This window comes from Rutilus rutilus (genome assembly GCF_951802725.1).
Source record: "Rutilus rutilus genome assembly, chromosome: 21".
NCBI classification, from domain to species: Eukaryota; Metazoa; Chordata; class Actinopteri; order Cypriniformes; family Leuciscidae; genus Rutilus; species Rutilus rutilus.
The window spans coordinates 33988996-34061084 of NC_140226.1; the positions used below are offsets into that span (position 1 = coordinate 33988996).

Genomic DNA, 72089 nt, shown 5'->3' on the forward strand with positions numbered 1-72089 from the left:
GCATAATTATGTCAAAATATCCCCGTAAACAGTCGGTTTTGTCTTAAACTGTTAAGAAAGAAAAACAGTATGCCTATTGAAACCATACATTGACAGCCAATACTCGCTGCCACCATACATGTTGATCAAAGAACAAAAGAAAAAGAAAATCACTCACTGAACTTTTGTAACTTTAATTAGCCTAATTGTATTTGCCTGTTCGGTGCTGACTGCTCTAACGGCAACATGTCTGTGCACGGGCGTAATTTCCTATGGGGACAGGGGGGACATGTCCCCCCCACTTTTCAAAATCGCGTTTGTGTCCCCCCCACTTTCCAAATCGTTATGATGATTTTTTTTTTTTTTTTCGCACACCGTCATCGCCACGGAGGAGCAGGACAAAGAAAGCCTGTGCCGATGCGAGCTGCCGCGTCCAGGAACGTCGCGTCCACACTCTAAAAATAGCTCAATGAAAGTTCTAATGAGCAGGGAGCGCTCCTGACACACGCACACGACGCACAGACAGCGCGCCAGAATCGAATTACTGCATAAGGTGCATCTACGCGGGTTCACGCAGGGGCGTAATTCGTGAAATGCACTCCCGCTGGTTGAGCGCGGTAAAGTTCGTTTTGGGTTCGATATTAGCAGGACATTTGTTCTACAGGGTCGGTAGTCTAACAAAGATATCAATAGCAAGATTAGTTTTAACATTATGTGACCATTGTATATCGACATGATGAAAATATTCATTCAAAATCATTCGTGCATTAATGCTGCATAATTGATAATGCTTTGACGCGTTTCCACAGCACACAATGCTTAAGGGAATGTCTGCCAATTCCACCAACTGCGTTAAACGTAGCCTATAATTTCTATTATTTAAAATTACTTTTAACATTTAAAAACAGATGTTTTCAAATTCCAAAGCTTGCAGAAGGTTCCTAATGGCAATACTGACTTAGGCTACAGGTAGCCTTGAGTAAATTAACTTGTCTAAGAAAATGATTCATAAAACGTATAAATATCAGTTGAGCCTATGTTTACTTTCGTCACTGACACAGACGGAAATGAAAAGACTATCAGTCTAAGTTCAGCTTTAGGAGGGGAAGAAATAGGCCAGGATAAGAATACTGAGAGAATAAGAAATATGAAGATGAGGAGAGAGCAGGTATTGACAAATAATCTAATGACAAGGTTTTAAATAGCCTATTTCTTATAATTTTTTGGCCTTCAAAAGTCCTAAATTACACATATGTAGGTCAAAGAAATCCAAATTTTCTCGGGGGAGCATGCCCCCGAACCCCCCTAACTATGGGGGCCTTGAGTCTTGATGCCCAGCAGGGCACAGGAAAATGTTAATCCGGCCCTGGGTAAATATGACATTTATTATGGGTTTAAGTGAGGATTGTTTAAAGTTCACTTAAATTAAGTTGTTATATTTTTGAAGCCTAATAAATATTTAAAATTTGGGGGAAAAAATAATTTTCATCGAGACATCGGTAGCTATATTAATATCAGTGATACAGGCCTTCATTCATAAAAATATGCTATTAAACAATTATTTAAAATATACTGTCTTTATGTTGTTTCTACATTACAGTGGAAATTGAGTCTCACTTTATTTCAATTTTATTTACACACAAAACATTAATAGTGAACATTTTTGACTTTATAAAATGATTCTCTCACGTCTTGGCAATCGGCCCCTATTGAACAATAAAAAAGTAAGACATCTTTTTGTTATACATAGTTTAGTAGCCTACTATTCTTTTTGGCAGAATTTATCATTTTAATCAACTTAATTATTTTCAAAATTATTATTATTAATTATTTTGTATCACCATAGTCCCTAAATGTATGTAAATGCAGGAAATGGGATTCAAATAGAAAAAATGTTCCCCCGTTTTGTGTCCCCCCCACTTCTCAAACCAAAGTTACACCCTTGTGTCTGTGTATGCGATTTTGAGATGCGTTACCTGTCAAACATCATTCATCCTTGCTTTCGTAATTTTGTTAAATATTTTTATATACAAATCTTTATATGATGGTTTTTTTATTCCTAAGTTGCTATTCATTTTTATGCAATTTATTTTGTTCTGTAGATGAAAAAATGTAACTGTATCCTATTAATTTGGAATAGCAGAGATATCTCCCATAAAAAAAAAAAAAAGTATCAAATAGACCCATTTTATTTTGGTCTGCAGTTTAATAAAAGTTCATTAGAAAAAAAATGGTATTAACAGATTTTAAAAACAGCGTTACACATGATTAGGAAATTAAACTTATCATTAAATCAGGCGGTTACGGCAAAAAGAAAGGGAAACATCGGACCTTATGAAAAAAAAAGTCATCAACATTTAGCATTCTTGCAATCACCAAAGTGGGTTCTGTTCCGTTCAATTGTATTCAACAGTTCTCCTCGTGAAACGAAATTCTTGATAAGAACAGTGTGGAAATTATTTGCAACACTAACAAAACAGCAAAGCAAATGTTTTGAACATTAGAAAAGAACATTAGTAAAGCTCAAACTAACCAAACTAAAACCTTGAATCCCTGAATCGCAGGCTATCATTTAATAAAGTGCAGCCAAACTCAGCATGATTTGTTTACAGTGTATGTCGGCAGTGTTGTCTCCGGCGGGGCGTGTTGGGGGCGGGGCTTGGGTAGATGATATTATCGGATATCACAATATTTTTAAGCCGATTTATCAATCAAATATTTTTTACATATCGCTCAGCCCTACGATAAACATAAACATAAAATGTAAAAACAGATGTAACAGTTCAAAATGTGTTTACATTTTGAGAAGAAGGCTATGTAAACAGTAGTTTTGCATAATTTGAATCTGCTACGGCAGCAGGGAAGATGTGCGGGCATTAATTTGCTTTGTTTTAATTTTATGTTTGGTTTTGACCTAAAACCTTCCCCGTTCAGATGGTAATACACAAATATGGACATGTTCACATTCAAGCATTTCATACAGTTTGTCCTTTTACACCAGATTTAGTTAACATTCACAACTGACAGTCGTGACCTAACTATGATTATCATTCACCGCCCATTTCGAGTCAGTCTAGTGAATTCAGTGAATCGATAACTTGAGCTTTACTCTGACCGGATAATTTGAATAAGTGAGTTGTTGACTTCGAGAACAGATGCAATCAGATGAGCTTGTGACAACTTTTTCAGTTCAAAATAACGAGGAACAACATGTTTTTATGAGATGTAATAAAAATGTACGATTTAATGCTTTGGAATGCAGTGAAGTAAACGTTTTTCCAAAATAAAAATACTCTTAAAATATACTTAAGTGCAGTAATAAAGTAAAAAATACTTTGTTAGTGTCCACCACTGAGAGCAACATACTTATCTGGCGTGAAGCACAACAGACGATCATCAGCCACAGCAAATTTTGCTTTTGTCGAGACATAATTCCCCCAAAACAGCCTGAGAGAGACACAAGAGTTGAGTTTTCTTTTCTACAGATATTGGTAGTAAATCTTAAAGAATTTTCTTAATTCATTCTTGAGATGAAACATCCACAGTCCAAGAGGAGAGAGAGTTTCATCCGTTCACATATGAAGCCGTATGATTATGATCTGCAGCTCAGAGCCGCTGTAACAATGGCATACAGTTACTTTGCAGACATGCAAATCATGTTTTTGTGGCTTTAACTGTGAATTTCAGTATTCATTTACTTTCAGGTCCAGTTTATCAAGTCACATTTGTTCACAATGTATACAATTATATTTAATAATAGTAGAAACAAGATGCCAATGAAAGCATAACCTTTATTATTAGACAATATTTATATTTCTTAGACAATATTTAGATTATTTTGCTATAGTTAGATTCAGACTCCTATACAGAAAATGTTGTTTTAACAGAAAAATAATAATTTCATGTGTTGTTTATAAAGTTTGTGACTTTCTTTCCTTTCAGTAAATGGCACTTGCTGTGATATTTTGTCACCTAATGAATGATATTCACATATTTACACGTTTGACTAATTTGAATAAATGTTTTTGGAGCCACTGAAAGTCCATCATGATGACGAAATTGTACTATCTTCATTACAATCACATGAGAGGCTCTCAGAGATATATAACGCATTAAAACCACATTAAATAATGCAGAAGTCATTAGCTGATTGTCAGTGTTTGCGTGGCAACATATTCAATAACCAAATATGTTCCACATCTGAGTGTGTGAACAAGGAAATATCTGAATCCTTAGGCGTGTGACTTTAGTTTCATCCTGAAGATGTAAATTTGTTTTCTCTCAACCTCTTTTAGTAGTTTGTGTCTCTCTGACACGCATGTGCTCAAACAAACAGGACAGCAGGATGATTATAACATTGATAAATCTAATATCGCTGATATTCAGCACAATTCAATCCTCCCACAATAACAGACGGTTTCAGTAATGATCATCACAGATATTTGACCCCGTGATTTCAATACTTTAAACTAAAGCTTCAACGCGTGCACACAAAAATGACAAAATGCTTTCTTGGAGAGTATTCACTAGGGCTGCACGATTTGGGGATTTAAAAAAAATAATAATTAAACAAATGAAATAAATATATGTACAAATGTTGTGCTTGTTTGTTTGTAGGGCTGCACAATTTTGCCCAACATTTTGTTTTTATATATTAATGTCTAATAATAATAATAATTATTATTACTATTATTATTATTATTATTATTATTATTGCTAAATGAAAATATTAAACAAAAAAATAAATATTGATATTGTTATAACACTTTCATTATCTAAAATAAAAAAAATATTTAAAAATAAATCTAACATAATAAAAAAATAATAATATTTTTATTTTACAGAGAACTTATTTTATGAAAAACTGCAGGGTTACCTGCAGGCAGCCTTTGAGTATAAATCATTAGAAAAGTCTAAGGATTTATTATAAAATATTATATTATTATGATAAAAATCTGTGACAATATTTATTTTCTTTTTTTTTGTCAGGAGGTATGCAAAATCAAAAACAGTCCATGTCTTAATATGAAATATGATTTGGATGAATTGGGTAGGTCTAACATAAAGAAATCAAATGTAAAATATAGCCTAACTGGATAGTCAAGTCCAGTCACCTTTATTTATATAGCGCTTTTTACAATACAGATTGTATCAAAGCAGCTTCACAGTGATAACATAAAAATAATACAACAAAGTTTGTTTCTAGAAGAAAATTGCGTCATCGTCCACCTTAAGGTATTGAAGACTTTTTATGATCTTACATTTTAAGTGATCCGCAGGGATTTTTTCATCGCACACGTGCTCCAAACTACATTTTACAGTTCGCACACATCTATTTTTAGTCGCAAATGCAAGTGAAATGGTCGCACTGTCGAGCCCTGTATGGTGCGATGATGTATAATAAATATGCAAATGTATTTGGCCGTGTGACACCACTGATCCTGTAATATCAATGTGGCAATCAAAAAGAACCGTTTGTTGATTAAATAAATGCTTTGTTTATAATGAGGAGGACGTTTTAAGCTCTGATGTTTTAATGGTACAAATTCCTCTTATATATCATGAGCTTGGCAAATTTGATTTGTCATGTCATGACCCATTTAAAATAGCTGTTTTCTATATGAATGTATTGTAAAATGTACAAGTGTTTGAAGTGTTCAAAGCTGAATTTCCAGCATCACTTCAGTCTCACATGATCCTTCAGAAATCATTCTAATATGCTGATTTTCTGCTCAAGAAACATTTATGATTATTGTCAATGTTGAAAACAGTTTCCTTTTTTTCAGGAGTCTTTGATGAATAGAGTTTAAAAGAATATGATTTATTAGTAGCGTGAGTTTGCCTGGAAGTGTCATTTAAAAACGTGTCATCAACAGGTGAAATTCTCAACTCATTCAACTGGATAGAAGTTTATTAGTCAATGTGAATCACAAGTATTGAGTCAATAGCTGGTTGTAATTGCAACTACATGTCACACTGAGCCGAATATAGATGATCTCATTCACATCTTCAACTCCAACTTCAGAAACTGTTACACTGCAATTTCACAGCGCCCTCTAGTGTTACACAAGCCTATATCACTATCATAAATGCATATCAAATACATAACTACTGCAAACAAACTTAAGAAAGTTTAAAATTAGAAACATTTAGAAGCCTACCATTGATATATTTTTGTAGAAAGACTAAATCAAATATTGAATATAATGCACACATTCATGCCATTATGGAGGCAATAGTACAAATATCACAATGCAGTTTAAAAGAAACAATATTATTTTTGTTTAGCCGTCATTTAAAGCCTTAAAGTCTAGATGAAAATGGCATTATAATTATTTGAAACAAAACCCTTTTTACTTTACATTTTTACAACTAGTAGCCTACATCAAGAATTAATGTTCATTGCACAATTTAGACATTCAAAAGTCACACAATATATATTTCATAACTAGGGTTACAGTTACCCTGAACTTACAAAACGAGAAAAAATAGCTACTTGTGAAGTAGCTTCCAGTGATGGATCAAGTAGGCCTACATGTTAAATTAACTTTGGTTTAAAATGTCTTAAAAGCTAGTGATCCCACTTATGATCCCATTATGAGTTATTATACAACACCGTACAACATCTTAGACAGAGATTATTATTAAACATGACTAGTATTCTGACATTCTTCTGTTGACTTATCAGCTGTCTAAGAGAAAACATGGGTTTCTGTCTTAATTAGACTCATCATAAACATTTTCCACAGTATTAATTCTGGATTGAACGATGGTTGTGGTGGAGCCGGACCTTTCTGGATCATCAGAGAAATGACCTTCTATGTCCTTGTGAATGCGGTAGTAATACAGGAAGAGGAAAAACCCTGAAAAAAACCCAAAATTATTTCTACAAATTCTGCCGCCTTAAATACATTTCACAGATTTAAAGTTGTTTGCTTGATTTTAAAACTGTAATCAAAATCTCATTATAAACCCTTATAATTAATTATATATTTTATTTATTTATTTATTTATTTTTACAATAAAAAAATTGTTAATGAATGAATTCAAATAATTTGCTGAAATCTGTTAGAAAAATAGGAGCATTCTATTAAACCAGATGTAATGATGCATGTGATTGTTTCTCACCCTGAAACGAGTTCAACGCAGTGAAGATGTAAAATGAGGGAATGAGCATCTCTCCATAACTGAAGAACGCCACAGCCCACGTCAGGCCGAAGAGCAGGAACAAACTCAACACCATCATGAGCTGCTTTCTGAATGTGCTTCTCTTGCCGGCAGGCGCTCTTATGCGTCGGGATTGGACAACCCTAGTTAAGATGGTGATGAAGATTCCAGTCGTGAAGATGAAAACTAAGATGTAGTAGCCAATGTTCACTATGTAGTGAATGAAAGGATCTGTAATCCAGCACCTATAATTAGAAGGGAGTGAAGTATAATTAAGGCGAGACACTACAGGTGAATAGGGTAACATTTTTAAATAGATATCACCATGAAACTTCCTCAGTTGATTACTTACACAAGTATATAAAAAAAAGTAGGGATGCACCGATCCACATTTTTTCACTTCCGATCCGATCCCGATACCTGAATTTGGATATTGGCCGATACCGATACTATTCCGATACCAGAGCTGTGTTTGCTTTAATATTATTATTATCATTTTTGTATATTATATATGATGCTGAAATAAACTTCTCTCAACAGGCAAGTAATAATATGTTATGTATGCATGTATGTCCCAAAAGGCAACTTGAGGTAAGTAAGTTATAAGGTCAGAAAAGGAAGTCAGAAAAACAGGAAATCCTGTTAACAGGAAAAATCCCATTCTGAAAACAAATATGCAACTGGGGTTTCAAATTGATTGTCATGTCAATATTTATTACATTCCCAAAATGTCAAATACTTGCGTCTTGAAATATAAGAAAAGTGCAAGTGTAAACATCTTACACACACACTATTCTGAAGGGTGATCCTCGCTCGCTCCGATGCGGTATGCTCGATCAACATCAGCATCGTGCAAACAAACAAGCGGATTTTGCCTCAGACGCGCGTCGATTTCGCTTAAAACTTTTGCTTTTTACGCACGTCAGTTTTTCTCTGGATGCGCAAATGGATTCAAAATATTCAAGCGTCCAACTAGACGCGAATTTGGCGCGCTATATTCGCGTTTGGTGTGAACGCACAGTAACGTGGTGCTTTTTAAAATGTTTGATTGCGTTCGTTGTGTTGTACGACGCGAGGGAGCTTCAAAGGACTCATTGCATCATTGCAAACATTGCATTTTGCTGTCTTGCTCTGCGGTGTTTCCAGTGTGAAGTATATCCACACAGCGGACGTTGTTGGCTAGCCGCAAACTGCGGAATGGATTTCCTGAGCGGGGAGCGTGTCTCATAACTCTGTGTCTCATTGAGCCGCGCCTCCATTCAAGAAATCCATTCCGCAGTTTGCAGACAGCTAACAGACTAGCCGGCGGGAATCACTTTTGGAGTCATTTCAGCAGACGTTAAAGCGAGCAGACATGACTCATGGATATCGGATATCTCCGCAGGTTGGATCGGGAAAATCCGATACGTGAATTACGCTGGTATCTTGTCCGATACCGATACTGGATCGGATCGGCCCCATCCCTAAAAAAAAGTATTACAAGGTTTAGAAATTTGTATGTTTAATTATGCAAATTAGGCATTATCTCATTAAATATGCACGATTTTGCATATATTTTCGGTAGATAGATCTGAACATATGATAAAGCCAGGTGTAAAATTCTTTTTTCATTTTGTTTACACACAAGATGAAAATAAAAACTCAGAGGGATTTCAGGATATATGCTTTCATTACCTAGGAAATCAAAATATACTGTCCATAGCCATAAAAAATTTATTTTTCGCCATATTTTTGTTGATTACAATGTCACATAAATCAGGCCAGGAATGATTTATTAAAAAATCCCTCTGAAAATATCTTCAGAATACTGCTAAGTGTATAACTGGAAAGTTTGGTGTACACAGGTGCTACATAGGCTGAGAAGTATGTACTGGAGAATGACCAAAAAAAGCAAAAAAATCATTTTGAGAAAACGGCAGTTAAAGAGTTAAACAGCTCTAAATGAGAAATTGTCCTTAACTTTAAATCCCCCTTTGGACATTCACGATTGGTTACTGATAGAAAGGAAATGCCCATATTTGGGTTACATAGCGTTGTGCAGGAGACTTTACAATGATCCCGGTCATGACAGACTTAAGTAAACAGACGGAGCTCGGCGTGTCGCGTTTGAATGCTAACTTCCTGGTAAATTCGGGAGAAACTTACTGCCGCAAGTAAACAAAATGTAATAAAATAAACATCTTAATGTATATTTTCAACGTTTTCTTTATAGCAGCTTGAAAGAACACATACTGAAGGAGTAAACTAGCCCAAAATCTCCAAACTGACCACTGCATAAAAAATCGATATTTTTGCCTGCCGTGTCTCGCCTTAAGACAATTAAAAGACACTTAAAGCATGCCCCTGTTATGCTTTTTCAGATATTTCCGTTCATGTAGTGTGTGTAACGTAGCTGACATGGAGCAGACGAAGACGATGGGAAAGAGAACCCAAGTGCAGTTTATTTACAATAGTGAAGATCCAAAACCGTAAAACAAAACCATTAACCCTAACTTAATCTTGACATAAAACTAAACAAACTATGAACTTAAATATAAACAATGGCCTGGCACATGGACCTCCAGAAGCATGGAAACAACATAATAGTAGTGGCTGAGGCCATGAGACGTGGAGCAGGGGCTGAGACCGTGAGATGTGGAGCAGGGACTGAGACCATGAGAAGTGGAGCAGTGGCTGAGACCGTGAGACGTGGAGCAGTGGCTGAGACTGTGAGACGTGGAGCAGGTGAGACGTGGAGCAGTGGCTGAGACCGTGAGACGTGGAGCAGTGGCTGAGACCGTGAGACGCGGAGCAGTGGCTGAGACCATGAGACGCGGAGCAGTGGCTGAGACCGTGAGACGCGGAGCAGGGGCTGGAGCAGTGGCTGAGACTGTGAGTAGCGAAGCAGTGGCTGGGACCATGAGTTGTGGAGCAGTTGCTGAGACAGTGAGACGTGGAGCAGTGGCTGAGACCGTGAGACGTGGAGCAGTGGCTGAGACCGTGAGTTGTGGAGCAGTTGCTGAGACCGTGAGTTGTGGAGCAGTGGCTGAGACAGTGAGACGTGGAGCAGTGGCTGAGACCGTGAGACGTGGAGCAGTGGCTGAGACCGTGAGACGTGGAGCAGTGGCTGAGACCGTGAGACGCGGAGCAGTGGCTGGGACCGTGAGTTGCGGAGCAGTGGCTGAGACTGTGAGTTGTGGAGCAGTGGCTGGGACCTTGAGACGTGGAGTAGTGGCTGGAACCATGAGACGTGGAGCAGTGGCTGACCATGAGACGTGGAGCAGTGGCTGATACCGTGAGTTGTGGAGCAGTGGCTGATACCGTGAGTTGTGGAGCAGTGGCTGAGACCTGAAGATGTAGAGCAGTGGCGGGCCTGGATCATAGGGTGAAGGACCACACTGTGTTGGGGCCAGTCGAGATGGAAACCACCAAGGTGGCGCTGGTAGAACTGGAGACCACCATGGCAGATTATACAGAACTAAATACAAATGCCTCTTTTGGGGGAAGTGTATGCAGCTCACACACACCAGATTGGGAACTCAAGTCTTTGAGTATGATGCTACAAGCTTGGTACACCCATTTTTGGGCAGTTTCTCCCATTCTTCCATGCAGAACCTCTCAGGTTGGATGGTAAGCGTTTGTGCACAGCCATTTTCAGATCTCTCCAGAAATGTTCAATCGGGTTCAAGTCTGGGCTCTGACTAGACCACTTAAGGACATTCACAGAGTTGTCCCTTAGTCACTCCTTTGTTTTCTTGGCTGTGTGCTTAGGGTTGTTGTTCTGTTGGAAGATGAACCGTCGCCCCAATCTGAGGTCCAGAGCACTCTGGAGCAGGTTTTCATCAAGGATATCTCTATACATTGCTCCATTCATCTTTCCCTCGATCCCGACTAGTCTCCCAGTTTATTCCGCTGAAAAAAATCCCCACAGCATGATGCTGCCACCACCATGCTTCACTGTAGGGATGGTATTGGCCAGATGATGAGCGGTGCCTGGTTTTCTCCAGACATGATGCTTGCCATTAACCCTCTGGGGTCGACAAACGCGCCTGCGCGTTTTGCTGGATTTTCTTCACATTGTAGCACAATAAACTTAAATTACTCCGTCATTTATGGTCATACAGAAAAAAGAAATATGAAAAAAGAATCTGTGCTATTTCTACTCTTGTATGTGTCCACTTACAATCAAATCAAAACATTGTGCTTTTGTAAAATAAAGAAAATAAACAGGGTGTGCGTTCTGCCTCTCCGCCTCCCTGAACTTTTTTTTCTTGAGCACGTCTATAAACTGAAACAAAACTCAGCGAATACTATTCACACATTTGAGCCATATATCTTTATAATCATTTAAGTGTGTACTTTTAAATGATCGGATTCAAACTGAAAACAAATATTCTCTGCTTAAGTCATTTGTATAAAACCAACAAGATGTCCAGCTTCTCAAACGCTTGCTCATTATTTTTAATTTGACCACGCCCACACGCGCAAAAGAGATTGACATGCAAATCGTCCTCGCCTCACACGAACGCGCTCGTTACCTCAAAAACAAAGCACCAAACTTCACCAAAGTCTCTGCTTTTCGTCGAGTTCGGAAGACACGCCGTGAGCTTACATTGGATTTACCTCAGAAGAAGAACGCGATTTGAAGACAAGAAAGATGTAAGGTAAGAAATTCTTAATTATTAGTTTGTTATTGTTGCATAAACTTCACATTGCAGTTGAACCGTTACTGTGTTTGTGGATATCTGCTCAAACGTAGATATGTATAATATGGTAACCATAATGTATCATATTTTGGAGCGAGCTCTGCTTTTGAATGTATCATATTTTGGAGCGCGGTCTGCGTTTGAATGTTTCATATTTTGGAGCGCGCCATGCGTTTGAAAAGCAAAACGCACCAAACAATAGGCTTCATGTTTTTATATTGTAATCAATATATTTTTCTCTAGCGTAGTTGTTACTGAAATCTTTTGGAAGACTTAATTTATTCTTATTATTATTTTATGCAGCACTGCACGTAGCCTATGCCTACAAGGCACAACAAACCTGGTGTTCATTATTGTTGGAAACATTTGTGTGTGTGTGTGTGTGTGTGTGTGTGTGTGTGTATTCTGTGAATTTTAAAAATTTTAACCAGAAAAATCTAAAATCGATTCCCAATATCGTGCAGCTATAGTTTCTCTTGATATCAGTATGTTCAGTTTTTATTTTTATTTTTTTTTTATTTTTTTTATACAGGGCCCAGATGCCACTGAGTCCTGCTGACTTCAACATTCACATGAGTCTCTGTACATGAACATGGTAAAGTGAAAATCAAACACCTTGGAAATTAAAGGTATGTACAATGTTTTTAGGAATGGCACAAAGGTCTCTGTCTTTGGATCATTGTTTTCAATAGTGTGCTTTTTGTCATTTGTTGTGTATCTTTGGATTATGTTGTAAATAAATCCAAACAATCAAAAAGCCATTCTTTTTTTAATTTCCTCATTCTTTGTGCAAGGTTGCTCAGAATGACAGGGCCTGATAGCTCCTAATAGGGCCATTAGGGGAGTGTCTTTGTCTTTCTCAGGTGTGAAAGCCATGCATATTAATGACGTGATCACGCCTCCCGCATAAAGCTTTCTTACACAAAACACGTCTTAGAGTTTTTAAATAAATATATTGTCTTATCTGAATGAGCAGTCAGGGTGATTTTCACATAGTTTTGGAGAAAATATTCTAGGCTACGTGATACAAATTTCAAAAGTCTTGTGAAGAAATAATCAGTATGGATTTCATGAGCTTATTTCAGTGACAATTATTTTTTGTATTTTCACAAACTACGCATAAACGTCATTATCTCATAACTACAAACTTTTACACACATGCTGCTGATATATTATTGTAGCAGAGTTTGTGCTAAATACAGTGTAATCAGACTTTAGCCATGAAAATGTCACAAGTAACAGAAATAAGCACAAATGTCAGAGCATGTCAGAACACCTCCAGGCCCAGAAAACACCTCAGACCCCAGAGGGTTAAGGCCAAAGAGTTCAATCTTTGTTTCATCAGATCAGTGAATTATCTTTCTCATGGTCTGAGAGTCCTTCAGGTGCCTTTTGGCAAACTCCAGGCAGGCTGTCATATGCCTTTTACTGAGGAGTGGCTTCCATCTGGCCACTCTACCATACATGCCTGATTGGTGGAGTGCTGCAGAGATGGTTGTTCTTCTGGAGAAGAAACGCTGGAGCTCTGTCAGAGTGACCATCGAGTTCTTGGTCACCTCCCTGACAAAGGCCCTTCTCCCCCGATCGCTCAGTTTGGCCGGGCGGCCAGCTCTAGGAAGAGTCATGGTGGTTCCAAACTCCAAATATATAGATGGAGGCCACTGTGCTCATTGGGAACTTCAATGCTGCAGATATTTTTTCTGTACCCTTCCCCAGATCTGTGCCTTGATAAAATCCTGTCTCGGAGGTCTACAGACAATTCTTTGGACTTCATGGCTTGGTTTGTGCTCTGACATACACCTTCTTCTTCTTCTTCTTCTTCTTCTTCTTCTTCTTCTTCTCTTATTTAATGGCGGACTGCAAACAACGTTTGCAAGTCTTTAAAAAATTTAAATAGTGCCTTCCTGGTAATCATTATTCCTTCTCCCTCTCCTTCTGATCCCAATATCCCTACCAAATTCCACTCCCGCCCTGCCTCCTGAACCTTATCTTTAAGCACCCGTCTTTCCACCTCATTCAATGTACAGTACAATATTACATGTTCAACATTTTCTTTAACCCCACAGTTTTCACAGTTCTCACTATTCCTTTTCCCCATTAAAAATAATGTGCCATTCAGTCCTGTATGATCCACTCTCAATCTTGTCATTACAATTTCCTCTCATCTGGTCTTTTCCATGTAATTCTTTATACTGACAATTTTTTGTATTTTATAATATCTCCTACCTTTCCTGTCTTCCTCCCACCATTTCTGCCATATTTCAAGTCCTTTCTTCTTAACCACTGCTTTACCTTTGCCTTTTCCTAGTGGAATTGCAATTATTATTATTACCTTTAGTAGTGCCTCTTTAGCCAGTTTGTCTGCTATCTCGTTCCCTTTAACCCCCTCATGTGCTGGCACCCAACAAAACTACATCTGTGCCACCCCGATGTAATCTAAATAAACTGTGAAAAAGTTCTATTAGTAGATCTTCTCTTACTGATGTCATTGACTGAATACTTTTTATGACTGCTAACGAGTCTGTGCATAGTACCACCCTATCAGGTCTGACCTCTTCAACCCACTGTAGTGCAATAATGGCTGCCACTATTTCTGCTGTATACAGATAACCAATCAGATAGTCTTTTGGAGAGATTTATTTTAAATTCTGGGATATATATTCCAACTTCCGCACATTCCTGTTTGTTCTTGGATCAGTCTGTGTAAATCTTTAAATAATTATAATAACTGTTTCTTATGTACATGCTTGTTTTAACTCCCACTTCTCCACTCTCTTTTCTTTTCCAAGATATTAATATCAACCGTTACTTCTGGAAAAAGCCATAGTGGAATACTACTAACTGGTTTGGCTGTGGTGAAATCTAAGGCTTCCATTTCATATTCCCTCACTCTCATTTCCCTTGTCCATCCAAACCCAAGCCCCTGAAACTTGGAATACTCCCAGCATTCCTGTATTGTTTCTTTTGCTAGGTTTTCTTTCCCACTTCCTTTTAATCTGATCCAATATGCCATTGCCAGTTTCTGTCTTCTTAACTCCAGTGGTATCTCTCCTGCTTCTATGAGTATAGCATTAATGGGGGTTGTCTTAACTGCTCCGATACATACACGTAATGCTCTATATTGTAATCTATACATTTTTCCCAATATTGTTTTTGCCGCTGCAATTAACGACTGCCTTGCAGCACCCCAGTCACATCCAGCCACAGCTCTCAGAAGGTTTATAACTTTTTTGCATTTAGTGTCCAAGTGCTTTATATGTGTTTTCCATGTACACCTACTATCAAACCATAGTCCCAAGTACTTAAATTCATTTACCTCTGACATACACTGTTAACTGTGGGACCTTATATAGTCAGGTGTGTGCCTTTCCAAATCATGCCCAATCAACTGAATTTACCAATCAAGTTGTAGAAACATCTCAAGGATGATCATTGGAAACAGGATGCACCTGAGCTCAATTTTGAGTGTCATGGCAAAGGCTGTGAATACTTATGTACATGTGATTTTTTTTTTTTTCGTTTTTTATTGTTAATACATTTCCAAAGATTTCAAACACACGTTGTCATTATGGGGTATTGTTTTTTTCTGGAAAATTTTTTTTTAATCCTTTTTTGAAGGCTCTAACATAACAAAATGTGGGAAAAGTGAAGTGCTGTGAATACTTTCCTGATGCACTGTATGTGACAGTGTGTATTAGAGCTGTTTGTGAATGTAAAAGGTTTGCAAAGTTTCAAAGATCAAACTGCAGTTAAACGGAGTAATTGTCTCCCAAAAGAAAGAATCGATTTTGAACCGCCTGCAATGAGTCATCAATAATTCCAATCTCACTTCCTGCTCAAACCTACGTAGGTTTAACTAATTTGCATAATGCCAGCCTACGGTCTTCATTGGCTGCCAGCAAACAGCGTCTGTTTTGCCCCACCCTCAAACACTGTAGTTGTATTTGAGATTGGAAGAGTTTGAGTTTTCTGCTGCCAAAGCAAATCCACTTTGATGAGATTGATACAGTAAAACTGGCGCCATTGTTACTGTTCGTATTGCTCTTGTTTCAAGTGCTGAGGAAGAGCTGTAATTCAGATATGCTAATTAAATTTTGGCTTCCAACCAATCAAACCAGACTGGGCCTTGTGACCAATCAGAGCAGAGCAGGCTCTCAGAAAGGTGGAGTTTAGAGAGACTAAATCCTTGATCAAACAGTTTCAGACACTGTTAGAAAAGAGCTGATGCTATAATGGATATTATGAGAAAATTAGTATTTTTTTACCTTGGATACATGTAAACCTGTTTTAGGAGACTCCATAACAAATTTAGGAACCTTTAACGTTTCATAATAGGGGCACTTCGCAAGCTTCATTAATATATTTGCAACAACAGAAAAACGTACATTCTTGATGTTTTTCCAGACGTTGTGTTTATAATCAGTGCTTTATATCCTCCTATTGAAACAACAGCTACGACCATCGGAGCCGGAAATGCTAAAAACACACAGAGATCAGGATTATTATAAAAACCAAAACCATAAAAAACATTTCCATTACTTGACATAAAATAAACTTTAAATTAAAATAAAATGTATATAAAAAAACATTATTTCAGCTAGTTGCCAAGGGAACATTTCTCTTAATGTAATTTAACTTAATGTACTAAATTACTAAAATTCATATTAAAATAGCCTACCAAGTAATGAAGACAAGCTGCTCAAGTAAAGGTCAAAAACAAAGTATCATGACAGGAGTTCATAAGACTTGTGTGCAATATATTTTCTTTTTCGGGTGAACTTGAGTTTACAGTCTGACTTGCTGGTTTTTGTTTTAAAAGGTTTTATTTCTTAAGGCAAAAGTATAACAGGAGTTTTGTTCATATAACTCACTCCAGCCGAACACGGTGATCTTCCTCATGTAGTTTGTGATGGTGACGTTCTGTCTGATGAGCCATAAGTACATATGAAGAGCTTGAATGAAGAACCAGGTGAATGTAGTCAGCATGGAGTAATGCATGAGCAGCGCTATGAAGACACATGCAGCCTTGTCTCCTGTGTTGGCGACGCTCTCATTTGACAAAAAGGATAAATTCAGGAGAAACAAAGCCACAAACATGTTCATCAAGATCTTCGTGGCCTGATTTGATTTGGCTTTCCTGTTCAAATATAAAAACAACCTCTATTTGTAACATTCATTTGCATTTATCCAAAAGAGGAACAAAAGCAGCTGGTCAGAAACTTAAAGTAACTGTATGTTTATATTTTAATATACTTTACCGTAACAGGAAATGCATGAACAGAGCGACGGATAGAAAAAACATGGAGATGCCGCAGCCGATAGAAGAGATGAAGCTCAATGAATCCACATACGGCGCTGTGATGTTTGGATTTACATTTGGAGGAGACTGAGCAGAGAAAACAATGGAAACAACCTTTTTAAAACCCTGTTAGCAAGAATCAGATCTAGAGCTGTCGCTAACAATTATTTTGGTAATCGAGTAATCATTCGTTTATTTTTTGACAATTAATTGAGTAATAGGATATTTTTTGTGGTAATAAAAAGAGACCTAAGCAAATACCTAAGCCTTTAAAATGACTTTAATAATAAAGAGGCAGTAATATTTGGTTCAAATAAAGTATCAAAAGCAAGTAATCTCATGGTTTTATAGAACAACACTGTTAAAATAATATAAACAGTTATCGTATGTACACTACGTATTATAACATATGCCTACAGAAGGGCGCCAACGGCCTGGTGTAGTTACACTTTACAGCTGATCATATCCTTGTGCAATATTAGTCAAATGTTTATTTAAATTTCAATATTTGGCCACTTCTTTGCGATAGAAATGCTACAACCACTGTAATTTCTTAAACATGAATATGTGGATATCAAAACATGCAAACTCCGAGCGAGGGATTAAACTAGGGCTGTAACGATTCCTCGATTAAAGTCGAGTACTCGATTAAAAAAAAAAAAAATCCTCGATTGCAATTTACCCGTGTCAAGTAACCAGCAAAATACCGGAAGTGGCGCATTCCACAGACGAGAATCCATGAACCGCATTATTCATTATTCCATCTCTGCGTGCTGTGAGTTTGTGTGGCTTATATCGTTCATCTGCACGCAGTGTGCGCCATTTCACAAGATTCGTAACGCAACTAATTTGTAAATCTACGCCAAAACAGGATATATAACAGCAGTACTTAAATATCTTTCTGAAATATGCAAATTGTTGTTCATCAATTTCAAAATAAAAGTTTAACCCTTGCACTAAGTCTGGATGTTTTGATGTGCACATGTTCTTGTTCAAGAAACAGCAACTGTTGCGTTTCTATCGTACAGAAGTGACCAAATATTAAAGATTAAGTTGACATTTGAATTAAATTTTGTTTGGCCAATATTAAACAAGGCTTTGATCATGCCTTAGTGTAACCAGGCCGTTGAAGCTCTCTGTGGACATTTGTTTTAGAACGTAATGTACATAAGTTATGTTTATATTAGTTTATATCATATATTTTACATGGTGTAGGCCTATTTTAACAGCGTTGTTCAATAAAACCCATATGATTACTTAACAATAAAGTTCATTTGTTAGCATTAGTTAATGTATTAACCAACATGAACTAACAATGAACAATACATTTGTAACTGTATTTATTAATCTTTGTTAATGTTAGTTTCATGTTTTGTTCATTGTTAGTTCACAGTACATTAATGTTAACATACAAACTTTGATTTTAATAATGTATTAGTAAATGTTGAAATTAATGTTAACTAAGAATAATAAATTAAGTATTGTTCATTCTTAGTATGTTAACTAAGGTAGTTAACTGTTAACTTATGAACCATATTGTAAAGTGTTACCTATTTGTACTTTAAGTAATTTTATAGGCTGTTGTTCACTTGGATCTATTTTTATTACCACAATTTATCCGATTACTCGATTAATCGATGGAATAATCAGTAGAATACTCGATTACTAAAATAGCCGATGGCTACAGCCCTAGTTTAAACTTTTATTTTGAAATCGCAATGAACAGTTTGCGTATTTAGAAACATATTGAGATATTCTCCTGTGTTGGTGGCATAGGTTTATTAATGATTTACCTTACAAATCTGATAAAATGGCGCACATTGCATTCTAGGCTTGCTGTGATAGTCGGTGTTACCAGTTCACTATCCCCTCCCCCCCACTGTCATTTAGATTTTTTTTAGTAACAATTTTTTTTAGTTCAGTTAAAGAACCGACACTTCAATTAAAAACTGAACATGTCTGCTCAATTCAGCGTGAGCCGAATGAGAGTCGCAACACAGATCAGCAGCAGGAGTCAGATTTAATTGATCTCAAGAGTGAGGAGCTGACTGACAAGACGATGGCAGAAGATTTTGTTTCATTGCGAAATGTAAATGATAACAGTTCATGTGGAGCCATGCTGAGGTGCATGTAAATAACGCATTTATCTATTAAACGCATGGCACATATTTATTTAATTGAATTGAAGCCTTTGTGAATTCAAAATAGCGCTATGCCATAGTATGGTTTTTAAGTAAGGGATAATGTAAATCCAGATGGTTGTTCTCTCAAAATAACCCCCGACAGGGTGATGAGGACCCAGACGCGAACTTAAATACCGTATTTAAGTGATATGGTATACAGTCATACCTAATTTTGGATATATTGATTTCCGATTAAACTGTTTTAAAGTCATACCTGTTCGTATCTTATAATCCAACAGTGTGCAAAACAATAGTCACAAAATGGCAGCAGCAGCGTTTGTATGAAACAAGAGAGAGCGAGTCCACGATACTGGATGGCATAATTAAATAACTGTACAAAAAATATTGATTCGACTGAGTTTTTAATAATTTATTAGCTCACCAAATGCAAAACTTCCAGGAAGAAAAAACGTTACTAGCAATATATAGCGCTGCTGACTTCAGTGACCCGGATGAGCCTGTGTTTCTGTTTTCAGAGGTTGTTATTTGTAGTGGAGCGGCTAAGTGCTTATGTTTGGCAGAATTGTTCATTTTATGATACAAGCGTGAAAATTGGCATGAGCAGTAGGGATGCACCGAAATGAAAATTCTTGGCCGAAACCGAAAACCGAAAAAGAGGAAACCAAGGCCGAAAACCGAAAACCGAAACACCGAAAGAAATTATGCCAATTATTGTTAGTACCATTGCATTTATGGCTATGACTGTGTACTAAGTTTACTAAAATCAAGGCATTGCAATTGCATAAATTAATATTAAAGTTTCAAAGAATAAATCCAGTAAAATTTTATGCAAATATTTATTTAGCATTTGCAAAGTATAAAATTAAATGTTTAACTTGACCCCACTCATGTGTACATTAAATAATAATGTAAAAGCCTACTGGCCTGGAGAAAGGTTTAAAAATGAAATGTTCTCTCATAAAAACAAAGTGCATTTAGGTCAATACTGCCATAGCCCAAAATAATATCTGCAGTTATATGCTCATGGACGTGAGTTGCAAAAACCATAAACAGCTCAGGTAAACCTCTGAGAAATGACGGCTGCTCTGCACACACACGCAAAGGTCTCTCGCTCCCTCTCTCTGCCGCGCGCGCTACGTATGCACGCTCATGCTCGCTCGCGATTCCGGGAGATTTAAACTAATTTGCGGGCATTAGGGAGCCGGTATCAATACGCGGGAGACTCCCGGAACTTCCGGAAGACTTGGGATGTCTGTGTTTTGAAAATCGCTGTCCGTGGGTCACTCTTAGATATATTTAAATACGTCCACACCGCAGATATGTAATGTTGCTTCAGACAAGCACGTGCAGGTCGCGGTGTCTGCTGTTTGCGTCATCACAACATTTCGGCCGTATTGTTTCGGTGATAAAAGTCTTTCGGCCGAAAACCGAAAATGCACTTTTGGGCCATTTTCGGCCGAAAATTTTCGGTGGCCGAATATTCGGTGCATCCCTAATGAGCAGTCTCCATGGGTCACTTGACAAGAAAATTGTCCGAGCCACTTGAAATTTCAAGATGGCGGCCATTTTTCAAGATGGCCGACACCTTAGTGGAGCAGTTAAGTGATATAGTGGTTTATTTGGTGATACAAGCATGAAAATTGGCATGAGCAGTCTCTGTGGGTCACTTGTTACCTTGTCGTGGTAAGGGAGCTTGTGTACCTCAATGAACCCTGAGAGCTATGCTGGTGGGAGGCAACTCCTGACAGGCTTTACCAAACTGGACAGGTCATGGGTGAGGAGTCAGACAAAACACAGTCAAACTACCTTTCTTGACAGAGTCTTTTGAGGAACCCAATACATTTCTATGAGAAAATGTATCATTTAAAGATCCACATGGCGGGTGGCAGTAATCCTGAAAAATTGCCGCCATCTTGAAATTTTATGTTGCTGTGGGTGGTTTCTTGTCAAATGACCCTTTGAGACAGCTCATGGCAATTTTCATGCTTGTATCACCAAGTAAATGATTTCTTAAGCCTAATTGCTCCACTGGTGGTGGCCATCTTGAAAAATGGCCGCCATCTTGAAATTTCAAGTAGCTGTGGGTGGCTTATTGTCTAGTGACCATCAGAGACTGCTCATGCCAATTTTCATGCTTGTATCACCAAATAAACCACTATATCACTTAGGGCTGGGCGATATGGCCAAAATTTCATATCCCGATATAGCTCATTTGATATCCCGATAACGATATACATAACGATATAGCAATTTTTCTGTTAATTCAGTTCATGAATAGTCTACCGTAAATCCTCTAATATTGGCCTGTATGCCATTACCGGCCGGGTCTCTAACATTGGCCGGTCTCGCTGTTGGCGGAGGTAAATAATTAATAGAACCAACGTTTTTCTGGGCAGGCCACAACATTATGCTTGTGATAGTAATATGCAAATACCACAGGGGGGCAATGTTTGCTAACGAATCCAAGCCACTACGGTAGCCTGGTCATGTCAATCACTTCGCTCTTGACTCGCACGTGACGTGAGACTTCAGTCACCGGTAGGCTAACGTTGTTTACCATGGCAGCCGCGGAGCCATAGAGGATTTTTCCAAATTTTCCAAAATTTCCAAAATCTATTTTTTAAACCCCTGGGTTCGACAATCGCGCCGGCGCGATAGGTTTTTTTTTTCTTATAAGTGCAAAAGAGATTAAAAATATTCTGTTGACTTTGATCTTACGGAGAGCGCGCGCTATTCAAACGGAAATAATCTGAGGCGATCCACGCAAACCTGTGAACAGAACACCCACAATCAGTTGGATATGTTCACTTTCAGGTTCACCTCGTTTTCATTTCGAGGAGCAACGGATCCGGTTGAGGAATAGGTCCTATATTTGCTTTGTTCTAATCGCAATAGTGTCTGTACACGCAAAAAGACTGTTTAAATATGAATCGCGTTTCTCTGTGTGTGTGTGTGTGTGTGTGTGTGTGTGTGTGTGTGTGTGTGTGTGTGAATGAATGCACAGATGCGCGCTGTTGTGGAGCTACTAACGGGTTGGGTTGGCTGGTCATCTAGTTGAGAATTAATTTACCCTGGTCTGAACCGCGTCTCCTACCGTCTTCCTCCATGTTTGTTTATGTATTGCAGCGTGCATGGGCATGCCGTGAGGTTAATTCCTTATCGTGGCGTAAACGATAGAGCCTTATATAAAACGATAGACATTTTCTATCGTCCAGACGATATATTTCGTCATATCGCCCAGCCCTAATATCACTTAACTGCTCCACTAAGGTGTCGGCCATTGGCCATCTTGAAAAATCTTGAAATTTCAAGTGGCTCGGACAATTTTCTTGTCAAGTGACCCCTGGAGACTGCTCATGCCAATTTTCACGCTTGTATCATAAACTGAACGATTATATCACTTAGCTGCTCCACTATTGGGAATAATATACCACTGGATGGCGCGATTTAGTGCTGGGCGGTGTACTGGTTCATACCGAATACCGGTGTTTATTTTTGTTTTGATATGAATTTTTTAAATACCGCAGTACCGGTGTACGCCGCTTTAATAACGATCGGAACGCGGCGCGGTGCGGTGCGGTGCGACACTGTTTGAGAGGGTCCTTTTTCACTGTGGTGATGCACGTGTTACTAAGCGTGACTTTGAAGGTGGATAGGTTAAACTATAATTGATAGCTGTCAAATTATATTACAGTGTTTCCCATACATTGGTTCACAATATCAACACAGCCTTTCGGAAAATCTATTTGTGGTTGGCATTGACATCGTTGAATAAACATGAGCACTGCACGTTTCAAAATCAAAACACGGCGTGGGTGTTTTTATATGAATGTATCTGAAGTGAACTGACGGTCTTTAGAAAAGTTTCTTTGTTATTACGATTGAATCTTTCATTATCTTTCCTGATAAAGCAGCGTTTATGAGCGTTGCTGCTTTGTGTACAGCCGTTACCGGGGAAACCGCTATTTCTGCCGCTCCTATAGCGCCTCCTGCTGGCACCTCTTTATAAACAGCCTTGCAAACCTGTAATACTAGTATGGATTTTTTTTCTACAATATTTACTCATGACAGTAAAATAGGGCATTCTAAGTCAATCTACTGCAGTATTTCCTCTCTCACTCAGTGAAAAATGTGTTTTACACCCAGTCATGCTTGGAAAAAAACCCGTCATATACCGTGAAACCAGTGTAATTTAGAAAAATACCGTGATGTGGATTTTTGGTCATACCGCCCAGCACTAGCGCGATTGACCAATCAGAATCAAGTATTCCACAGAGCCGTGTAATAAATGGTTTTAATACATTGTGCAGCCTTTGAAAACAGTAATAATACGGTTCATGAATTCTCATCTGTGGCATGCGCCACTTCCGGTATTTTGCCGGTTACTCAACACGGGTAAATTGCAAACGAGGATTTTTTTAAATCAAGTACTCTAATTTAATCGAGGAATCGTGACTGCCCTTATCAGATCTTTACATTTTAAATGCATATATCTGTTAAGTTTTCTTGGTCATCTTTTACAAGTTCAGCAGCTTATAGACTCTGATATTGATTTCATGGGGTCTTTAAATTAAACTCTGAGAAGCTTCTCACCATCAGCACTGCAAAGAACGTCAGATGTGAACACGAGCACATTATGGTGGTGTTGTCGATTTTTTCTGTCTCACAGCCGGACGTTGTCCATGTAAGATTTCCTTTGAAGAAAAGAGAGGCATTTTAAATATATACAATAAATTGGGTTTGTTTATGGGTAGGGTTGGGAATCATAAGAAGTTTTCCAGTTCGATTCTGCCTAATGATTGCAGAATGAATGAATTTTTCCTTAAAAATTTCCTTATTTTTTCCTTAAAAAAAATCACTTCTAATCAATGACTTAACCACAAACAACCTGGACTTTGTTTCTAAATGAAACCTGGCTAGAAGACAGCTGCAGTGCAACAGTCCTCAATGAAACGGCCCCTCCTAACTTTACTTTTATGAGTGTCTACAGAGCTGTTAAGAGAGGTGAGGGTCTAGCTGCTCTTTTTAAAGATATCTATCAATGTAAGCAAATATCATTTGGGAATTAGACTACCCGTCTTTTGAATATCTGGGTACTATGTTAAAAGGTGCTCCACGCATTTTACTTATTATTTACAGGCCTCCAAAATACTCTCCAGCCTTTGCTGAGGACTTTACAGAACTGTTATCAACAATTACCTCAGAGTTTGACTGTTTTGCCATTGCTGGAGATTTTAACATTCACATAGATAGTGCAGAAAACAACATGGCAAAATAAATCAAAACTGTTTTAAAAACTTTTGATCTGACTCAGCATGTAGGCTACATGGACCCACACACAATCATGGACACACTCTAGATTTACTTATCAGTAAGGGTCTAAACATTTCATCGAATGTTATTAAGGATGTAGCACTGTCTGATCATTTCTGTATTTTCTTTGATATATTGATCTCTCCTGCCACTGAAGCTAGATCTGTGTCTGTCAAGAAGAGATGCTTAAATGAGAACACTAGTGTACTATTTATGAAGGCTATATCCTTAACACCAAGCATTTTCTCCTTGATTCTTTTAACTCAAAAGTTAAAAGTGTGATTGATGATATTGCTCCTGTTAAAGTCAGGAAAAAGAGTGGCAGACAAAAAGCACCTTGGAGAAACTCAACAGCAGTGCAAATTATGAAAAGACAATGCAGAAAAGCAGAGTGCATGTGGCGGAAGACAAAACTTGTAGTCCATTTATAACATCTACAAAGACAGCCTGCATGCTTTCAATATGGAGCTAGGCAAAGCTAGACAGACTTTCTTCTCAAATATTATAAACAGTCATTTAAACAACACACACACTCTTTTTGCTACAGTAGAGAGACTGACAAACCCCCCAAGCCAGATTCCCAGTGAGTTTGCTTCTTTCTTCTCTGAGAAAATCCGTAATATCAGAAAGGTGATCAGCACATCCTTGAGTTGCTCTGGGGTCAGACCGATCAGACCACCTGAGAAAGTAGTTACTATGTCTGATTTCAAAGAAATAGATGGCAAAATTTTGGAAGAAATCGTACAGCACCTTAAAACATCAACATGCGCCCTTGACACACTTCCCACATCTTTTTTCAAAAGTGTGCTTTTTTAAACAGTTTAGAAGCAGATCTTCTAGAAGTGGTAAATGCCTCACTTTGTGGTGTTGTTGCTATGGTGTTCTAGGTTGGCGCAATGTGGATGATGTCACGAGAGTGGCGACGAGGAAGCGCCAGTGAGTTATGTATGTTTCATGTTGCCTAAAGAAAGTAAACATGTTCATACAGTTCGAATCCAGAGTCATTATTTAAAAGACATGACATGGTGTCAGAAGTGCTGTAGTTTGACGTGTTACCTGATTTAGTTTTGCTCGCGAAGCCTGGATACGTGGGAAGAACGTTCGAGCTGAAATGGATGGCGGAGATAATGCGGTCGCTGCACCGAGAGCAGCGGGACAGAGCGCTACATTCAGCATACGGCCGCCTGAGCCGTTCGACTTTTCTAAACCACAAGAATGGGCAAAATGGATCTGGAGGTTTGGAACGGTTCTGATGGGCGAGCAATTTGCAAGAAAACTCAGATGAAAATCAGGAAAATACTTTCATTTACTGCATGGGAGATGAGGCGGATGATATTCTCCGTGGGTTACCACTGGCAGACGCTGACAAAACAAAGTATGACGCAGTAAAAGCAGGTTTTGAGGCACATTTCGTTGGGAGAAGAAATGTCATTTACGAACGGGCACGTTTCAATATGCGTAAACAGGAAGAAAATGAGACTGTTGATTCATTTGTGACAGCTTTGTATGCTCTGGCTGAACATTGTAATTATTTAGCATTACATGACGAGCTAATTCGGGACCGGCTCGTTGTGGGGTTGGCGGACAAACGGCTTTCTGAGCGTATGCAGCTGGATCATGAGCTGACCTTGGAAAAAGCAATCGCAATGGCGCGGCAAAGTGAGGAGGTGAAACGACAGCAAGCTGCGCTGAGAAGTGTGACAGACACTGTGGCTGCAGATGCGGGCTCTGTCGACAGAGTGTACAAAGGAAAGTATAACGTGGGGAGACCCCAAAAAGGAAATGGTCCTAAACAAAAATCACATATAGCACACTCCAGTAAGATGAATAGCAACCAGTGCCATAAGTGTGGTAGCTCCCCAGCACACGCAAAGCGTGACTGTCCAGCAAATGACGTAAAATGTCATTCCTGTGGGAAAAAAGGCCACTACAAGCGGGTGTGCAGTCTGTGCACATCATCAAAAACTGTGCGTGAAGTGTGCGAGGGGGACCCTATATTTCTTTGCAGCATCACAGGTACTGGCGAACCATGGATGGTGGACTTAGACATTAGACACAAACGTGTGCCGTTTAAGATTGATACCGGCGCGGATGTCACTAGGGCTGTAAACTTTAGTCGTTTAGTCGACTAATAGGTCGATGCCGTCTTGGTCGACTGACATTCTCATTGGTCGACCAGTCGCATAATTTTTTTTTTTTTTTTTTTTTTACCAATAAAGAAAATTTCATTGATTTACTCCTTGATATTTATTCCTTTATAAGCAGTTATATATTAGCCTACTGTATTCTAAATATAATTAGCTTATGTTTTATCCCCAACTTTAAATGCTTTAATTTAGGCTATTTTGTAACAGCGCCACAGTTTAGCGCACCACGCAGAACACTCGGGAACCGCACCTGTGGCTGGCTGCACTGCTGCTTCGCGCTCAGTAAGGAATATAGGTAGTAATCTCTATGTGTCTGTCTGTCCGTTTGCATTTTGATTATTTCGAGAACCGTTCATCCAATCGACTTCACAAGGGAGTGCAGTGTCGCATTTGGTGCAATATGGATAGACACGTGAGACGCGACACGTTCAGAATTAATAGTAAACTACAGAACAGCGCGAGCGGGAAGCGGCGCACCTCACGCGAGCAGGCTATATTCTCCGACACTGCACTAGTGATATAAAATGCACACAGTCTGTTAACTTAAGCAATACTTTTACTCTCACACCAGCAGCCAGTGTGTCGCCGGCCTTATTCAAGCGCGAATGAGAACTGTTTCGCGGGGGATCCCAGGTGTCAAAATGTTTTATTTTTTTTTCATTGTTGTTTTATAAATGCTCTATGACAATTGTTTAATAAATGTTCAATCAAAATGCAAAACATCGCGTCTTTTTTTTTTTTTTTTTTTTTTTGACTAATCGTTGTGCAGGACAGGACTTTGGTCGACTAAGCATTTCTTTGGTTGACTACAGCTATAGATGTCACTGTCTTTCCAGTAGAGGTGTTTGAGGAGATTTTTAATAAAGACCTATCTACCCTCAAGGATGCAGCAAGGCCATTGCTTGGTCCAGGGCAAGTTCCCTTAGATGTTGTTGGAGTTACTAGTCTGCTGTTGAAGAGAGGTGAAAAACAGTCTGAGGAAGATGTGTACATAATCAGAAATCTGCACACTGCACTTCTGGGCAGACCGTCTAGTGCAAAGCTCGAGCTTGTTGCACGATTAGATAACATTGATATGGAAATATTAAAGTCAAGTTATCCAAAATTGTGCAGCGGTCTGGGAGAAGTACGACAGCCATATGTTATCAGGCTCAAACTGGGGGCTTCTCCATTCTCTCTTAAAACTCCAAGACCCCGTTACCTTTAATGAATAAAGTTAAAGAAGAGCTGGGCCGTATGGAGACATTGTGGGTAATCAGCAGGGTGGAGGAACCAACAGACTGGTGTGCTGGCATGGTGGTGGTCCCAAAGAAGTCAGGTGCTGTTCGGATATGTGTAGACCTCTCCAAGTTAAATGAGTCAGTTCGTCGGGAAAAATACATCCTGCCATCAGTTGAACAGACGTTAGGAATGCTTGTTCGAGCGCAGATCTTCAGTAAGTTAGATGCCAATATGGGATTCTGGCAGATACCATTGTCAGAGGATTCTGCGCGCTACACAACGTTCATAACCCCATTTGGCCGTTACTTCTTCAAACGGCTTCCTTTCGGAATATCATCTGCACCTGAACACTTCCAGAATAGAATGGCTACAGAGGTCACTGAAGGACTGGAAGGCACGGTGTGTCATATTGATGATGTTCTGGTGTGGGGGAGAATAAGGGAGGAACATGACACCCGTCTGCATGCAGTACTGAGTGTGAGAAGTGTGAGTTGTCAAAGCGGACAGTACACTTTTTAGGGCACATTATTTCTGCTGATGGCATTAGCCCCGACACAATGAAAACAGCAGCCATCGAATGGACATGACGGAGCCCTCAAATGTGAGTGAATTGCGGAGCTTCCTGGGGATGGTAAATCAGCTTGGGAAGTTTATTCCCCAACTGGCGGATAAAGACAAAGCTCTCCGTGACCTGCTGTCGAAAAAGAACTGTTGGATTTGGGGCATTGAACAAGCCAATGCGTTCCAGGCTCTGAAAGACGTACTGTCGTCCCCCCTGTTCTTGCCATCTATGACGCGAATAGAGACTGTAAAGTGTCAGCGGATGCTTCGTCCTATGGACTGGGAGCCGTCCTACTGCAGAGGTGGCCAGAAGGTTGGAAGCCAATAGCTTATGCGTCAAGATCTCTTACTCAGACCGAGCAGAGATATGCGCAAGTGGAGAAAGAAGCCTTTGGGCTCACATGGGCATGCGAAAAATTCAAGGACTTTCTCATTGGAAACTGACCACAAGCCATTACTGAGTCTCTTAGGATCACAAATTCTGGATGCTCTCCCTCCTCGTATCCAGAGGTTCAAAATGCGACTGATGCGTTACTCCTACTCCATTGTTCACGTGCCAGGAAAGGATTTGTGGGTAGCTGACACTCTGTCACGTGCTCCGGTAAAGCAGTGTGAGCTTCATGAAGAGAGAGAGTTTTGGGACGACACTAACATTTATGTTGACTCTATCATGGGGAATTTGCCAGCAAGCACAACCTACCTGGGACAGCTGAGAGAAGACTTAAAGAATGACAATGTATGTTCCAGTGTGATGAAACTGTGTGTTGAAAGGTGGACAGAGCACAGCCGGAGAGATCCAATACTGAAGCGTTACTGGGCAGAACGGGCTCTCTTAACTGTGCAGGACGACCTGTTGCTGAGAGGCACGAGGCTGGTCATTCCACTCAGTTTCCAGACAGACCCTGGCAAGGGTTAGGGGCTGATTTATTCATCCTGGGAACTAAAACGTACCTGCTTGTGGTGGATTACTATTCCAGGTATGTGGAGATTGCTCCGTTATCACCCAGTAGGTCTACTGACGTCATTGTCCACATGAAGTCCATATTCGCACGGCATGGAGTTCCAGAGACGCTAATTAAAGACAACGGGCCACAATTCTCTGGGCACTCATTTGCATCCTTTGCTGCTTCGTATGGATTTGTCCACGTTACTAGCAGCCCAAAGTTTCCCCAGAGCAATGGAGAGGCTGAACGTGCGGTCAAGACAATAAAAGCTCTTTTCAAGAAAGCTAATGACCCTTACCTTGCTCTCCTAGCATATCGTGCTACTCCCTTGCAGAATGGGTACAGCCCAGCTCAGCTTCTTATGGGAAGAAGGCTGCGAACAACTGTGCCAACACTCTTATCATTGCTAGATCCAGCACTCCCTGATACTGATGCAATTTTCAGAAAAGAGAAGGGAAGAAAGAGTGCAGATGCAGAGCGCTTCAATAAACATCACAGAGCTAGAAAACTCAGCACACTACAGCCAGGAGAAGAAGTCTGGGTGTCTGATGCTAAAGAATCAGGAACGATTGTTGCCAGTCACTTTGCTCCACGGTCTTACCTTGTGAATACACAGCATGGGACTGTGAGACGTAATCGCCACCATCTGGTATCTGTGCAAGCGTCAGCTAAGGATGATAAATGTGATACACAAGATCAGTCCTCGGATACATTCACTGAGTCGCACCCTGTCACTCAGGAATCAGAGGAGCAGGACATTCCTGATTTGGTGTCTACACCTAGAACTAGGTGTGGGAGACGGGTCGTGAAACCTGCAAGGTTGAACCTGTAAACAAGTGTGTGGTTTACTATTGCATTATAGTTACAAATGCATTGCCACTTAATGTACATACTGGAAAAAAAGATTGTTCGAAATATGAAGACAAATGTTATAATTACATGGTTTAAGAATTAGGTAGGAGCAGACCTTCCAGCAAAAGAGGCAGAAGAAGTTTTCATACTTCTTGCCAGGCTGGAAAACTGGGTGGGGCTTTCTGGGATAGTCCTAAAATGGTTCAGGTCATACTTAGATGGGAGAGGTTATTATGTGAGTGTAGGAGACCATAAGAGTGAGTGGACATCCATGACATGCGGAGTCCCTCAAGGCTCAATTCTTGCGCCACTCCTGTTCAACCTGTATATGCTCCCAATGAGCCAAATAAAGAGAAAGAACCAGAACTCTTACCACAGCTATGCAGACGACACACAGATCTACTTAGCCCTTTCGCCTAACGATTACAGCCCCATTGACTCCCTGTGCCAATGCATTGACAAAGTCAACAGTTGGATGTGTCAAAACTTTCTTCAATTAAACAGACAAAACTGAAGTCATTGCGTTTGGAAACAAAGATGAAGTTTCCAAGGTGAACGCACACCTCCACTCTAGGGGTCAAACAACTAAAAATCAAGTCAGGAATCTTGGTGTGACACTTGGTGTGAGTCAGACCTTAGTTTCAGTAGTCATGTCAAAACAATAACTAAATCAGCATACTATCATCTGAAAAATATTGCAAGAATTATATGCTTTGTTTCCAGACAAGACTTAGAGAAACTTGTTCATGCTTTCATCACCAGCAGGGTGGATTATTGTAATGGACTTCTCACTGGCATTCCCAAAAAGACCATAAGACAGTTGCAGCTCATACAGAATGCTGCCGCCAGTATTCTGAGCAGAACCAGAAAATATGAACATATCACACCAGTCCTCAGGTCTTTACACTGGCTCCCAGTTAGATTTAGGATTGATTTGAACCCTCTGGGGTCTGAGGGGTTTTCTGGCCCTGGAGGTGTTCTGACATGCTCTGACATTTGTGCTTATTTCTGTTACTTGTGACATTGTCAAGGCTAAAGTCTTATTACACTGTATTCAGCACAAACTCTGCTACAATAATATATCAGCAGCATGTGTGTAAAAGTTTGTAGTTTTGAGATAATGACATTCATGCGTGGTTTGTGAAAATACCAAAAAAAAATTGTCACTGAAATAAGGCCATGAAACCCATACTGATTATTTCTTCACAAGACTTTTGAAAATTGTATCACGTAGCCTAGAATATTTGCTCCTAAACTATGTGAAAATCACCCTGACTGCTCATTCAGATAAGACAATATATTGATTTAAAATTTGTACGACGTGTTTTGTGTGAGAAAGCTTTATGCGGGAGGTGTGATCACGTCATTACTATGTATTGTTTTCACACCTGAGAAAGACAAAGACCCTCCCCTAACGGCCCTATTAGGAGCTATCAGGCCCTGTCATTCTGAGCAACCTTGCACAAAGAATGAGGAGATTTAAAAAATAATGGCTGTTTGATTGTTTGGATTTATTTACAAAACAACATAATCCAAAGATCCACAACAAATGACAAAAGAGCACATTGAAAACAATGATCCAAAGACAGAGACCTTTGTGCCATTCCTAAAAACATTGTACATAGCTTTCGTTTCAAAGGTGTTTGATTTTCACTTTACCATGTTCATATACAGAGACTCATGTGAATGTTGAAGTCAGCAGGACTCAGTTGCATCTGGTCCCTGAAAAAAAAAAAAGAAAAAAAAGTGAACATACTGATATCAAGAGAAACTATGGGCCACGATTTTGGGAATACATTTTAGATTTTTCTGGTTAAAATTGCTTTTTAAAATTCACAGAATACACACACACACACACACACACACACACACACACACAAATGTTTCCAACAATATATAATATAATGAACACCAGGTTTGTTGTGCCTTGTAGGCATAGGCTATGCTCAGTGCTGCATAAAATAATAACAATAACCTATAGCAGCCTATAAATCTTCCAACAGATTTCAGTAACAACTACGCTAGAGAAAAATATATTGATTATCATATGTTACTTCAAATGTTTCCATTCGTTATGATGATATGAAATGAGATAATAGTAAAAACATAAAGCCTAATGTTTGGTGCGTTTTGCCTTTCAAACGCGATCGCGGTCCAAAATATGATACATTCAAACGCACAGCATGCTCCAAAATATGAAACATTATGGTTACCATATTATACATATGTACGTTTGAGCAGATATCCACAAACACAGTATTTAACAGTAAACACGGGTCTAAATATTATAATATTCACCATATATCTAGCAACAGTTCAACTGCAATGTGAAGTTTATGCAACAATAACAAACTAATAAGTAAGAATTCCTTACCTTACATCTTTCTTGTCTTCAAATCGCGTTCTTCTTCTTCTGAGGTAAATCCAATGTAAGCTCACGGCGCGTCTTTCCAACTCGACGAAAAGCAGAGACTTGTGAAGTGTTTTGGTGCTTTGTTTTTGAGGTAATGAGCGCGTTCGCGTTCCATGTGGAAATTTGCATGTGAATCTCTTTTGCGCGTGTGGGCGTGGTCAAATAAAAAAAGAATGAGCAAGCGTTTGAGATACTGGACATCTTGTTGGTTTTATACAAATTACTTAAACAGAGAATATTTGTTTTCAGTTTAAATCTGATCATTTAAAAGTACACACTTAAATGTTTATAAAGGTATATGGCTCATAAATGTGTGACAAGTATTCGCTGAGTTTTGTTTCAGTTTATAGACGTGCTCAAGAAAAAAAAGTTCACAGCGACGGAGAGGCAGAACGCACACCAGGGTTTCCCATACATTCATTAATTTGTGGCGCCCCGCCACAATATCAACACTGACCGCCACGGATTGATTCAGATTTTTTAACTATTTAATATGGGTAAAATTGTATTTTATTGTAGAGCTGCGCGCAGCTTGCTCCCTCCCTCTGACAACGGAGGCGCGAATAGCCCCTCCTCTTCGAGCACTATCTGAATCAAAACATGAGCATGCATTAATTAGAGGACGGATTGTTGCCGGTGCTTAATGCTTATTCCCCCAGCGAAGATTCCAGAATCAATCCGGAGTTGAATGGTTAGTATAATGAACACTGTTGCACAACATAACTCTGAGAAGTTAGTCTATGTTAAACGCTGTCGCGTTTCCATTACAGATTCGCGCAAAACTTTTGCTATTATTATTATTATTATTATTTTATTTTTTTTAAATATCGATAAAAAAAACTATTGCAAAATGACGGTCTTTCCATTAAACGATGTTATGCGACTAAAACGTCATTTTTTCCTCTCGCAATCAGTCATTCCAAAAATCATGGCAACGGACGTTGGTAGGTTTATATATATCACAGCCACGTACCGCACTGGACGGTAGTTCAGGTTGTTGTGTGTTGGTTTTTGTCCACCTCAATCTCCAGGTTTGTGTGTGTGTCTGAGTCTGTGTTTGTGTCCACCTCCAGGTCCGTGTTTGTGTGTGTGTGTGTGTGTGTGTGAGTTTGAGTGTGCGTGTGTCCACCTCCAGGTCTAGGTTGGTGTGAGTGTGTCCCTCTCCAGGTGTGTGTGTGTGTGTGTGTCCCTCTCCAGGTGTGTGTGTGTGTGTGTGTGTGTGTCCACCTCCATCTCCAGGTCCAGGTTGGTATGTGTGTGTGTGTGTGTGTGTGTGTGTGAGCAAAATTTGCAACAAGAAGTCTGTGGAGCAGTCATAGAAAGTGTAGCAATGGCATAGCAATGTAGCAATAGCAATGTCTTTAAGTGATCTGACACTAAGTGTTGGCATTGGAAATGTGTACTTGTCAATAAAAGTATATGATATATTTAACCCTTTAGTTGTGCCTTAATCAACACCCACCATCCCCCCCCCCCCCCCCCCCAAACACCACACCACCGCAAATAGAATCTAATTCTGTGGGAAACACTGCACACCCTGTTTATTTTCTTTATTTTACAAAAGCACAATGTTTTGATTTGATTGTAAGTGGACACATACAAAAGTAGTAAAACACAGATTCTTTTTTTGTGTTTCTTTTTTCTGTATGACCATAAATGACGGAGTAATTTAAGTTTATTGTGCTACAATGTGAAGAAAATCCAGCAAAACGCGGGGGCGCGTCTGTCGACCCCAGAGGGTTAAAGTATTATTACTGGTATACAAATCATTCAATGGCCTAGGACCTCAATATATTGCAGATATGCTCACTGAATATAAACCCAACAGATCACTCAGATCATTAGGATCATATCAGCTAGAAATACCAAGGGTTCACTCTAAGCATGGCTAATCTGCTTTTAGCTATTATGCCAGCCGCAGCTGGAACAGCTTCCAGAAAGAGATCAGACGTGCTCCTACTGTAGTCACATTCAAATCCAGACTCAAAACACATCTGTTTAGCTATGCATTTACTGAATGAGCACTGTGCCGCTGTTCGTCCGACTGTTTGTACTGTACTGTATTTTATTTTATTTTTCTAAACTGTTTTAATTATTCTTATTTCTTTTTATTATTTTAATTTCTTCTATGTAAAGCACTTTGAATTGCCATTGTGTATGAAATGTGCTATATAAATAAACTTGCCTTGCCTTAACATTTTGGATTAAAAACACTGCACAATACTCAGTCCTTTTTGTTACTTTTTGTTAAACAGAAGCATAACATCAACAAATTCAACATATACAGTAGGTAGTCAACTAGAATGCCTATTACCGCTGCGCTAGCCGCCGCGGCAAAGTCATCGCAGCAAAAATAAACCATTTGCATTTCAAAGTCATTTGCGAAATGACTATCAGGTGGCACAAAGGAACATATTGCAAAACAGTTGCAATTGCCACATTTTGAAACATAATTGGGGCTTATGTCAATTAACTGTAGCCTAAGGATGAAATACTACAACTATGATAATTTCCAAATAAGCCTACAACAAACATGCAAAAATCAAAAAAAGAGCTATTGACATTTGCTGTACAATAATGAAACAACCTAATATTTGGTACAGTTAAAACTGCATGTTATAGTAATAATTTTATTATTAAATAAAGAAAATTTGGTTAATGTTGTTAAACAAACTAAACTATACATAGACTATTATTTGAACGAACAGTGAACTAATAAATATATCTCTGTTTGTAGGCTATCTGTTTATTTAAAAAAAAACACAGCATAACGTATTGTAAAAAAACAAAAAACAAAAACTTTTCATTATTTCAACAAGAATGAGACTGGTTAAATGTATATAAAAATAAATAAACAAAACAGAGTAGAACAAACTTTTAGAACAAAAATTAAAAAATGTCCTATGCCTATTAGTTAAATTTAACGAAAGAAAAAATTTAATATGTAATAGTAAATTTTAACCAGAATAGAACAAACTTTTAGAACAGAAAAATAGAATCAAAAGTTAAAAATAGAGACAACAACAATATAGCCTATATTTCATATTGTAGACGTCGGTGGGCAACAGAAGCCTATTCCTCGGGGGAGCAGCGCAATAACAAACAAACAAAAAATACACCAAAAGATCATCATAGGCATATCTCGCTGTCAGTGAAAATAAATTGGGTACAATGACGCTGATTATTTGTAGAACTTAGAATGGTAGAACTTGGATATCAATGATTTAGATGACACAGGTTCAAATCCCGAACAAACATGGGCTACTGTAACTTTTTGTTTTTTATTTTTTATTAATGCAGAGAGATTTGTCTAGTTCTAAAACTCTGTTACACCATATATATATATATTTTTAGCCCTGCCCAAAAAATCCTGAACACAGCTATGGTTAAAAAACTGTTTAACGGTCTAACTCTACAATTCAGTACTTCACAGTTCACAGTCTTTGCAATGTGTTTTAGCAATACATTTCTAATTTTTTATTTTTTTAAATGCTTTAAACATTATTGTATTTTATTTTATATATTATATTATATTTTATTTTATATATTCTTCTCTCATGTTCGAAATAAAGATTTCAATCAATCAATCAATCAAAACATTCATAATGTTTAGATTTTTTTTTTTTTTTTAATTGCCTTTACAGGGACTTTAAACATTGAAATGTGTGATGGGGTTTTAAAATGAATTAATCTTAGTGTTCTTTTACATTTTTGTGTTTTCTCTGTTGTGGAAATCACAGTGTCCCTACTGTTAAAGCAGCAGGCAGTGACCACAACCGTTTTCGGAAATGAAAGTTATGAATTGTGCATGGTTCTGACATAAGAGCGGTTTTGAACAAGAACTTAGTTTAAATTTATATAAATTTACCTTTGCCATCCCAAGAACTGCAGGACGCCTCACCGACCTGTAAGAACATGTTTGATTATTATTTTGCTTCTACAGTGTCTGGTCTTTTTAACAAAATACGATTTACATTAAACCTTCATTACCAGATCTTTCTGTGTAAAGAACATTTCTATATTGTCGGTAAGGTTGGAGATATTGGCGCCCATCATTATTCCATAAACCTCATTGTTCAAAACAGTGTAATTTTTAGTTTCATCCTAAATAAGAAGCCACAAAAGAGCAATCATTAATCAACTATAAATGTGTGTGAATAACATAGACCAAGAAACATTTGTTAAAGGAATAGTTCACTCAAAAACATGCTTTTTAAAACAACATTACCTTATTTTCCATGTTTTCAAACCGTAAAAGTCCAACAAATGCACTTCCATTAAATTCCAGTCGTGATTTATCAAAGGCCTCGCTGGAAATCGTTACAGACCAGGGAAAGTCCACGTTCAGGTCATTTTGACAGTCAAGAATCTGTGAAAAGAATAATTATCATTGATAAATAAAGAGTCCTACCCAGATGGGCATGTTTATGCTTCTCATCCCTTACGTTTATCTTTTTCTGATCTGTAGAGTAGCATCCGTCTTCAGTTTCTGTGTTCTCAGCTTGCATTTGGAGAATACCATTAACATCCCCCATCACAATCGCTGCACTGCTTTTATTGGTTTTTTTCATCGTCTCCACCAGGGACTTTAGTTTGTCCAAGGTAACACTGCAAAACAGGCTTAATCACTCTGTATTCTGTAATACAGTTTTAATTTTAAAAGTCACTTGTATCCACACACTTACGATGCATTTGAGGGATTAATGAATCCATCCTTGTCTTTTAGACCATCTGAAGTCAGATTGTAAGTTGTATCGGGTTGTTTTTGGCAGGCAGTTATGTTCGCTTTACTACAATTAGTAGGTGTCTTATTGCAGGTCACACACGTCCATTTATCCCCGTTTGAACGCAGAATGTATTTGCTGCTTTCATTGTCTTCAGCACACATAAATAAAGAGGGAATGGATTTTATTAATATATTTTTGCAACTGAATGTCAAAGATTAAAGTGATCTAATATATTGTGTTGCTTATTTATAAACTTATAAACACTATAATCTCAGCATTGTAGTGTTTTTAAGCATGTTCATCACAATGCTCATTCACATCGTCATAGACCAGTAAATAACCCCCTGGGGTCGGCGGTATCGCCGGCGATACCAGCTCGCTTTTTTTCTTATCAGTGCAAAAGAGACTCAAAATACTCTTGATTTTGATCTTACATATAAGTGTTATACATCATTCGATCCTGTTAAGTGTATACTCACAATAAAAACAAAGTGTTGTGCTTTTTGCCAAATAAAGAAAAATAAACATGATGCGAGTTCTGCCTTCTCTCTGTCAGTGAAGTCCATTCTGAAACGCGTCCGAAAATGAACTATAACTAAGCGAATACTCATTCAAACAGGCATACAGACACAAAGGCATAAAGTTTGAATTCTCTTCTTTTAAATGAAGTAATCTATATAAAAAACAAATATTCTCAGTTTATGTAATCTGTATGAAAAGAGAGAGATGTCAGTCGTTCTCATCTCAGCTCATTATAGCTCATTAAGTGTTAATGTGACCACGCCCACGGAGAGCACGCGCTATTCAAATGCAAATGACCTGAGGCGATCCATGCAAATGTGTCAACGTCCACATCAGCTGGATAAAACACACCGAGTTTAATCAGACTCATGTGCTTTACGATGCTGTGAGGAATAATACTATCTTAATAATAATCCTGGAAAATGTACCTCAGAAGTGCTGGTAGTTTCATTTCGAGGAGCAACGGATCCAGCTGAGGAATAGTAAGTTCTTTATTCTTAAGTGCTTTGTTCTAATCGCAATATGGAATAGTGTCTGTAAACCGCAGAAGACTGTTTAAATATGAATCGCGTTTCTGTGTGTGAATGAATGAACGGCAGAGATGTGCTGTTGTTTACTACAGCACGCAAAAAGACTGTTTAAATATGAATCGCATTTTTGTGTGTGAATGAATGAACAGCTTTTACCAAACTATATTGCTATACTGAGATGAGAAAAAAAATGATTGTAATATGTTGAAATAAAATGTCTTTGTATAAGCAACGTATTAACCCCCTGGGTCTAGATTTTTTTCTTATCAGTGCAAAAGAGACTCAAATAACTTTTAAATTAAAAATGTTCATACAGGCAAGTGTTATACATCATTGAAAACTGTTAAATGTCTTCTTTTATTTGTGTACACTAATAATAAAAACAAAATGTTGTGTTTTTCGTAAAGTGTATGTAGCGTGGCTCGTTTTCTAGATCTTATCAATTCCGATTATGGACCAGATTCAGAAGATTTTCGGGTCGACTCACTGAAGCAAAACTAGCAAAATATATATTAATAACAAATTCAAATGAACAAAATCACTCAAGACTACTGGACTGCAATTAATTATATAAAAGGTAAGTATATTTTTTCTCTTTGTTGGTTGTCAGAATAATTATAGAAATTCAATATTTCAATTTCAGATTCAACAGTTGTTGTCTCAATTGCAAAAATAAGAAATAAGAATGTTCATCAAAGTGGAAACAGTTCAGTCCATGAAGAAGAAAAAAAAACTTGAATTCTTGTCTTCAGGAAAATCCAGGTAAAGTGGAAAAATATGCAATGTGTGTAGTTCTGTCTTACCCACTCAGAAACTTTGTTTTTCACAACACTTTTTACAGGTTTCCAGGGACGAAGTGATGGGATGGCTCGCCAGTCCAACCAGGGATAGGAAATCCACAGCAGGACAAAAATCACGGAATCGGAACCTCAGCAGCAATTCAGGAACTCTCAACATTTGATTTTGGATCGATTGGATCGATTGCTCCTGATCGATTGCTCCTGTCTGCCTCGCTGCCTGCTGTGAGTGTGTTTGCTTCGGTGCTGTAAGCTCCGTCTTAGCCTTGTATTTCCTTATTTTGAACCATCATTTACTACAATTTCTAGTTGTTTATACTACTACTAAATACAGCTTACCCAACATCTCATCGCTAGCTTCCGTTACTACTAGCACAACACGCTAGTAATTCGCTAGCCTGCTAACGCGCCACCCGTGCGCTCAGCTATTTTTATTTATTTATTTTTCTCTCGCGCGCTCGCGCCTTTGAGTTCATAAAAGCTCAGGTGAGTAAGAATCACTCAACAAACACGGTGAGTAATGTCTTGTCCTGTTATTGTCACCTGCACTTCATGTCACATGTTTAGCATAGACTTCTCTGTCAGCAATATAGGATTTATATGTGATAAATGTAAGGAGACAGTTAGGTTGACAGAGAAGATTTCAGAATTAGAAACACGCATCCAAACTTTAATTGAGGATAGTAAGAGTGCTAGAGCTTCAGATGTTTTGGATGCGCATAGCTTAGTGAACACTTTACATGAGTCGGTTCCGGCTGAAGTAGAGCCTGAGCAGCCGGGCAAATGGGTGACAGTGAGGGATCGCTCTAGTCGCGGATCTAAAAACCACTCTTCCGTTCCGATTACCACAACAAATCGATTTGCCCCGCTCAGTGAAACACCCACTGAGAATGATTGTGCCCTAGTTATTGGCGATTCTATTACACGGAATGTGAAAATAGAGACACCAACCACCATAGTCACATGTTTGCCGGGAGCCAGAGCGCCTGACATCAAAGCAAATTTAAAAGTGCTGGCTAATGCTAATCGTAAATTCTCTAAGATCATTATTCATGTCGGCACTAATGATGTTCTGATAAAGAGGTGTGTGAACTTGCAAGTACGATGTCAAGGACTGTAATTTGCTCTGGCCCCCTTCCTGTTCGCAGGAGTGATGAGATAGTTAGTAGATTGTGTTCGCTTAACGGTTGGCTGTCTAAGTGGTGTCCGCTTAATAATATAGAATTCATAGACAATTGGAAAAGTTTTTGGGGCAAACCTGACCTGTTGAAAAGAGATGGTATTCATCCCTCCTGGGATGGTGCTGCTCTTCTCTCTAGTAATATGGCTCATAGTCTTAGAGCTCAAACATGACAATCTGGGGCTCAGGTCAGGAAGCAGACAGACTGGCTAAACCAACCGTCTGCTAGCGGCCTCGCGTCACCCAGGTCAGATAAATCCCATCACATAGAGCCTCTTTTACCTAGCTATCATCGTATAGAGACTGTGTCTGTTCCCCGAATTTGGAAATCCAAAAAACGTTTTAACCCATCTAAGGTTAAAAATTTAATTGATGTTCAACAAATAAAAAACAGCTATAATACAGACGAGCAAATGCTAAAGCTTGGGTTGCTGAATATTCGATCGCTTACTTCAAAAGCACTCATTGTTAATGATATGATTTCAGATAATAACCTAGATGTGCTGTGTTTGACAGAAACCTGGCTAAAACCAAACGATTACATTACTTTAAATGAATCAACCCCGCAAGATTACTGTTATAAACATGAGCCTCGTCTGAAACGCAAAGGGGGTGGTGTTGCTGTAATTTATAGTAATAGTTTCAAAACCACTAAGAAATCAAGTTTTAAATATAATTCTTTTGAAGCATTGGTGCTTAATGTAAAAATCTATAGTGTAAACGATAAATCACGTTTGAGATTTGTGCTGGCTACTGTATACAGGCCACCAGGGCACCATACAGACTTTATCAAAGAATTTGCGGACTTTCTATCAGAATTAATATTGACTGCAGATAAAGTACTAATTGTTGGTGATTTTAATATACACGTCGATAATGAAAAAGATGCATTGGGATTGGCATTTAAAGACATTGTAAATTCAATTGGAGTTAGACAACACGTGTCAGGACCTACTCATCGTCGTAATCATACTCTAGATCTAATATTATCACATGAAATAGATGTTGATGCCGTTGAAATTCTGCAGCAGAGCGATGACATCTCAGATCATTATCTAGTCTCGTGTAATTTGCATTTAGCCAAGGCTGCAAAGCCAACTCCATGTTTCAAATATGTGAGACCTATCACTTCTGCCACTAAAGATTGCTTTATTAATAATCTTCCTGATCAGTTTCATCATCTCAGCATCCCAGATAGCTTAGAAGAACTTGATATTACAACAGAAACGTTTAACTCTCTCTTTTCCAGCACTTTAGACACAGTTGCTCCGTTGCGCTTAAAGAAGATTAAAGAAAATAGTCCAACGCCGTGGTACAACGAGCACACTCAGGCACTTAAGAGAGCAGCCAGAAAAATGGAGCGCAACTGGAAGAAAACAAAACTAGAGGTATTTCGCATTTCATGGAAGGAGAGCTCGATTGCTTACAGAGAGGCTTTAAAAGCTGCTAGATCTGCTTATTTTTCAACCCTATTAGAAGAAAATAAACATAATCCTAGGTATTTATTTGAAACGGTGGCTAAACTAACGAAAAATAAAGCTTCAAGCACCGAAGTCTCCAAGCAACACAGCAGTAATGATTTTATGAACTTCTTCTCTTATAAGATAGAAAATATCAGGGACAAAATTATAACTATGCAACCGTCTACTACAGTATCGCATCAGGCAGTGCATTGTAGTCTCCCCGAGGAAAAATTTGATTCATTCGTTGCTATAGGAGAGGAAGAATTTACTAAACTCGTTAAATCATCTAAATCGACAACATGTATGTTAGACCCGATACCGACTAAGCTACTGAAAGAGATGCTTCCAGAGGTCATAGATCCTCTTCTTAATATCATTAATTCATCTTTGTCTCTAGGATACGTACCAAAAAACTTTAAGCTGGCTATGATTAAACCGCTAGTTAAAAAAACGCAACTTGATCCTACAGAATTAGTCAATTACAGGCCGATCTCGAATCTACCTTTTCTGTCAAAGATATTAGAAAAGGCAGTATCCTCACAACTGTGTTCCTTTCTTGAAAGAAATGATATCTGCGAGAATTTCCAGTCTGGATTCAGACCGTACCATAGTACTGAGACAGCTCTCGTTAGAGTCACAAATGATTTGCTCTTATCATCCGATCGTGGTTGTATCTCGCTATTAGTGTTACTCGATCTTAGTGCTGCATTTGACATCATTGACCACAACGTTCTTTTAAATAGATTAGAACATTATGTTGGCATTACGGGAAATGCACTAGCATGGTTTAAATCATACTTATCTGACCGTTATCAGTTTGTAGCAGTAAATGATGAGATGTCTCATCGATCACAAGTTCAGTATGGCGTACCACAAGGCTCAGTACTAGGACCGCTGCTGTTCACTCTGTACTTGCTACCATTAGGAGATATCATTAGGAAACATGGAATTAGCTTTCACTGTTATGCTGACGATACTCAGCTGTATATTTCTTCAAAACCTAACGAAACTTATCAATTCACAAAATTAACGGAATGCATAGCAGATATAAAAAATTGGATGACTCGTAATTTCCTACTTCTTAACTCTGAAAAAACAGAGTTTCTAATTATTGGACAAAAAACTTCCTCACGTAATAACCTAGAATACTGTCTAACACTCGATGGCTGCTCTGTTAAGTCTTCGTCGTCGGTTAGGAACCTGGGTGTGCTCTTTGATACCAATCTTTCATTTGAAAGTCACGTGTCTAGTATCTGTAAAACTGCATTTTTCCATCTTAAAAATATATCTAAATTACGCCATATGCTCTCATTGACAAATGCGGAACAATTAGTCCATGCGTTCATGACCTCAAGGCTAAATTATTGTAATGCTCTACTGGGTGGTTGCCCTGCACGCTTAATAAACAAACTACAGCTGGTTCAAAATGCAGCAGCTCGAGTTCTTACCAGAACCAGGAAGTATGACCATATTAGCCCAGTTCTGTCAAAACTGCATTGGCTCCCTATTAAACATCGCATCAATTTTAAAATATTGCTGATTACTTACAAAGCACTAAATGGTTTAGCTCCGCAGTACTTGAGTGAGCTCTTAACGCATTATAGTCCGTCACGTCTACTGCGATCTCAAAATTCCGGCCAGTTACTAATACCTAGAATATCAAAATCGACTGCTGGCGGTAGATCCATTTCCTATTTAGCACCAAAACTCTGGAACAGTCTTCCTACCATTGTCCGGGAAGCAGACACACTCTGTCAGTTCAAAGCTAGACTAAAAACACATCTCTTTGACCTAGCTTTCACATAATACATTATAGACTTCTATAATTTAATGTTAGGCTGCATAGATTAGGTCAGCCGGAACCGGGAACACTTCCCATAACTCCTGATGTACTCGTTACATCATGAGAAGAATGGCATCTACGCTAATTTTAGTGTCTGTGTTTATCCCGAGGTTTTCCTGCAGCCTGCCGGATCCAGGCCGTATCCAGATCTGACGAAGGACCTTCACCTGGACCGATGACAACGCAGTGCTGAAGTGCCAACTAGTCTCTCCCTATTGAGGATCCCTCTACCACTATACAGATAAGGCGTTGTCGGGAAAATTTGTTTCGCGTTCCTACCCCAAAGCAACAAAATAAAATAAAATTCTTTATCAAAATTTATATGGAAAGACAAGTACTTTGTTTAGGCTTGGCTTGTAGGGAATTCCAAACCTGCGTATTTTCAAATGCACATAACTATAGAACCCATTCTAAATGCGCATGTGAACGCCATCAGCGTTTCTCACAGGTTCGCGTTTAAAGTCTGTGTAGAGGGAATGGTGTCGTCTTAGCGGCCCCTAATTTAATAACAAATGATGGTTGCGACGGAACCAAATCAATCAAAACTAACTTTAGATGGAAAATAACTTAACTCTGCTATAAAGCCAAAACAATATCTGTTACCTTAAATTATACGCTTATCTCTGTGAAGCTGCTTTGAAACAATCTACGTTGTTAAAAGCGCTATATAAATGAAGATGACTTGACTTGACTTGACTAACAGAGAATTAGATAAAAATATACCAAAAAAAAAAAAAAACGGCCAAGGAGAAATATGGATCAAGGAACAAAAGAAAAGCAATTTTCCAAAGGAAAATCTCTTCAGTAACTTATAGTTTCTGCACGGCGTGCTCAATTTTCACGAGGCACTTTACACACGCGAGCTCTCTAAAGAACCAATAACTCATAAATCTACTGTGCTTGTTAATAACTTATTGCTAAATTATCACAGTTTATTCTTTCTTAACTCACTCAATTGATTTAATATCACTCGTATCGTTCACAATCTCTTATCTCCGGTCGCGTCTCAGCTTGATACCGATCTTTCTCTGGAAACTTTCTCTCAACTGAGGGCGGAGCTAACCTTTCACCTCAACAATCAAATTAATTCAGAAACATTTTTCTATTCTTTGAATTATTTATAATAAAATAAATACAATTTATTTCTTATTCTTCTCTTACTATTAGTTTCATAGCGATATGAATAAACTAATACTAATTATAATTACTAGTGACCCAAATTAATGTACTGGGTTACATAAAGAAAATAAACATGATGCGCATTCTCCCGTCTCTTTCAATGTGAAGTTCATTCTGAAACGCGAACTCAGCGAATGCTTGTCACTGTGGCATGACATATGTCTTTACAAAGCTTGAAGTCTCCATTTTTAAATGATGTAAATCATATCAAAAACAAATATTCTCTGTTTAAGAAATCCATATGAAAGCAACGACATATACAGTTTCTCCAGTCCGAGCTAATTAACTCTGTGACCACGCCCTCGCGCGCACGAGCGATTGACATGCAAATAGTCCACTCGGGCCTGTAAACACCCTCATTACCTCAAAACAAAGAATCAGAGACTACAGTAACGTACTTCTCTGCTTTTTGTTGAGACTGTGTTTGTGCTGTGCTGTTCACCTTATTTACCTCAGAAGAATTAGAAGAACATGATTTGAAGAGAAGATTTTTAAGGTAAGACATTTCCACTCCTAATAGTGGAATGTTTAATATATGTTTAATAGTGGAAAGTGGAATAGTGGAATACAGCATGTTATTGTTGTATAAACTTTACATTGTAGCTACTAGTTAAACTGGTGCCAGACTAAAATGTAGCCTACGTTATGAAATGAGATTGGAGTAAAAACATGAAGCCTATGTCGTACATGTGTGTATATATAGGCTATCTATAAATAGACAAAAACGTGTTGAAATGTGAACTAGAGGCAACCTTTCAATGCTAAATATATGTACGACACGAGGATGTTTTTCCTAATAAAACACAGTATGATAAAAGTAGGCTAGTATGAGTGTTTACTCAAATGTAGATGGTAACAATAATGTTTCATAGTTTGGAGCAGCTCGATCGCTTCAGTAAATGTTCTCTGCACGCGGAGTTAGTCGACCTGTGCATTAGTCTTCATGTTTTTACTCCAATCTCATTTCATAACGTCATAACGAATGGAAACATTTGAAGCAACTTATGATAATCAATATATTTATCTCAAGTGTAGTGTTACTGTTGCTTTTAACGATTTATAGGCCGCCTGCTATAGGCAATTGTTTTATGCAGCACTGCACGTATATGCCTACAAGGCACAACAAACCTGGTGTTCATTATTTATATATATGTGTGTGTGTGTGTGTGTATTTTGTACATTTTAAATCGCAATTTTAACCAGAAAAATCTAAAATGTAGGCTATTCCCAAAATCGTGCAGCCCTATAGTTTCTCATGATATCAGCATGTTCACAGGTGTTTATTTTTATTTGTACTTTTTTTATACAGGGACTAGATGCCACTGATGAGTCCTGCTGACTTCAACATTCACATGAGTACATGAACATGGTAAATGAAAAATCAAACACCTTGGAAATGACAGGTATGTACTATGTTTCATGAATGGCATAAAGGCGTGTGACTGTTCAAGTCTCTGTCTTTAGATCAGTGTGTTAAATAATGTGCTTTTTTGTCCTTTGTTGTGTATCTTTGGATTATGTTATGTTGTAAATAAATCCAAACCATCAAAATGTCATTCTTTTTTAAATCTCCTCATTCTTTGTGCAAGGTTACTCAGGATGATAGGGCCTGATAGCACCAGATAGGGCCATTATGGGAGGGTCTTTGTCTTTCTCAGGTGTGAAATACATTAATATTCATGATGTGTTCACGCCTCCTCGCATAAAGCTTTCTTACACAAAACATGTCTTACAAACTTAAAATCGATATATTGTTTTATCTGAATGAGTTGTCAGGATGATTTTCACATAGTTTTGGAGCAAATATTCTATATATGTTCTGACATGCTCTGACATTAGTGCTTATTTCTGCTTATTTCTGGGGGGGGTTTAGCCATTTTCATGGCTAAAGTCTGATTACACTGTATTCAGCACAAACTCTGCTACAATAATATATCAGCAGCATGTGTGTAAAAGTTTGTAGTTTTGAGATAATGACATTTATGCGTGGTTTGTGAAAATACAAAAAAAAATTCTCACTGAAATAAGGTCATGAAACCCATACTGATTATTTCTTCACAAGACTTTTGAAAATTGTATGGCGTAGCCTAGAATATTTGCTCCAAAACTATGTGAAAATCACCCTGACTGCTCATTCAGAGAAGACAATATATTGATTTAAAATTTTTACGACGTGTTTTGTGTGAAAAAGCAATATGCGAAGGGGCGGATCATCTCATTAATATGTAAGGCTTTTTACACCTGAGAAAGACAAAGACACACCCTAATGGCCCTATTAGGAGCTTATCAGGGCCCATCATTCTGACCAACCTTCCACAAAGAATGAGGAGATTTAAAAAAGAATGGCTTTTAGATTGTTTGGATTTATTTACAACACAACATGATCCAAAGAAAGAGACCTTTGTGCCATTCCTAAAAACATTGTACATACCTTTCATTTCCAAGGTGTTTGATTTTCACTTTACCATGTTCATGTACAGAGACATGTACTGTGAATGTTGAAGTCAGCAGGACTCAGTGGCATCTGGGTCCTGAAAAAAAAAAAAAAGTGAACACACTGATATCAAGAGAAAGGCCTGCACGATTTTGGGAATACATTTTAGATTTTTCTGGTTAAAATTGCTTTTTAAAATTCACAGAATACACACACACACACACACAAATGTTTCCAACAATATATTATATAATGAACACCACGTTTGTTGTGCCTTGTAGGCATAGGCTATGCGCAGTGCTGCATAAAATAATAACAATATAGCAGCCTATATAAATCTTCCAAAAGATTTCAGTAACTAAGCTAGAGAAAAATATATTGATTATCATGTTACTTAAAATGTTTCCATTCGTTATGATGATATGAAATGAGATAATAGTAAAAACATGAAGCCGTTTGGAGCGTTTTGCTTTTCCAAAATATGATACATTCAAACGCGATCGCGATCCAAAATGTGATACATTCAAACGCGATCGTGCTCAAATATAAAACATTATGGTTACCATACATATCTACGTTTGACCAGATATCCACAAACACAGTAACAGTAAACACGGATCTAAATATGATAATAGTCACCATATATCTAGCAACAGTTCAACTGCAATGTGAAATTTATGCAACAATAAACTAATATGTAAGAATTTCTTACCTTATCTTTCTTGTCTTCAAATCGCGTTCATCTTCTGGGGTAAAGCCAATGTAAGCTCACGACGCGTCTTTCAATCTCGACGAAAAGCAGAGACTGATGAAGTGTTTTGGTGTTTTGTTTTTGAGGTAATGAGCGCGTTCGCGCTCCATGTGGAGATTTGCATGTGAATATCTTTTGCGCGAGTAGGCGTGGTCAAATTAAAAATAATTAGGAAGCGTTTGAGAAGCTGGATATCTTGTTGGTTTTATACAAATTACTTAAACAGAGAATATTTGTTTTCAGTTTGAATCCGATCATTTAAAAGTACACACTTAAATGATTATAAAGATATATGGCTCATAAATGTGTGACAAGTATTCGCTGAGTTTTGTTTCAGTTTATAGACGTGCTCAAGAAAAAAAAGTTCACCGCGACGGAGAGGCAGAACGCACACCCTGTTTATTTTCTTTATTTTTCAAAAGCACAATGTTTTGATTTGATTGTAAGTGGACACATACAAAAGTAGAAATATCACAGATTCTTTTTTTATATTTCTTTTTTTCTGTATGACCATAAATGACGGAGTAATTTAAGTTTAAAGTGCTACAATGTTAAGAAAATCCAACAAAACGCGGGGGCGCGTTTGCCGACCTCAGAGGGTTAAAAGCCTTGAATTTGGTATACAAAGGCTTGAATTTCGTTACAAAGGTCTTATTTTTTTTTTGCCTTTTCTATGATTAAATTCATACCGTAACAAAATTAGAACAATCTTCATTTGAGAATATCTGTCACGAGCCGCTTGCGCTGTTTGTGCGACTAAATCTGCGATCAAAATGCAGGCTGATATACAGCAGTGTTTTTAATGTTGATCATTATGCGAGCAAGAATGCAATGTTTCCCAACTATCCACACGATTTCATATGTGACATTGATTTTATACAACAGTAAAAAAAAAAAAAAAAAAAAGGGTAACATTAAGTGATGTACTAAATTTTAAACAGGCTTATTGCTCTATTTTGCAACAAAATCTGTGGCTTTGACAAAGACAATGAGTTTCCGCCACCTACTGGGGATTTTAATATCATATTTTTATTAATATTAAACGTTTTTTTTTTACGTTTATTGAACATTGTTTTATTTAAAGCATTATTTATTTTTAAAAGTATTATAAAGGTGAAAAATGAAATGGAAAAATCGATTAAATGGGGCAAATATTGTCCCTTAATGGAAAGATGTGACTGCAGTCGTGGAAGAGGAATTTTTCCGTGTACGGCACGTAGAATTGCACAAGTGCTACTGCTAAAGAGTGCAATGTCAATACAGCCTGTTAGCTTAATTTTAATTTCTCATAAGCTTAATCGAATTGGCCTAGAGAGAATAATTATGACATTTTCTGTCTAAAGACTACATATAAAATAGTTACCAAAATTAAAGTAACTGCAGTTTGACTAAAAGTAATGACTAAAAGTTGACAAAAAATGCAAACACATTTCGTCAACTAAAACTATGAAAGGCAGAATGACTCAAATGTGACTAAGACCAATAAGCATTTTCGTCTGAAGATGAAGAGTAAGACTAAATCAAAAATGGCTGCCAAAATTAACATTGGCCTACACACGTGCACGCTACAATGCCGCTGCGTATGTATTAAATATGACTGATAATTTAAATAAAATGTTTTATTTAATTCAAATAGTCTACTTGTACATAATTATTTTTTAGGGTTTAAAATGTATACAGATTTGACATTTTCCCCTCATACTTCTGTCGGAATTGGTACGAAGTTGGCATTGAATTTCATTTGAAATGGTATTAAAAAGGTCTTAAAAAGCCTTGAATTTAAGTTGGAGGATCCTGGGGGTACCCTGTTATCATTCTCAAAACTAAAGGGCCAGGCACACAAAGATAGTATTCACACATTCCTATGGCTCTTCGGAGAAACAGCAATATATGTTTTGACGGTAGATCTGCTGGAGGGATTTTCTGACGTACAGTACACTCGGCTTGTATTGTTTTGTCAAATACCATGTCACCTGCTCTGTAATTCATGTATGCTATATTGTACAGCAGCAGCATGTCTTTCTTGCTCACAGCAGCGTGTTGTGCATTGGCAGTAGCAAGTCCCGTACTTGCTCTGCCGCAGCAGTGTAGCAGATCTATTCCGACCAAGACCAAACATACAACATTGTCATACTCATTACCATGCCAATCACTCCGAGAGTTGTCATGACAGACCTGTCGGTATAAAGTGAGTTTGGAGTAAAAGGATGTTATTAAATGTTGTCTTTTGTTGGACAAGAGGTTCATGAATTCTTCTATAAAAGATGTTTGACGTGTGTTGCTTTTTCAAATGCATTTTATAAGTGACTCAAAATCACAGTGCTTTCAGATGGAGCAGTGTTTACAGAGCCGATCATCAATGATAAGCTGCGCATAAAAAAATAATTGCAGCCTTTGTGATTTCAAAATCGTGATAAGCCAACTCGATTTAAGTGCAATTTCATGTAAATTGTGATTAATCTCGCAGCCCTAGTTGACAGCCTCCCTTCATGGGATTGTAGTTCTTCCCCTCACTAAAGCCGTTGAGCACACAGTCTTGTATCTTTGTATTTTTTGTTGATGTTTCAAACACTTTTTTTGCATCTAATCATATTTTGTAATTTTATGATTCACTTCGTAGCTGGTCAGTTTGGCTCATGGCCTATAACTCTTTAACAAAGACTTTTTAAAAAAAAAAATCCTATGAGAGAAATTAATGGAAAAATACTTCTGGAACCAGTGCTGCTGAAAAACTGGGCAGGCACTAATTGTACTCTATAGCATGTAGGCTGCATGGATAACTAAGTTTATTGTGTAATTTTACTTTATAATATGCTGAGTTTGCTGTATGACCGTGAAAGAACCAACAGGCTACTGAAAAAATAGTTTATAAATCTTAAGACACAGACTTACTGTTGCATGTATCGTCATATGTAGCTTTTTTACATGTCCTCTTAGGATTAACAGAAGGGATCAGACAATCTGAAGAGACCAAGACAACACACAATTTAGCATAATTATCAAAACATACTGTAGCTGTATGAGTTACAAACAGTAAAACTTGTGCATTGAATACTTATCAGAGACAACCAGGAAAGTAACAAAAGAGCAACAGGAATGAAACACAAAAGAGATTTGTGTAGTGTAGCATAATATCATTTACATGTCTGACCACAGATGGTAGATTAATGTTCAGAGTCAGTCATTGATTAAGTTCCTGAAGAGTGAAATATTGTGATGCTTTTAAAACATTTGTAAAATATTGATCAGTTTGTTTGAGCAGCTCGACACATGTTTGTCCGACAGATGGGAGAGGTGTCGGGAAAGCTGATTTGATAATCTGCACAGACCAAACTACCACATCATAATTGCATACAGTACGCCTTGATATTTTTTTTCCTTTTATATTTTCTATTTATTGCCAGGAGATACATAGCACAGGAAAATTACATAAATTAAATAATGCACATAAAAACATTATATATAGATATCAGATATCAGCACAGACACATTCCCATAATGATAAGTTACACCTGTCCTGTTAAATAACCACTGTTCTGCCCTGAATGAAGAGATAAACTGACATCAAAAAAATTATAATTTAAAAATTTAAAAAGTGGACAAAATCTTACCTTTTTTGCGGGGGGGGTTTGATTTGCAGATGGATGTGCAGGTGGGGCTGGAGGTGGTACAGGTGCTTTCCTGTATCTGGTAAGTAGGTTTTCCTAATGGTCCAGCAGAAGTGTAAAGAATGATTACAAAACTCGCTCAATATTACCACTAGTCTAAAATTGTCAGTGGTTTTACCATGATCTGCTCTTCCAAACTCAAACACATTACTGTGCTTGGAAAACAATTAACATACAGACTCCATTCAAACAGTTTGTCTTAGGTGTGTTAGGATCTGTTTTTGTTTTGCATTGATTGACCAACAGTGGTAACTTCATCATCACTGATATTAATGATCAATCATGGCAACACTAACATTTTCATCAAATTTAGGACAAAACACACCTGAATTTTTGACTGACTGTGATCCATTTGGCAAAAACCACAGCTTTATGCCTGCACTTGTTTTATTCATTCTTACTTCATATTTCCCTCCATAATTTGTTATGTTGAAACTTTGTTCGCCATGTGTTTCGCAGCGCCCTGGAAACCAGATAAAACATTTTATAATTGTTAAAACAAAATACTTTTTAAAATACGAGTTTAGATCTCAAGAACAGTTAAAATTAAAAAATATATATTAAATAAATAAATGTTTTTACCCAGACAAAATGTGTTCATTTTGACACTCACTGTGCAAACATTATTAATTTCTTCTTCACAACCTGATGGACATTTCAGTTTAATATCTGTGATAAAAAAAAGAATATAACATTTTATATATACTTTGTGTGTGTGTGTGTGTGTGTGTGTGTGTGTATGTATATATGCATATATATATGTATGTATGTATGTGTATATATATATATATATATATATATATATATATATATATATATATATATATATATATATATATATACACACACACACACAGGGTTTTTCCTGTCTCAAAACGAGGCGGAGGTGGTAAAATCCTAATAATGTACCTGTATAAAGGGCATTTTCCCCCTAATTTTATTAAATGTGCTCCATCTTTCATTTCAAATTCTTAAATTTTATCAATATATTCAATTAAAATAAGACACTAGGCTGTTATCAATCAAATTAAATAATTTACATCGAAAAATTATACTGTATTAAGGCGAGACACTACAGGTGAATAGGGTAAAATTGTTAACTTACAGATATCACCATCAAACTTTACCAGTTGATTACTCACATGAATAGGAGAAAAAAATGCATTGCAAGTTTTCTGTCATTTTATTTTTAAATATGCTAATGAGGCTATATCTAATTAAATATGCGTTAATTTGCATATATTTTGAAGTGACAAATCTGACCATTGAAAAAAAACAAGGTTCAAAATTATTTTTGCATTTTGTTGATATATTCAATGAAAAGACATTATCAGAGGGGATAATGAATATCTCCTTTTGTTACCCTGTAAATCAGAAAATACTGCCAATAGCCTTAAATTGATTTCCGCCCTATTTTTAGGCATACAATGTCATATAAATCAGGCCAAGAATGATATATCAACAAATCCCTCTGGTCAAACCTTCACAATATAGTAGGGATGGGACGGTATGAAAATTTAATATCACGATTATAGTGACCAAAATTATCGCGATTATCAATATTATCATGGTTTTGTTAAAACGAGATGAAAGTGTTCAAAAAGAGTTGATGCTCACACTGAAGACAATTCGACAAGTTTTATATTTGAAAATCAACAAACAACAAATAAAACAAGCAGCTCTATGCACTTTTTAAAGCATTTCCTTCCTTATAATGACGGTCGTCAATAGCAACGCATTATAACACCTCGCACATCCATTGTAACGGCCACCTAGTGTTAAGTTTTCATGACATGAATGTGGATGTGCCTTTAAGATAACTTCTTCTATGGCGTACGTTATTGTATGCATGCTGTTTTTATGTGAGCGTGCACGCAAAGTGAGAGTGAGATTGATCACGCAAAGAGGAAGATGACTGCTCTACTGCTGACCGTTGTCAAAGAGTATAGAAGCCCAAGAGGCGAAACTCTGTTGTGTTATGGGTAACAGTCTGTAGATGGCGCTGCGGAGGCGAATCCGCCATTATGGACTGAAAGCTGCTGGAATCGTTAGCGCCAGTCAATGGCAAAATCCATTTTAGTAGGTGTTATTAGTTCATGTGTGCACTTGCTGGATTGCACATCTTTTTTGTACCTTTCCGCCTGTAATAGGACATTCATAGTTTTTTTTTTCTTGCCATTGAAACGTTCACAGTGTAAAATATTAACTGTCTTTAGAAATGTTCATTTATAAAAAAAAATCCAAATCATATATATGGTGATGTTTACTAATTTCAAAATCAACATTTGAATAACTATCTTATTACTTATATCTAATTACTGTGTATCTGCCTATAGACAAGCGAGCATATATTATTTCATGAATTTCTGTTAGTCATATAACAAGGAAAATGCATAATAGAACATAAATATTAATAGATTAAAGTTTTGCAGTAATTTTATAATTGTATCTTTGCAAACCGTAAGTGGTAGGCTAATGAAGCCGATTCGGTGGGGATACCCTTACTAAAAAGTACTAAGGAATCTTATAGTATTTTGGGACAAAATAAATGTTTTTTATTATTATTGTTTTCATATTTATAGTATTTTGGGACAAAATATTATAGTAATCTTATAGGAATACTATAGTAATTTGGGACATACTACATAAGTACGAGAAGACTACTATAGCAGCTTAAAAATATTATAGAGAGGCTATACAGAACATCACAGCAGCAGGCTATGTTATGTTCTGTAATACCTCTATAATATCCTAGAGCCGCTATAGTATTTCTATAGTAGTCTTATAGTACTTCTATAGTAATATTTTGTCCCAAAATACTATTTTCCTAACCAACACATATACGTATATTTTCTGTCATTTAACGTCATTTAACGTCGGTCATCCTCATTAATGTATTTTAAATTGTTTTCATATTTAGATATGACGGCCAGAAAAAATTAAGCTATGTTAAGTTTTTGTTATTTTAAGTTTTTCAGTGCCATTGACTCCCTTTATTTTTCGGCGTTTTCCTTCAGTTTTCAGTCCATAATGGCGGCCGCGCCGTCAAGTCATGGGGGCAACTGTTGCTATGGGGCGTTCTATTGAGTTTCGCCTCTTGTGCTTCTATACTCTTTGCCGTTGTTTTATTATAATGTGTTTACTTCCACTTTGATTTGTAGCGTGTTTTAGAGTGTTTTCTTTTCCCTTTTAACATTCGCTCTTCGACATGTATGTGAAGAGTGTGCTTAACTGAGAGAAAACATCTATAAAAGTCTCGTGGAACTACCAGTTCATTTGCACTGTCTTCTATTCTTCATCTGGGCAGACTTCAAACTCTCTGACAGACGTTACACCATGTATCGCAACGGACGCGCTCTCTCGTTTCATTCAAATACAACTTGCCGTCTTGCATCTCCGTTTTTAATTGTATTGAAAATTAAATCAGAGTTGATTTATTGTTTACAGAGTTTGATAATATTGTTGTTATCATCTTGTCTGAACGATTGTTTTGTACGCTGTACATAATGGATTTATAAACAGGTAAGATTTAAAACATTAATCTCAATTCAATGTCCCCGTAATTATGTGGTAAAAAAAAAAAAAAACGGTGTAATAAGTGTATAATGAATATAAATTATTAGGCCTATCCCTTAAATGTCACTCTTAATAGTCTTGTTTGAACTTGTTCGTTCGTCTTTGGCTCAAAGCCACTTGCTGCGAACTTTTCTTTGCGGAAGCTTCACATTTATTTCAAGTGATTGATATAAAATAGTTTAACTTAAAACAACATTTTATGCCCAATTATTTCCCAGACGTAGTTTTGGCATTGAGGTCAAGGGTAATGGTCACACAAGACGACTCGGCAGATCTGAAGTTTCCCCCTATTGCAGCTAGGGATGTCCCAATACCACTTTTTCACTTCCGATACCGATACCGATGCCGATACCGCAGCTTTGGCTATTTGCCGATACCGATATCAATCCGATATTTTTATTTTATTCTTGAACTAATACTAATAATAATAAAATATAATGGAAGCACTTTGCTCAATTAGCCACATAAAAACATCTCACTCAAATGGAGAACAAATACTTCTCCAGTATATAGTCCACAACAACAGTTGATAATGAAAGACTGCCAGCCTTTATTCAAAAGACCTTGAGATATGTTTGGTAACCTGAATGAATTTAACATTAATTTGCTATATTTCAGATCAATATATTTGTTTCCTTAAAATTTTAAGTAACTTTAACTTTATTCTCATCTGAATTATAAATAATTTATTTCTGTATAAAATAATACTACTTTTTAAAAAACACATTTGATTTTCTTTTTTATTCAATGTAGAATGTGTAACTTAAAAATAAACAGATTAGTGCTCTGTTTTGTGTGATTTTGGTTGGGTGACAGTTACAGTTTGACAAGAGTTTACAGTTTGACAAAAGCACAATGTTGTGTTTTACACAAATATAAGTAGGCTAAACACTTTTTGCAGTTTTAATTATGTCCTGTATGAAAATGACGGAGTATGTTTTTATGTTTCGTTTCCACTGTTCGATCGCGCCCGTGCCTCTCTCTCTCTGACACACACACACACACACTCCAGCATTGCAATCTTGACATCGCAGCCTGTTCATTTTGCTGCGTTCACGCCAAACGCGAATAGAGCGTCAAATTTGCGTCTATCGCATCTAGTTCGATGTTTGAACAGTTTGAATCCATTCGCGCGTCCAAAGCGAATAGGACGCGCCGTGCGCGTATAATGATAAAGTGAGCGTTTGAAGCGATATAGATGCGCGTTCAGAGCTAAGGCGGGCTACAGATTAGGTGTCCCTAAAGAACCCGCATATGCGCGTATCTACAGTAACGTTAGTTCCGTATTACATTAATTAATGTGCACGCAAGATTTATTTATTTTAAAATCCATGCCCCAAATGTACGTTCAGTACGAGTACGTACCGTTCCACCCCTAATGGGTATCGGATCATAGGTATCGGATACATTTTTTTTCTCCCCTCCGATATCCCATCTAGCATTTTGGGCCAGTATCGGCACGATACCGATGCCGTGGATCGGATCGGGACATCCCTAATTGCAGCGACTTTTTCTTGTGCATGTTCTGCTGACAGGATGACCATCCTCGATTAAGTTTCCCTCAGGACTTTTGTTAAAGCCAAAATATGACCACACCTCAGAATTGGTTCTTTTAAAAGGCTGAAAAATCTGCAGAGCACGGTCACTGCCTTCCGCAATTCCTTCTCGAATAAAAAAATAACATTGCGCGCTGCGCCTGCGTCAGACTGTTGCTGGCTGAACAGGATCTAAAATTGCGATAATCAAACACGGTTTTAATGATAATTAAATTTGAAACGATATTACTAACCGTCAGTACATTTTATCGTGGTTTATAGTGAAACCGGTAATCGTCCCATCCCTACAATATAGTTAGGAATACGACTGTAAAGTTTGGTGTATATAGGTGCTACAGAAGTGGAAAATTGTCACTAGGAGTGTGAGGAAAAAACTCATTTTGAGAAAGAGGCCTTTAAAGATTTTTATGGCAAAATTCCACTAATTCCTATTGAAAGCCATGAATTACAGACAAAATATGCTTTAGGTCCAAGTAAAATCCATGCATCACACTGTTTAACATCCAAAACTCATTATTGCTTCATTCATCACTGATCATAACATCCAAAACAACACATCAGCAGTCCATCACACAGGTGGAATGGAAAAACTAAATACTGGTATATCACAGTCCCTCAGGCAGATTCAACTTTGGGAAGTTTTATTCATTTGGCTATTTGTCCAAGGTGTAAATGACTTAGTGAAGATATTTTTTCCCAGTGGAGGAGGAAGTGCATCTCTGTCTGACCCAGTTGGTGGTCACTGAGCCTGTATTTAGTCAGGATCCATCTCTTGTTCTCTGACAGTGTGCAGATATTCTGTCAAATAACAATTTAGTCTACTTTGTTTGCTTTCTCCAATGTTCTAAATATTGATATTTTGAATGATTCATAATTAGTTTTGTTCTGTTGAGTTCTGGTTAGCGTCACCATCATCTGACTGAGGGGACTGTTTTCAGGATTTGGCTCGTGGGTTTTAAGTGCTTTGAAATGTGATGTGTCTTACATTTAGATGTGTTCAAAATGTTACAGCTTGTTCGTAACGCATCGACGCACTATGTCGGGGTTAGTCATTGCGCGGCTCGCGAGCCTCATGCGGCCCGCTTTAATTTGTGCCTCGCATGGATGTAAAAATATGGCGATATCATGCAGCCAGTCACTACAGATATTTTATAACAACCCATTACAAACTCAGAGAGTCAGCTCTATTACAAATGATTTCGATCGGATTGAAAGAGGTGGTTTATCGAGAGAACATGTAAACACTTGGTCGATTGAGAACCGAAACTGAAAGGACGACGTATGGCTCTTCTCCTGACTTTGTCCTATCAGTGCGGCTCTCATGAAAAAAATAGTGAAGACCCATGCACTATGTGATGGCATTTCATCATCTTTTGTCTTCGTTGGTAATCCCTTGTGTCTTCTAGCTAATGACAACTGTTTTCGGCTTCTCTGAAAGAATTTTACATGCATATCTTTCGTCATTTCGAACTACCGCGGAAATGTCCGAGCGCGTCACGTGACGATTCTGAACGAATCACGTTGTCAGAAATTGCCATCAGCCAATGAGATCACCTGTTTTACTTTCATGATTTGTTGCTGATAGACAGGAAATGACCATATTTGGATCCGACAGCATTGAAAAGGAGAGAGCTTTCTAACGGTGTGTGATGACGGTGCACCAGACACAGCGATCGCGGAGCAGCGGGATGATTTAGAACGCCAACTTTTGACGAATTTAGGTGAAATCTGCACACTCAAACAGACAAAGTGTGGTAAAATAAAGACCTAAATGTGTATTTTGGACTTTTTTTCAGCACAAGTCTGAAAGAATACATGTTATTGAAGACAAATAACCCAAAATCTCAAAATTGACCTGTGAAAAAAAAAAAAAATGTTTTTGCCTGCCGTGTCTCGCCTTAAATGAGATTATTTTAAATATTTTTGAATATACATATAAGGAATGTTGAAAAGAATGATACTTTATGAAACTAAACCGCCAGTAGGAGGCGGCAGGCGACCGTCTTAATGAGCGAGTCATTGAGTCATTCATTCAAATGATTCGTTCAAACGGCTGATTTATTCAGAATGAGGCAGTTTATGAATGGGTAATTGAATCTTTGACTCAACCGATTCGTTCAAAACGCTGAATCATTCAGTAATGAAACATGGCTGAGTGTTGCTGTGAGATTCGCGATGGTTCTGCTGTGATCTTTGTTTGGAACTATTTTCGCTGCGGAAACAGAACAAAAACAGTCATTACGTCTTAAATGTATTTGACTTAATTTTAACTATTTGTTTATTGAACTGTTATGAAATCAGTCTCGGTTTCAATCTCGATGGCATTCAGGAAAACACCACTCTGGCCGTCTGTAGCCTAGGCTATATATTGTTTCTTAACTATAATATGTTATAAATAACTGCGCGAGCCTCGACAGCGCAACATTGTTACCGTCAGTACATTAGGTATATTATTATCAACTATAGGCTATCAATCGCCACTTACATTAAATGAAATAAAACAGAATCATCCTCACGTTTACGCTGATTCCCTAGTTATTTTTTATTTTTATAATAAAAATTGTTTTAATCAGGGCATTTGTCCGGTTGGGCAAGTACTGTAGTACAATTCTCTCTCACTTTTCCCTTAAAAAAAAAAGAAAAAAAAAACACACGTCTATGGTCCCAGACAAGCGTTATTGTCGAGCCCTGATATGTTTTCCTTGATTGGTTTTCCCTGAAGAGAATTACATTGTTGAAAATTAAAGTAAAAGGCAGCACGAAATTTGACGGCCGCCTCATAATTCCCTATGCAGGAAAAACCCTGTGTATATGTGTGTGTGTGTATGTATGTATATATATATATATATATATATAAATGAGTTTGCTGCCAGTCATCACAAGAGCATTCAGATAATAAATTTACAGTATTCCTACAGTCACGTTAGCAGTGTATATTTCACATCTACCTGTGTTACCCGAGTCCCGGAAACATGCATCTGCCAAATTGTCACCAACTAGTAGTATTTTCGAGCAGCCTGCGCAAACAAACACAACATTAAAACTATTATTTAATGATGTAGTATGACATGCTGATGTAAAACTCTATATTAAGTGGCAAAATTTAGATGCACACGTTTACAGTCAAAATTAATGAACGTGATTTGTTTTATATTCACTTTCTCAAACTTTGTATTTGTTTTCTAATTTTCACCAAACAACATATTCACTGGCATTATGGACTTTCTTTTAAAGGTGATAAATGCATTTTATTGTTTTAAACAACATACTTATCTGGCGTGAAGCACAACAGACGATCATCAGCCACAGCAAATTCTGCTTTTCCCGAGACATACTTCTTAATCAGCCTGAGAGAGACACAAAAGTTGAATTTTCTTTTCTACAGATATAGGTAATAAATCTTCAAGCATTTTATATTGACATTCTTGAGATGTTAAGTCCACAGTCCAAGAGGAGAGAGAGTTTCATCCGTTCACATATGAAGCCGTATGATTATGATCCGCAGCTCAGAGCCGCTGGAACAATGGCATACAGTTACTTTGCAAACATGCAAATCTTGTTATTTTGGACTTTAACTGTGAATTTCAGCATTAATTTACATTCAGGTCCAGTTTATCAAGTCACATTTGTTCACAGAGAACATTTGTTCTATGTAGGCTATACAATTATATTTAATAACAGTAGAAACAAGATTCCAATGAAAGCGTCACTTTAATTAATGTTTATTAGACAATATTTAGATTATTTTGCTATAGTTAAATTCAAATAAGGCTTTAACAGAAAAAACGAAATCCTAATTGTTTATAAAGTTTGTCTCTTTCTTTCCTTTCAATAAATGGCACTTGCTGTGATATTTTGTCACCTTATCAATGATATTGACATATTTACAAATTTGAAAAAAGTCAGTAAATGTTTTTGGAGCCACTGAAAGTCCATCATGATGAAGAAATTGTATTATTTTCATTACAATCATGAGAGGCTCTCAGAGATATAACACATTAAAGCCTCATTAAATAATGCAGAAGTCATTAGCTAATTTTGACCGTGCTTTCAGTGTCTTGCATTTTCAATAACCAAATATGTTCCACATCCATGTGCATGATTTTTATTAAGTTGTTTTATCAAGTTGTTTTATCAAATTATCATGCAAATATCTGAATCTAATTTTTTCATCCTGAAGATGTCAATTTGTTTTCTAAAAGAGTTTCAGCAGTTTGTCTCTCTCTGACACGCATATGTTTAAACATGGATTATAACACTTAATAAATTTAACATCAGTAATATTCAGCATAATTTAATATTCCCACAATAACAGATGGTTTCAGTAACGATCATCACAGATATTTGTCATTTATTTTGAGTGATTTCAGTAAAGTTGGCCTTTTTAGGATCATCATTTTATGAACATAAATCATTTTAAAGAGTTCTCACTCATTCAGAAGTGACATTTGTCTTTATGTTGTTCATGGGTCTGATTTTAATGAAAATACAACATTTCCCCTTAAACAGCGACTGTACAAATCAGTCTTAGAAAGCTTTCTGGATCATCTGAGAAATTTCCTGCAACATCATTATGAATGTGGTAGTAATACAGGAAGAGGAAAAACCCTGGGAAAAAATATAGGTGAAACATATTTGAATTTCATCCAATTCAAATACAGTACATTTCAGATATCATTAAAGTTGTCTGCATAATTTATAAACTGAAACAAAAAAGCCTTTCGGCCAAATGCTTTTTGTCAAATTAATTATTATAACCACCATTATAACCGGCCTAATCAATAAAAAAAAGAATACAATTAAAAATATCAATATTAAAATTTAAAAAGATTTTTTAAATAAATATTTATAAATAAATAATGCCCCCCAGAAGAATTTTTAAAAAACATTTTAAAGATAAATTCATTAATCTGGTGTGCTTAAGTCACCCGAATCCACTGTTAAAAATAAATAATCAACCCGCCAACCGCCCAAACCTATGATATTCTTTGATTGATATCTGCATCTGATCATCACATTACAATTTTTAAAATTATCAGTGTTAAGCATGATAATATGGTAACATATCACACTGAAATAGGCTGCTTTAAAATGAACATTTATTTAAAATGAAAGTTCTTCTTTTGGCAAAATTACATTTCCTTAATAGCCTAAACAGAGGCTTTACTCCCTTCAAACTTAAATTGTCAATGTTTCATTACACTTTATCAGAATAATTGTTTTACCTTTATAAAGGGCATTTTCGTCCCTAATTTTATTAAGGCGAGACACTACAGGTGAATAGGGTAAAATTTTTAACTAGCAGATATCACCATGAAACTTTCCCAGTTGATTACCTACATTAAGATGAGAAAAAAATGTCTTACAAGTTTTCTGTAATTTAATGTTTAAATATGCAAATTAGGCAATATCTAATTAAATATGTGCTAATTTGCATATATAAAAAAAACGAAATCTGAGTATTGGATAAAGCCAGGTTAAAAATGATTTTTTCATTGTGTTCACATATTAGATGGGAAAAAATTACAGAGGGATTTATGGATATCTACTTTTGTTATCCTGTAAATCAGATATACTGTCAATAGCCTTAATAAAATGATTTTCGCCATGTTTTTTGGAATAAAATGTTATATAAATCAGGCTAGGAATAATATATTTTCAAATCCCTCTGTAAATGTCTTCATAATATAACTAGGTACAAGACTGGAAAGTTTGGTGTATATCGGTGCTACTGAAGTGGAGATTTCGGACTTGGAGAATGAGAGAAAAGTCATTTTGAAAAGTCTTTTTTGAAAAAACTAAAAATTAAAGTTTCTGAAATAAGGCCACAAAACACATACTAAATATGTGGCAATAAGACTTTTGACTAATGGATGTCGTCGCCTAGAGTTTTTTCTTCAAAATGATGTGAAAATCATCCTGCCTAATCATTCACATAAAACGATACATTGATTTTAGTTTTGTGAAACACTTTTAGTTTGGAAAGCCAATATGCGGATGGGGCGTAAACGCTCCAACAGCATCATGCATATTTAGTAGTTCACACCTGGTGAGACAATGCCCCTGCATACTTAATGAGCCATTCATTCAGGTGTGTCACCTATAGCTAACTTAAATATACAAGCTTCATAAAAATGATCATTCTAGGAGAAAATTTCAGATGGCATTTAGAGGCTTTTGCATCTTAACTCTTCATATATACACACACATATATATATATATATATGCATGCACTTACATACTTTATAATCTTTTCAAAACTAGTCAACGTCTTTCAAAACTAAAGTATACATTTTATCATACGTATTTCAAAGTAAAGGATTCATTAGTTAGTTGATGACTTTATTTTTGACAAAACACATACAGTATATATTCCTCATCTCAGTATAGCAATAGAGTTTGCTAAAAGCTGTTCATTCAATACAGCAGTATTTGAAAATCGATCATATTTTGTAAAATTACATTTATATTTGCATTTATGTCAAAACCTAGACACTTTTAAACATCAAAAGGACATTTATAATATGTATTCGTGTCAAAATGACAAATTAACAGATTTTCCTATTCAGTTTTGCATGGAAACGCTTCCAAGACGCTTGCGTGTCGCGTGAAAAATAGGCGTCGGTTCTATTTCTAGTATGCACACGTTTTCCACGCGGCTCGTGCCGCGCCTGAGACGCGCGTCTCACACAGGCAGTGTGCAAACTCTAAACTGTTAACATGGGAGCCGAAATAAAAACGGACACGCCACGCAGCTGAGTCGCTTACGCCACGCATCCAGTGTGTCACCGGCCTTATCCAGCGGATGTGGGCGTTTCACAGGCTTGTATGCATCGCCTCACATTTGCGTTTGTATAGCGCGGTCTCCGTAGGCGGAGTCACATTAAAACTTAATTAGCTGAGATGAGAACGACTGACATCTCTCTCTTTACATACATATTATATAAACTGTGAATATTTGTTTTTTATAAAAAATACTTCATTTAAAAGAAGAGAATTCAAGCTTCATGCCTGTGTCTGTATGCCTGTTTGACTGAGTATTCTCTGAGTTACAGTTAATTTTCGGACGCGTTTCAGAATTGACTACACTGACAGAGAGTAGGCAGAACTCACATCATGTTTATTTTTCTTTATTTGGCGAAAAGCACAACACTTTGTTTTTATTATGAGCATACACAAAAAAAATACACACTAAACAGGATCGATTGATGTATAACACAAGCATATAAGATAAAAATTTATATATTTTTTTTATTTATTTTTTGCACTCATACGGAAAAAAACGAGCCTATCGCGCCGGTGCGATAGCCGACCCCAGGGGGTTAAACTCAACACATTATAATGATTCATCTCTTATCCACCCTCGATTAATTGTAATGTTATTTTTTTATTACTTGGCCCACCCGACTCGCGGATTATCCACGGATATAACTGCGATCTGCGCATCACAATATCGGCAAACTATACGGTTTGAGAAACCTTCACGTTGGATAAAGCGTATCTGAGCATGTGACTGCCTCTCCGAGTTTTGTCGAGAGCCGGAGGCAGCACAAAATTTGACTGAGGTGGCTGCCTCGTAATTCTCTATGAAGGAAAAACCCTGCAAATGTTTGCATCACACACAATCATCCATGTTGGAACCGTGTGATTGTTTCTCACCCTGAAACGAGTTCAACACGGTGAAGATGTAATATGAGGGAATGAGCATCGGTCCATAACTGAAGAACGCCACAGCCCACGTCAGGCCGAAGAGCAGGAACAAAATCAACACCATCATGAGCTGCTTTCTGAACGTGCTTCTCTTACCGTCAGGCGCTGTTATGTGTCGGGCTTGGACAATCTTAGTGACGATCATGATGAAGATTCCAGTCGTGAAGATGAAGACTAAAGCGTAGTAGCCAATGTTCACTTTGTTGTGAATTAAAGGATCTGAATGATTTACACGAGCACTTTATGGTGTTATTGTCTCATGGCTGGACGTCGTCCATGTTAGATTTACTTTGAAGAAAAGAGAGCGAGGAATTAAATATATAAAATAAATTGGGTTTGTTGATGGGAACTGATCAATACATCCATAAATAAATGTACCTTTCACATCCCAAGAACTGCAGGACACCTCACCAACCTGTAAGAACATTTTTATTTGCTTTAGATTATTTTATTTTTTTAAAGTTTCGGACCAAAACCTTCATTACCAGATCTTTCTATGTAAAGAACAATATTCAATATTGTTGGTAAGGTCGGAGATATTGGCCATAAACCGGAAAAAAATTCCATAAACCTCATTGTTCAAAACAGTGTAATTTTTTGTTTCATCCTAAATAAGAAATAGAGCAAATCAAATATGAACATGTGTGAACACAATAGATCAAGAACCATTTGTTAAAAGAAAATTTCATCCAAAAATTTATTTTCACTAGAATACAAAAGTAGAATAAAAAAAAAAAGGATAAAAAACACACTATAGAAGCATAATAACAGTAGTGAACATGACAGTGTACTAATATCCAGCTCTGCTGAAGTCAAGAGATTTGTGTCATGATGGAGCGGAGATATAAGTGACAATCAATTGGGTGAACTATCCTATAAACTTTACTTAAACTGTTCAATCATGAAATTTTTAAATTTTTAATCGTGAGTACCTTTCCCATGTTTTTGAGTAGTAATGCACATCCATGTTTTTTCAGTTGCGATTTATTAAAGGCCTCGCTGGGAATCTTTACAGACCAGGGAATGTCTGTCTTTAGGTCACTTTGATGATCAGTAACCTGTGAAAAAATAATTATAATAATAAATAAGGAATCATACCATGTTTTATATTTTCTCAAGACATACGTTTATCCTGTTCGGATCTGAAGAGTAACGTGTCTGTTTTTTGTGTTTGTGTTTGTTTGTTATACGTTTGACTCATTTGAATAAATGTTTTTGGAGCCACTGAAAGTCCATCATGATTAATGAGTTTCCTGAGAAAAACTACTGGAAACGTTTGACCTCTGTAATTGCAAACAAAGGCTACTGTACCAAATATTAACATTGATTTTCTCAGGTGTTCAAATACTTATTTGATAATAGTATCATACAAATAAATAGTTAAAAAATCATACATTGTGATTTCTAGATTTTTTTTTGATTATGTCTCTCACAGTGGACATGCACCTACGATGACAATTTCAGACCCCTCCATGATTTCCAAGTGGGAGAACTTGCAAAATAGCAGGGTGTTCAAATACCTATTTTCCTCACTGTATTTAGTATGAGTTTTGTGGTCTTATTTCAGCAACTTTCATTTTTATTTTTTCCAATAACCACAAATAAACATTAGGCTATTCTCTTAAAAATACAAACATCTACATTCATGTTGTTCACATATTATGGTAGGCCTGTTTGTGCTATGTAGAGTGAATTTACACCTTTGCCATTATCATGTTTATAAATAACTGAAAAAAGCACAAATGTCAGGGCATGTCAAAATATCCCAAGGGCCCCAAAAACACCTTAGACCCCAGAGGGTTAAAGCCACATTAAATAATGCAAAGTCATTAGCTGATTTTGACAGAGTTTGCGTGGCAACATTTTGCTAAGCTGTTTCATCAAAGGATCATGCAAATATATGAATCCACAGGCGTGTGACTTTAGTTTCATCCTGAAGATGTAAATTTGTTTTCTAAAAGAGGTTCAGTAGTTTGTGTCTCTCTGACACGCATATGCTCAAACATGGATTATAACTCTCAATAAATCTAACATCAGTAATATTCAGCACAATTCAATCCTCCCACAATAACAGATGGTTCCAGTAACGATCATCACAGATATTTGTCATTTATTTTGAGTGATTTCAGTAAAGTTGGGCCTTTTTAGGATTATACAGCATTTTAAACAGTTACATTTACATTTACATTTATTCATTTAGCTGACGCTTTTATCCAAAGCGACTTACAATTGCTATATATGTCAAAGGTCGCACGCCTCTGGAGCAACTAGGGGTTAAGTGTCTTGCTCAGGGACACATTGGTGTCTCACAGTGGATTCGAACCCGGGTCTCTCACACCAAAGGCATGTGTCTTATCCATTGCGCCACCACCACCACAGTTCTCACTCATTCAGAAGTGAAATTTGTCTTTGTGTTCTGATTTTGGTGAAAATACTCCCCTTAAGTTTCCCCTTAAACAGCGACTGTACAGATCAGTTTAAGAAATCAGTCTTAGAAAGTCAGAGAAATTATTCTGTCTTAATTATCGCTAATTATGAACATTTTCCACAGCATTAATTGTGGATTGAGCGATGGTTGTGGTAGAGCTTTCCTCATCATCGGAGAAACAACCTTCTACGTCTTATTGAATGTGGTAGTAATACAGGAAGAGGAAAAACCCTGAAAAAAAGAGAAACATATTTAATCTAATTCAAATAGATTTCAGATATCATTAAAGTTGTTTGCATAATTTTAACTGTAACAAAAAATATCTTTGGGCCAAAATCTTTTTGTCAAATAAATTATAACTACCACCATTATCACCCTTAATCAACAAATCATAAAAAGTTTTTTTAAATAATTTTTTTTAAAAAATACATATTTTATTAACATTTTATAATGAACAATTTTGAATTACAAATCACTCATGAATTAATTCAAATAATTTGCTCAAAAATCTGTAGAAAAAACATAACCAAATTTTTGCATCGTACACAATCCTTCATGCAGGACCCGTGTGATTGTTTCTAGGGATGCACTGATATCAGTTTCTCAAAAGCGATCGATTCAGATCCAAACCGATCCAAAATACTGAATCGGCCGATACTGAACCCGATCTGATACCAGTGCTGTTTTTTTCTTGATCATTGAAGAATATCTTTACCTATGTGTGTGTGAAACTGATGATCAAAATTTTGTTAAACACAATCCACTAAATACCAGGGATGTTGCTAGACCTATTTTACAGAGGCTTTAGCCCCCAAATAAATCAAAATATCAGTCAACAGGACTCATTCTTCCCACTGGTTGCACTGGTGCATCTTACTTTCTCAGTTGGTCCCACCGACTTACAATTTGGTCGCTCCCTTTTTTTATATTAATTATAATGAAGTTACATGAATAGTCCACAGTCCAAGAGGAGAGAGAGTTTCATCCATTCACATATGAAGCCGAATGATTATGATCCACAGCTCAGAGCCGCTGAAACAATAACAAAGTTAATTTGTATACATGAAAATCAGGACTATTTGGGTTTTATTAACTGAATTTCTGTTGTTTTTTGTGTGTTTTGCATTTTCTATAACCAAATATGTTCCACATCTGTGTGTTTGATCAAGGAAATATCTGAATCCACAGGCATGTGACATTAGTTTCATCCTGAAGATGTAAATTTGTTTTGTAAAAGAGGTTCAATATAGTTAGTGTCTCTCTGATATGCATACACATGGATTATAACTCTCAATAAATCTAACATCAGTAATATTCAGCACAATTTAATCCTTCCACAATAACAGACGGTTTCAGTAACGATCATCACAGATATTTGTCATTTATTTTGAGTGATTTCAGTAAAGTTGCCCTTTTTTAGGGTCATAATTTTATGTACACACATCAGTTCTCACTCATTCAGAGGTGACATTTGTCTTTGGTGAAAATGTTATAATTTTGGTTAAAATACAGTTTCCTCTTAAAAATAGCAGCTCAGTTTAAGAAATCAGTTTAACATAGTCTAAGAGACAAAGACACCTTAAACCTTAATTATTGTAACACTAGGTGAAAATAAGCAGGCATGAGAGAGAATCTAAATCCAAGGAAGTTTAATAAAAACACAAGGAAACAGGGTAACAGAAGGGAACAAAGCAAACTCATACAACGACGGACAAGCCACGAGTGAAACATAAGCACTAAATATACACAGACAAACAATCTAATCAAGATAACAAGCGGGCGTGGTTAAATGGGAAACACCTGGGGAACTAAATCAACATTATAGACTTAAAAGCAAAGCACACAACAGGAAATAACAAAGTCCACAAGCTCACAGGGAATATATGACAATTATCCTAATTTTAAATATTTTCCACAGCATTATTTCTTGATTGAACGATAGTTGTGCCCTGAAAAAACAAACAAAAACCTGATAAGAGAAACATGTTTTATCTAATTTAAATGCATTCAAGATACCATTAAAGGTGCAGTATGTAATATTGACAGCTAGTGGGTGAACTGGGTATTGCAGTCCAAATTCTGCAGTCCAAAGAGGGTCTATATTATAACTTAATATTATAATAATTAAACAGGATTTTGAACAGTAGCGTTGAGTGGCGCCGCCGGTATGTGTACACTCATAGAAAACAATGTGTTCGAAGACATGGCGTGGCGCTGCTCTTCTCGTCTGGTGTGTGTGACTGTGTTCAGTCAAACCCTGTCAGAAGGCGGTCGACCACCGGACAAGGCTGTCACGCAGCTAGATAAACTCACAGGTATCGCACACAAGAGGCGTACTGACTGAATGTTGAATTTACTTAAAATATTCATTCCTACTAGTAGCCTCGATACATTAGCAAACTAATTTTAGCTAATTTCTTACCTATCAAGGAGAAAATTAGCCAATTCAGAATTTATTTTGAAATCTTTGAAAGTCTCCATCTCTCAAGCGCATCTCCAATATTTATACAGCTTTTATTAGGCCTATACTTTTGATCATCCAGCTTTTTAGGATGGATAGAATGTACGATTTCTGACCCTTTTCGTTTGCCGGCTTCCATGACTGAAATACGCTGTTTTCTGCGGCGTCCAAATATGATTGGGTAAACTGGCAGTGGGCGGAGTCACACAGACCAAAACAAAGACAGACATTCCGACACGGAACGCACATTTTCAAAGGAGAATAACTAAATCTATAGCATTGTTTCTCAGAGAAACAAGTATGTGAACTTAGCATGTTTCTTAAATTTGCTTTGATATCAGTTGCTCTAGCTAATCATGTGACTATGGTGGCTGGTGTCTCTATTTTCACGTTCTGTGTAATAGAATCGCCAATAACCAGGGTACTTTCAACAGGATTATCAGTGGGGAAAACTTTTTGATGTCCTCTTATATGTCAAAATATCACGGCAGATTTGTTTTCTATATGAATATATTGTAAAATGTAAATGTTGATCCTTCAGAAATCATTCTAATATGTTGATTTGCTGCTCAAGTAACATTTACGATTATTATCAATGTTGAAAACGGTTGTATTGCGTAATTTTTTTTGTGAAATATTGATTCTTTGATGAATAGTTTAAAAGATTAGCATTTATTAGTAGCCTGAGTTTGACTGGAAGTGTCATCAACAGGTGAAATTCTCAACTCATTCAACTGGATAGAAGTTTATTAGTCAATGTGAAACACAAGTATTGAGTCAATAGCTGGTTGTAATTGCAACTACATGTGTCACACTGAGCCGAATATAGATGATCTCATTCACATCTTCAACTCCAACTTCAGAAACTGTAACACTGCACAATCTCACAGCGCCCTCTAGTGTTACACAAGCCTATATCATAAATGCATATCAAATACATAAATACTGCAAACAAACCTGCTAAAAGAAACATTTAGTAGCATACCATTGATATATTTATGTAGAATGACCAAATACATTTTCATACACGAACAAAATATTTAATAACTAGGGTTACAGTTACCCTGAACTTACAATACGAGAAAAAAAAAAAAGACTTTCAAAGAAGCTTCCAGTGATGATGTTCAAGCACGTGTTAAATTAAGTTTTGTTTAAAATGTCTTAAATGCTAATGATCCCAGTTATGATCCAATTATGAGTTATTGTATCTCCTCACCATACAACATCTTAGACAGATTATTATTGAACACGACTAGTATTCTGACTTTCTGCTGTTGACTTAATAGCTGTCTAAGAGACAACATGGTTTTCTGTCTTAAAAAGACTAATTATAAACATTTTCCACAGCATTGAATTGAACGATGGTTGTGGTGGAGCCGGACCTTTCTGGATCATCAGAGAAATGACCTTCTATGTCTTTGTGAATGTGGTAGTAATACAGGAAGAGGAAAAACCCTGGAAAAAAATCATAGAACGTTTATTCTGCTAATTATGCCTCCTCAAATACATTTCACAGATTTAAAGTTGTTTGCATGATTTTTTTAAACTGTAACCAATAAAAAAATCAACTCCCACTGCAACCCTTATAATTAATTATATATTTTGAAAAAATAATTATTATTTTGAAAATAATTTGCTGAAATCTGTTAGAAAAATAGAAGCATTCTACTAAACCAAATGTAATGATGCATGTGATTGTTTCTCACCTTGAAACGAGTTCAACACGGTGAAGATGTAATATGAGGGAATGAGCATCGGTCCATAACTGAAGAACGCCACAGCCCACGTCAGGCCGAAGAGCAGGAACAAACTCAACACCATCATGAGCTGCTTTCTGAACGTCTTTCTCTTGCCGTCAGGCGCTCTTATGCGTCGGGATTGGACAATCTTAGTGACGATCATGATGAAGATTCCAGTTGTGAAGATGAAGACTAAAGCGTAGTAGCCAATGTTCACTATGTAGTGAATTAAAGGATCTGTAATCCAGCACCTATAGTTAGAAGAGAGTGAAATATAATTAAGACAATCAGAAGGCACTTAAAGTGCCCCTAATATGCTTTTTCAAATATTATCTTTGATGTAGAGTGTCACAGAGCTGTTTGTGAAGGTAAAGAGTCTGCAAAGTTTCACAGATCAAAGTGCAGATAAATGGAGTTATTGTCTCCTAAAAGAAAGAAACTATACTGAACTGCCTGAAACGAGTCATCAGTAATTCCAGTCTCACTTCCTTCTGAACCTAAGTAGATTTTAATGCCTGCCAGTGTTGTCAAAAATATTTATATTTTGATATGTATTGATTCTGAAATATTTGAAACTGTTCCAATAACTCCTTTTCTGCAGTATTGATATACCGATACTACCTGCGTGTTGTCTCTCTCTATTCTCTCCGGCAGCGAATTGACACACACTGGCCTCCTCTCACTCACTCTTCTAATTCTTCCCGGTTTAATAGTGCTTATATTGCACAAAAGCACGTACCTCTAACCGATGGCGTACTGATTACACATTAAGCCGCCTCTCAATCAACTCGCAAGTACCA

At 37.1% G+C, this 72089-nt stretch overlaps 2 protein-coding genes across 2 annotated transcripts in view; both read right to left on the minus strand.

Moving 5' to 3' along the window:
• Positions 1 to 5867: 5867 nt before the first annotated feature.
• LOC311280990 (adhesion G-protein coupled receptor G6-like) lies at positions 5868 to 60447 on the minus strand. Its single transcript, XM_084393610.1, has 17 exons — positions 60221 to 60447; positions 59900 to 59968; positions 52402 to 52488; positions 52145 to 52282; positions 51763 to 51855; positions 51044 to 51112; positions 37411 to 37600; positions 37171 to 37333; positions 36954 to 37094; positions 36716 to 36829; positions 36594 to 36630; positions 23868 to 23968; positions 17090 to 17217; positions 16703 to 16968; positions 16217 to 16307; positions 7108 to 7391; positions 5868 to 6842 (listed from the first exon to the last, which is right to left on the minus strand). The coding sequence occupies exons 1-17, from the start codon at positions 60282 to 60284 to the stop codon at positions 6697 to 6699; spliced, it is 2181 nt and encodes a 726-aa protein (XP_084249736.1). The 5' UTR covers positions 60285 to 60447; the 3' UTR covers positions 5868 to 6696.
• A 9828-nt stretch (positions 60448 to 70275) lies between these two features.
• Positions 70276 to 72089, minus strand: part of LOC311280991 (adhesion G-protein coupled receptor G2-like) — a 20087-nt gene continuing 18273 nt past the window's right edge. Inside the window, exons 10-11 of the mRNA XM_084393611.1 lie at positions 71257 to 71540; positions 70276 to 71005 (exon numbers count right to left, since the gene is read on the minus strand). Coding sequence (XP_084249737.1) covers positions 70875 to 71005; positions 71257 to 71540 — 415 coding nt within the window. The 3' untranslated portion in view covers positions 70276 to 70874. The remainder of the gene's footprint in view (positions 71006 to 71256; positions 71541 to 72089) is intronic.

What these genes read in the sequence shown, in the direction of transcription:
- LOC311280990 (XM_084393610.1), bottom strand. Translation starts at nt 60,284, where the DNA reads ATGTCTCGGGAAAAGCAGAATTTGCTGTGGCTGATGATCGTCTGTTGT. An exon ending in CAGATCAGAAAAAGATAAAC is followed by an intron (nt 37,095 to 37,170) that starts GTAAGGGATGAG and finishes TTCTTTTCACAG; the next exon opens with ATTCTTGACTGTCAAAATGA. An exon ending in GATCACCGTGTTCGGCTGGA is followed by an intron (nt 16,308 to 16,702) that starts GTGAGTTATATG and finishes GTGTGTTTTTAG; the next exon opens with CATTTCCGGCTCCGATGGTC.